At 38.6% G+C, this 72,089-nt stretch overlaps 2 protein-coding genes across 2 annotated transcripts; one reads left to right on the top strand and one right to left on the bottom strand.

Moving 5' to 3' along the window:
* Positions 1 to 13,007: 13,007 nt before the first annotated feature.
* Positions 13,008 to 42,270, bottom strand: LOC103696183 (proline--tRNA ligase, chloroplastic/mitochondrial). Its single transcript, XM_008777721.4, has 10 exons — positions 41,852 to 42,270; positions 41,710 to 41,766; positions 39,461 to 39,571; positions 39,193 to 39,279; positions 38,995 to 39,108; positions 38,702 to 38,908; positions 25,111 to 25,248; positions 14,137 to 14,336; positions 13,479 to 13,563; positions 13,008 to 13,373 (listed from the first exon to the last, which is right to left on the bottom strand). Exons 1-10 carry the CDS (start codon positions 42,215 to 42,217, stop codon positions 13,371 to 13,373), a joined length of 1,368 nt encoding a protein of 455 aa, XP_008775943.2. The 5' UTR covers positions 42,218 to 42,270; the 3' UTR covers positions 13,008 to 13,370.
* Positions 42,271 to 51,060: 8,790 nt separating this feature from the next.
* LOC103696182 (indole-3-acetaldehyde oxidase-like) lies at positions 51,061 to 69,302 on the top strand. The gene is given in 12 exon segments (XM_008777719.4): positions 51,061 to 51,526; positions 52,712 to 54,493; positions 59,145 to 59,334; positions 59,336 to 59,390; positions 59,578 to 59,787; positions 60,713 to 60,931; positions 61,522 to 62,005; positions 62,008 to 62,486; positions 66,510 to 66,605; positions 66,765 to 66,863; positions 67,527 to 67,716; positions 68,921 to 69,302. Coding segments are annotated over 12 exon segments (4,215 nt in total). The 5' UTR covers positions 51,061 to 51,333; the 3' UTR covers positions 69,139 to 69,302.
* The last annotated feature ends 2,787 nt before the right edge of the window (positions 69,303 to 72,089 follow it).

Here is a 72,089-nt window from a genome sequence, read left to right as displayed (position 1 = left end):
GACTATGAATTGTGGTATATCATTACTAGAGGACCTCACACACCCACAATTAGTATAGAGGGCACTATCATACCCAAACCAGAAATGGATTGGAATGAAAGTGATAGAAGATTAGCACAATTAAATGCAAAAGCAATTAATGTACTTTACTATTCATTAGATGTAAGTGAATTCAATAGAATATCTATATGCATCTCTGCAAAAGAAATTTGGGACAAACTTGAGGTCACACATGAAGGGACTAATCAAGTTAAGGAGTCAAAAATAAACATATTAGTACATAAGTATGAATTGTTTAAAATGGAATCCACTGAGTCCATAACTGATATGTTTACTCGTTTGTCTGAAATTATAAATGGGCTAAAGAGTTTAGAAAAGTCTTATACTAACTCTGAATTGGTGCGAAAAATTCTCAGGTCTCTACTAAGAGTTTGGGAGGCCAAGGTAACTGCAATTCAGGAAGCTAAGGACCTCAATACGCTGCAATTAGAGAAACTTCTAGGATCACTCATGACCCATGAGTTGACCATGAGGCAAAATTCAGAAGATGAGTTCAAGAGAAGAAAGACCATTGCCCTAAAGTCAACCACTCCAAAACAACAAACTGAGTCGGAAGATTCAGATGATGATGATGAATTTGATGAAGAAGGAATGGCTATGCTTGGAAGAAAATTCAGAAAATTTATGAGAGGTAAGAATAGATTTCATAAAAAGAAACCCTTCTTCAAAGATAGCTCAAGCAAAGAAAAGGGTAAGGACAAAGAAAAGGAAAAAGAATCACCTATTTGTTATGAGTGTAACAAGTCCGGGCATTATAAGATAGATTGCCCGGAATTAAAGTGGATGGCAAGAAAACTGAAAAAGAAGAACTTCATGGCTGAATGGAGTGAAAGTGAGGAGTCAAGTTCGGAAGAGGAAGATCATCAAGAGACGGCCCAAATATGTCATATGGCCAATGATGATGAGGTAGATTCTGAACTTGAATGTGATTTTACTGTTGATGAATTACATGATGCATTTTTAGAACTCATGGAAGAACATAAAAAACTAATCAATAAAAATAAAGTTCTAAAAGAAGAAAATCAATCTCTTATCAAAGATAAGTTAAAACTATCTCATAACTATGAAACATTAAGTAGGAAACTCACAAATGAAACCAAGAATCTAATTGCTGAAAATGTCAAGTTAAAAGAAGATGCTGAAAAATATAAATCCTTAGTAGATAAGTTTACACTTAGTTCTACCAAATTAAATATGATTCTTGATAGTCAAAAAGCTGTATATGATAAGGCTGGATTAGGATATAAAACAAATAGGAAACAAAAATACTTAAAGAACATTTTTGTAAAAGCTAAAAATGAAAATATTACTTGTCATTGCTGCAATAAATTAGGACATAAAGCATATGAATGTAACTATAGAAAGTCCAGTCAAAACAAATTGAGTAATAATCATAAGCTTAAATTCAAGAAAGTTTGGGTTCCAAAAGGAACATCAAGTACTAACCCTAAAGGACCCAACATAGTTTGGGTACCTAAAGCTCTTTCTTGATCTTTATTGCAGGGGTGTCTTGCAACTAATAAAGTGGAAAAACGATGGTATCTAGATAGCGGCTGTTCAAGACACATGACCGGTGACGTAGATCAATTTGTCACCTTGGAATCTAAGAATGGTGGAGTAGTAACCTATGGAGACAATGGAAAAGGGTATATCATTGGAAAGGGTAAAATTTTCATTACTCCATCTACTTTCATAGAAAATGTCTTATTAGTTAAGGGTTTGAAACATAACCTACTTAGCATAAGTCAATTTTGTGATAAAGGGTTTAAAGTCACATTTGAAGCATCAGTATGCACAATGACAAATCCTAAAGATAATAGCATTGTACTTGTAGGACAAAGGCAAAGAAATATTTACATGGTAGATCTTCATGATTTAGGCAAGAAAATGGATTATGCTTAATTACTAATGAAGAAAAGAAAAATGAAACAAGTTGGCTTTGGCATTGTAGACTAGGACATGCTAGTATGGAATTAATATCAAAACTAGTCAAGAAGGAATTAATAAAAGATGTAACAAAATTGATTTTTGAAAAGGACAAAATCTGTGGACCATGCTCATTAGGAAAACAAACTAAATCATCCTTCAAATCGAAGAATATAGTATCAACAACTAGGCCTTTTGAACTCATACACATGGATCTATTTGGACCCACTAGAACTGCGAGTCTAGGAGGGAAGAAGTATGGACTAGTTATTGTAGATGATCTTTCAAGATATACATGGGTTTCATTTTTGGCACATAAGAATGAAGCATTTTCAGAATTCTTGAAACTTTATAATAATATCATAAATGAAAAGAAGCCCACCTTAGTAGCAATTCGAAGTGATCATGGTACTGAATTTGAAAATCAACACTTTGAAGAATTTTGTAATAAAAATGGTATCTCACATCAATTTTCAGCACCTAGAACGCCTCAACAAAATGGGGTTGTTGAAAGGAAAAACAGGACATTGGCAGAAATGGCACGCACGATGTTGTGCGAGTCAAATCTTTCAAAGTACTTTTGGGCTGAAGCTATAAGCACTGCTTGCCATATTCTAAATCGGGTTTTAATACGACCAATAACCAAGAAAACTCCTTATGAACTTTGGAAGAATAAGAAACCAACTGCTAAATATCTTAGAGTATTTGGATGTAGATGTTTCATTTTAAACAATGGCAAGGAGGATCTAAGTAAATTTGATGCCAAGTCAGATGAAGGTATCTTCTTAGGATACTCCACATCTAGCAGGGCATACAGAGTATTCAATAAAAGAACTCTTGTAGTCGAAGAGTCAGTTAATATCATATTTGATGAGTCTGATAGTGAGTCTGCTAGGAAAGAAAATATTCTTGATGATGATACAGGAATTATTAACTTTGAAAAGTTGAATATTGATGACGTGCTAATTCAAGATAAGGGAGATGATTGCGTGCCACCACAATCTCAAAACTTGCCAAAGGAATGGAGGTATGCATATGGACACCCTAAAGACTTAATCATTGGTGATCCATCTCAAGGGGTAAGAACTCGATCCTTTCTTAGAAATTTAAATGATTATCTTGCTTTTGTTTCACAGTTAGAACCTAAGACTTATGAAGAAGCTGAAAAAGATACCAATTGGATAAATGCCATGCAAGAAGAATTAAATCAATTCAAAAGAAGTAATGTATGGACATTAACTGAAAGACCAAAGCATAACTCTGTAATTGGAACAAAATGGATCTTTAGAAATAAATTAGATGAAAATGGGTTAGTTATAAGAAATAAAGCTAGACTTGTAGCTAAGAAATACAATCAAGAAGAAGGGATAGATTTTGATGAAACATTTGCTCCTGTAGCTAGATTAGAGGCTATTAGATTACTTCTAGCATTTGCATGTTTCATGGATTTCAAATTGTATCAAATGGATGTAAAAAGTGCATTCTTAAATGGTTTTATAGAGGAAGAAGTATATGTAGAGCAACCTCCTGATTTTGAGAATCATAAATTGCCAAATCATGTGTTTAGATTACATAAGGCATTATATGGATTGAAGCAAGCACTTAAGGCTTGGTATGATCGATTAAGCAAATTTCTGCTAAATAATAACTTTAGTAGAGGAAATGTAGATAAAACACTGTTTCTCAAAAGAAAGGGCGAAAATCTATTAGTGGTACAAATATATGTGGATGACATAATCTTTGGTGCCACAAATGATATTCTTTGCAAAGACTTTGCTGATTTAATGCACGGAGAATTCGAAATGAGTTTGATGGGAGAACTAAGTTTCTTTCTAGGATTACAAATCAAACAAACTAAAGAAGGAATCTTCATTCATCAAACTAAGTATACAAAGGAAATACTAAAGAAGTTTGGGAATGAAAATCATAAGGGAGTAAGCACTCCAATGAATCCTACTAGTAAGCTAGACAAAGATGAGAAAGGAAAGAGTATTGATATTAAGCTTTATAGAGGACTAATTGGATCCTTGCTCTACCTTACTGCTAGTAGACCTGACATCGTGTTTAGTGTAGGAATATGTGCTAGATACCAATCAGATCCTAAGGAGTCACATTTAAGTGCTGTTAAAAAAATTCTTAGATATTTAAGAGAAACTACGAACATAGGATTATGGTACTCAAGAGACTCCTGTCTAGATTTGCTTGCATACTCAGATGCTGATTTTGCTGGATGCAAATTAGATAGGAAGAGCACTAGTGGAACATGTCAATTCTTAGGAAACAACTTAGTATCATGGTTTAGCAAAAAGCAGAATTCAGTGACACTGTCAACAGCTGAAGCTGAATATATAGCTGCTGGCAGTTATTGTGCTCAAGTACTATGGCTTAAGCAACAACTAGATGACTATGGAGTTAAGCTAGATAACATTCCTATTAAGTGTGATAATACTAGTGCCATCAACTTTACTAAAAATCCGGTTCAGCATTCTAAAGCCAAACACATAGAAATAAGATATCATTTTATTAGGGATCATGTGCAAAATGGAAACATATGTATTGAGCATATATGTACTGAAAAAACAATTAGCTGACATATTCACAAAACCCTTGAGTGAAGATAGATTCTGCACGCTAAGGAGGGAATTAGGCATATGTGATCCTTTTTATTGAAGAGATATAAAAGGGAGCAAGCAGTCTCATGATACATTCCTCCCATTTCTAAAAACCCACGAAACATGAGTCAAACTTGTCATCTATAGATTCCTTACTCATGTATCATTGTCCCAGAAAGAATTTGTAAGGATTGGAAGCAAGAAAAATTATTTGAAGCGAAAAGGAAGAGAAAGGAAAAATTTCTGAACTTGGGTCGACCCAACCCAGAATAGGGTCGACCCAACGTTGAGTCGACCCAAGAAAATTCTTGAGTCAACCCAACATCGGGACCCCACTGTTAAAAGGGGGACCCGTGAGCTCCTAGGGCACTGTTTACCCTTTGTCCTCTTCTGAAAACCTTATTTCCCACTCTTCAATCTCCTCCAATCATCTCCAAACACTAGATTACTTCAAGATCTTGGAGAAATGGGACCCAAAAGAGCCGTAGCTAAGAGATCCGGGAGAGTCTCACGGATCCAACGTGAGGAAAGAGATGCTACGGAGCCATCTACAGTGTCTCCACAACGTGAGACACGTGCAGAGCCACCTCCTCCTCCTCCCCCTCAGTACAACTTGCAAAGTTTGCGGGGAGACCGGTTACAATGGGGAGAAGGATCCATTCCGAGTTCTTTGATCAAGAAGGGTTCCGTTTGGGAGAATGGATCTGAAGGCAAGGTTGGGAGTATCTTGGCTCCCTAGATGTGGTGATCTACCCCGGACTAGTTCGAGAGTTCTATGCCTTCCTCAAAACTGGGATGGGAGGGCTCATTTCGGAAGTTCGAGGAGTTAGGGTTCGAGTTTTCGAGGAGAGTTTGAGTGAGTTGCTTCATCTCCCCTGCGAAGGAGCAACTCCAGAAAAGCCAGAAAACAAGATGAGAGCCCTGCAATTGATACTTGAGAATGAAGACTTTGACTTTTCGGAGAAGGTAATAGCGAGCTCTCTTTCTGCAGAAATGAGGTTGTTGCTCAGCATCATAAATAGGATTCTATTTCCGAAGAGCGGGAGATTCGATCTCATTACAGAGCGAGATCTAGTAGTGATGGAGCATATTATTCAAGGTATTCCCCTGAATCTCCCGGCCATGATACTGAGGCAGATGAGGAAGGTGATCTGCAACTCCAGAGTATCCCTGCCTTATGGTATGATACTCACCTTGATCTTCCGACAGCACGACATATCTGTCGAGGGGGAGATCTCCAGGCATCTGCTTCATACTGATACATACACTGCACGATCACTTATTCGCATGGGCTATGAGAAAGTGAACGGGCAGTGGGTTCGTGCTGAAGCAGGGATTCAGGGTGATGCACCAGAGGGTGATGCACCAGATATTGGAGACCCTATCCCTGAAGATGAGGAGCATATGGATCATCCTACTGCACCTTCAGAGGCTGGACCATCGTCATCTATTCCTGCGGAAGATACAGATGAGTTCTGGAGTAGGATGATAGAGCTTATGTCAGCTCAGGCGAGGACTATCACTGATGGGCTGACGAGCAGATTAGACATCATGTCTGCTGAGATCAGTGATCTGAGGGAGCAGATAGGAGCTCTACGGAGAGAGAGAGAGACTCATGGACCATCTGTGCCACAGGCTGCTGAGTCAGAGATTTCGGCACAGAGTCATCCAGCTCATCGTGCTCCATGCCAGACTCAGTCTCATCAGGCTCGACCTCCCCTCGCTACGTACACTAGGAGGATGAGGACTAGATCCCAGCCATTAGATACTCCCTAGGCTGATATTAGTATTTCTGTTTAGAGCCTAGGATAGGTATCTAGTTCTCATATGTATTTTGTGTTTATCATATATTTTGAACTTTGATTGAGGAACATTGTATTTGCTTTTATTTTTGGCATTATTGTACTAAAATGTTCCTATTTTGATCAATGAAGTTTGAATGTTTGTTACTTATTGTATCTATTCCCATACACCTATTTGATGATAACAAAAAGGGGAAGAAGTAAAGAAAGAGAAATAAGTTGTATAAGAAAAGAGAAATAAGTTATAAAACAAATTGAAAATTATAATGGAAAAGCATATATATTTAAGGGGGAGCAATTTGTAACAATGAAAATGATCAAATCTAAAATTTCTATTGAATTTCAGAATTTGGCACATAAAATTTCAGAATTTGGCACATAGAATTTCAGAATTTGGCACGCACCTTTCACACCTCGATACATAACCTGAAACTCATGCTTTATCTCAAATTTTTGGAGTTTCATCTTTAATGAAATATAAATGAAAGGGGGAGCAATTCAAAATGTCAAATTGGAAACATTTGAATGATATAGGGGAGACTTCACTCTCATATTTGAAAAGCTGAAATTCAGCAACTTGAGCCCTTTTAAAAACTGATTTTAAGATAAGTATCAATAGGCTCATACTCTATATTTTGTAATCATCAAAAAGGGGGAGATTGAGGATGATAGTGTTATTTTGATGATTAACAAGCAATAATCAAGAGTATGTTACAAGTTAATTCGATACTTCATTTATAAGTATGTTACTCTCAGTATATTTGTATAAATGCATTTCATTGTTTATTTGGATGAATCTAACCTTGAGTTGCAGCAAAGTGTGGATTGAGTCGACCCCAAGGTTGATTGGGTCGACCCCGGCACATCAAGAAAGCATTTGGCACACTTCTGCAAAATGGCACAGATGAACAGTAAGTTGGGTCGACCCAAGGAAAGCATGAGTCGACCCAAACCTCAAGCCTCTCAAAGACTCAGGAAAATGGTTCTCTGAAAATACTGAGAGGGTCGACCCAAGATGAAGTTGAGTCGACCCACTTGAGTCGACCCAAACACTGAGAGGGTCGACCCAAAGACAATGACAGAATACATGACAGAAAAGGTTCTCTGAAAATCCTGAGAGGGTCGACCCAAGAAGAAGTTGAGTCGACCCCAACTGAACCTTGAGTCGACCCAAAGAAATGTTGAGTCGACCCAAGTGAAGGAAGGCTGAATTGCAAGTTTCTGTGGTTCTAAGAGGGTCGACCCAAGGAAAGGTTGAGTCAACCCAAGTGAAAGTTGGGTCGACCCAAGGATAGGTTGAGCCGACCCAAACACGGGCAGAAGCATAACGGCTAGTTCTGCAGAAGTACTTTTTGTCCTTCCAACAGTGAGTAACGGCTAGTTTTTGAATTCTAACCATTGGGGCTTGTCCAATGGATGAAGGAAACTATTTAAAGTGGCACTATTCATCAGAGAGAACATCCTTTTGCAAAATATCAAAGAGTGCACAAGAAAGACAAAGTGCCCTAATCTTCTTCATCCAAGTGCTTCATTCAAGAGTCAAAAGAAAGTGGTTGAGCAGATTCAAAGAGTCATTAAGAGCTCCATCCACCCTTGAAGAGTGAAGCATCCTTGACAAAGAAAAAAGAAGTCACATCAAGCGATAACTATTCTCTAAACTCTTCTTTGTAGATTATATTGTTATATTTGCTCATCTAGGAGCTTAAATCTTCTTACTTTGGTTATTAAACTCCTTGTAAAGGTTAGTTGGTTAGCCCGCAAAACCAACGGTATAGGTTGATTGGTGAACCCGTAAAACCAATTGTAAAGGTTCGTTGGTGAGCCCGGAAAGCCAACATAGGTTCGTTGGTGAGCCCGTAAAACCAACATAGGTTTTTGGTGAACCCGGAAAACCAAAGTGTAAAGGTTTTTGGATTGTGAGCCCGGAAAACAATCCAACTGTAATCCGCGGGATTATAGTGAATTTCCAAGGGGTCGCTTGGGGAGTGGACGTAGATACTAAGGAGAGCACCGAACCACTATACTTCTTGTTGTTTGTATTGTGATTTGTTTAATTCCACTAACTCATCATTTAACATAAGTAAGATAGTTAAAATTAAGAGAAAACCAATTCACCCCCCCCCCCTCTTGGCTTGTCACCTTGGGCAACACTTACACCGTTGGTTTTAACCTCGGCTCACCAACCAACCTCTACACCCTTGATTCAATTCCCTGATTGAATCAAGTAACAAGAAAACAGTTTGTAAAGAGTATAGGAATAGCTTCTTGAAAAGCAAATATAAACAATATAACTAAAGAAGAGTTAGAAGCCCTCAAACAGATTTTTAGATTTGAGGAAAGAGGCTTCTCGAACTCTGCAATCTCCTCGTGAGTGGGATGAAGATTTGCTGTCAGATGAGGAACCTTGAATGCGAGAAAGATGTTGGGAGGATGGACTTCAATGCACTTCTTCCTTCTTTCTCTTGTATTTACTCTAGAGAGACTTCAGTAGGTGGAAATCCCTTTTGTTTTTAATGGAGTCTCTCTTTCTTACTCTATTACTGTTCACTCTGGCTATTTAAGCCATCCCCAATGAAAACTAGCCATTGGACACACATTTATGGCCGTTCTGCACACTCTGCAACTCCTGACAAAGTGTCCGTTGGAATCGGAGTCGACTCGGCTGTTGCTGGGTCTACTCATGCTTTACCGGAGTCGACTCGCCCACTGTTCAAAATTTGAAATAAAGTGCCGTCCCGTTCTGGAGTCGACTCGGCCAAACGTGGAGTCGACTCGCCAATGTCCGGAGATGACTCGGCCCTCCGGAGACGACTCGTTCTCAGGGTTCCAGAGATCTGTTTTTCTTCATTTCTTTCTCGAGTCGACTCGGATCATTTTGGAGTCGACTCGGCTCTCAGAGTCCGAAAACTGATCCTCTGTGTTTGGAGTTGAACTGCCTCTGAGTCGACTCGGATTTTGTTGGGGTCGACTCGGGTGACTTGGGAGTCGACTCATGAGTACTTGGAGTCGGCTCGGCTCTCAGGATCCGAAAACTGTTTCTCTGTGTTTTGAAGGTGAACTGCCTCGGAGTCGACTCGAACTTTGCTGGAGTCGACTCGGCTCTCAGACACCGAAGTTGGCTCTCTGACTTTGTCTTGCATTCCTCTGAGAGTCGACTCTTGCTTCCTTAGGAGTCGACTCGCCAACCATTGGAGTCGACTCGAGTTCTTCTGGAGTCGACTCGATTCTCAGAGTCCAAAACGACTTCTCTGTCTTTCAGTCTGTTACTCCATGGAGTCGACTCGTACTTTGCTGGAGTCGACTCGGCAAGCATCGGAGTCGACTCTAATTCTTCAGGAGTCGACTCGGTGACAGGGTCTGAGATTTATCTTTCTGTCCTGCTGTCTGTTCTCAGTCAGAGTCGACTCGTAATGTGCCGGAGTCGACTCGAGCTTGTGCCAGTGCTTCTGATACACTTGGAGTCGACTCGTAATCTTTCGGAGTCGACTCGAGCTTCAGACTTTGGTTCAAATTGATTTCCATACTTAGCCAAAATGTATTGAACCAAAGCTAGAGACACTTAAACATAAATTCACAAATATTTCGCTGAAACACTAGATTGAATTCATTAGTACAAGATATACTCAAATGCTTTGAGCTCATCAAAATCAAATAGGGTTATAATCAATCACTCCACAGACCTTAAATATAGGCTAGAGGTTTAGCGCAAGCTTCAAAGTTACCTAGTCAGAAACTAAAACAATGCAGTAGATTTAAACCTAAAACTTTGAAAGCATTTATCAATTTGAAAACTAAAGATTAAAATTTAGATACTAAAAATGAAACTATAAGAAAAGATAATATTAGCTTTTTGCCTTGCCACCTAGAGAGCCGCATTGTTGCCAAGAACTACAACCAACTCCACTTAGAGGTGCTCCACAATCAAGCACTCCACGAGCTGCTTTGCCAATCGCTAACATCCACGAAGATTGCACAAAAAAGAATCATGCAAAAGGCAACTATAGTGCACCCAGTAAAAGAGGATATTTTTTATTAATTTATTAATTTTTCAATACTCAAAAATGAGTGCAAAAGAGGATATTTATAGGCTTCAGGATCTGTTACGGTGCCTAGGATGTCTAGGTACCACCAGAGTTTTTAAAAAAAACAAGAAAAGAACTCCTGAGACACCTAAACTAAGAAATACACCGTACATGACTTTGCAGAATGAAAATCCCTTTCGATGGCATGAATCATGCAGTTCATACCTTCCGACTAGTTGTTATGCCCTTGATACAATGTAAATCCAATTCTAGCCGAATTCGAACTATTACTAATACAAAATTTCACTGCACATGGCCTACTAATGCACCATCCGTTCAATTGACTGTAATGACACATCGTTAGTTTCAACCAATACACCTTCTATTCAGGGACTGAAATGCACCAATTTAGCTTCATTTTTTAAAGAAAAATTACAGTGACACCTTTTTAACTTTTCGCAATTCGTACTTATACTTCAAAGCTATTAATTTTTTAATTAAATCTTAAAGTTTAAAATTTGGTTGTAATGTACCTTCGACGTTCATCTGAGCTTTAATGCCGTTAACCAAAGCATTGAAATGACTAATTTATCTTGGAAGGTTATTAGTGTAAAAAAATCAAATTTGGAGAAAATTAGTCGGCGACGCACATGATTAGCCCCTCTTACACCCCTCCATTCCGGCCAGTTACCTGACTTTTTGGAATTTAGTGAGCAAGCTCCATAATGAGATCAGACAAGAGTCCCCAAAAGATTTTTTTTCTTTTTCTTCAAGAGACAGAACAAAAGAATGAAAGAATCCGCCCTTCCCCCTAAAACTAAACCAAGTCGGATCAAGAAGAAACAAAATAAAGCACCAGAAAAAGAAAACGAACAGGAGAAAAGAAAAGAGGAGGAACAAGGAACGAAGAAGAGATGGAAGCTGAGAAGACCGGCGGAGGGGAGGACTTTCTCTTTGTTTTTTCGCAAGGTTATCAAAAAGCAAAGTCCAATTTCCATTAGTTTTCCATCTTTTTTATTTTTTGTTGCAATGAGAGACCAATTGGCCACCTGTTTTTATTAGAGGAGAGAGGGGAAGAATGTGCATCAGGTGGTCTGTCCTTGAATGACAAACCACTTCAAGAATCTATATGACTAAAAAAACTGAAAAAGAAAAGGACAAATCTCCTCGTAGATGGAAAAGGCCATCTGCTGGCACGTGAAGCAAGAAACGAAGCCATCAAGGTGGTAGCCTGGTGGTAAGGGGACGATAGTTCCACTCGAGTTGCTCGGGTTCGAAACGTGTGGGCGTCGATTAAATTAGGAGACCGGATGCCCCACGCTCGGATGGCTCGCTGGCGGATATGCTTTCCTTCCATCCTATACCAAGGTAGTGCTGGGGTGACGTACCCACACGTGAGGCGGTGAGCCTAGTGGGGTGAGCTCACGGGTTGAGAAAGCACCGCAAAAATCTGTGACCTGTATCGAACATTTTCTGGTGGAAGGGAGCCCAGTGGAGGCTGCTACGCGCCCACCCCCTCCCCTCCTATTTTTTTTATCAAAAAAAAGGCAAGAAACGAAGGATTAAGAGCTAAAATCCAGCGGGGCTGCCAAATCTCGTCAAGGATGGGGGAAGGCCATCCGCAGGCACGGCATGGAGGACGCAGTGGAAGGTACTGAAGATCAGCTGCAACTTGGAATGCATGGGACAACAAACCTGCTGCCACAAGCATCTTGACTTCGAGGGAGAAGTCATGTGAATGACCATGCGATCTTATGCCTTTCTGCCCAAAAATACTAATCCCTCTCTAATCTAGGAGGGAAGGACATTTATGAAATATAATTTCTGAAATTATGCCACATGATAATCTCATGTTCACCGATCCTAAAAGAGATGGATCTTTGAGGTACATTGCTACCAAAGGTTTAATTAAAAAAAAATTAAAAGTTTTAAAATGCCAGTACAAACCACCAAAAGTTGAAGGAATATCGCTGCAATTTTTTCTTCTTTTAACCTTATCATCTACGTCCAAGCTCCGATTGAGATGATTCAGGCCACATTGAATACCTTACTCAATATTGGATATGGTGGAGATGGTTAATGCTTCAAGTGAAGTCATCTTTCAGACTTACGTGCTTGGGATTGCACCTAATAGGTGAATTTAACCTTTCTTATAAAATATTGACCTTTTGAACATTTGTGAGTCAAATGTCACTTCGTTTCCCCCTTTAGCTGATAATCAAGGAGCCAGTCAAGGATCTTGTAATAGTGAAGGGCTTGAATTCATCCTTCAGCTTGTTCCAGTATAACTTCCAGAGTATCCATAACTTCTGTCTTCAGTGACAAAATAACTTTCGACGAAGGATTTCTAAATGAAATCTACTGGACCTCCATAAATCTTTCTTAAACTATGCTAATATCAACCCATTTGTATCATTAAAACATTTATTATAGTTGCATCTTGCTGATTATCCACCAATAGATATTAGTAAATAATTTAATCATAGATTATATGTTACTATCATGTTGCCCTCTGTAGCCAGATAAGCCTACATGAACTATCAAGCTCTCTAAAAATGACACCGGATAGAACAATGACCAAATGATTAGATCATAAACTCACGTGCCAGTTTCTTAATTTAGTGATACATTATAATCATAAATTTACAAGGACCACCAATACACAGAAATGATCAGATGACTCTAGTTTACATAATTTAAATAAGCAAGAGTCTGAGATGTAAATGAATATTGTTACATGAATACATTGGTGAAATAAGAGGAAAAAATTCTCTTGAGCTAGTGATTGGAAAAGTGATACAGAGAACTTAGTAAGATTTAGCAAAAATTGGCAACTTCATCTGCAGGGATTACCAGTCATGAAGCATGTCTTCCGCCCCTGGGGCTGCTCAAATGGAAAGCATCTTACCGTTGCACCTGTCTCTTCTTTCACCTTCAACTCCTCCTTATCACTAAAATTTACCAGGAATTATAGCTTTGTTAGTATTACGAGACTCGTTTTTTTTTCCCAATTTCAGTATGGAGAAAGGAAAATTTTGATAACTTCAGTTTCTTACCCAGCTGACCATGGGGCCCCTTGCCCATTTTCCTTGGGCAATTACAGCCTTGAGCTCCTCATACGAGTGCACATCCACAATGTTACTGTATACTCATATATTTCCACATCAGCACAAAAAAAAAAAAACAGGCTGCCTTTTTAATAAACAACAAACAGGAACGAAGAGTTCTCAATTGATCTTCACATTGCTGTAATTGATGCACAAGACCCTTCATTATGTGCGCGCACACAAAAACCAAAAAAAAAACTTGGATTGCAGACAATATGTCTATTAAGTTTTATGAATAAACATCCAAAGAACTAGAAGATTGGATACAACATTCATTTATATATGCACCTAATATCATGTAGTTTACATATATGATCAACATCTTGTATCACCACTGTACTCATCATTCCAGCAGCCATCAGTCAACAATTGTTCCACCAGAATAGATAAACATCAAATGGGGTTTTCAAATCTCTGGAAAATAATAGGTATAATACTTTATTTATCAAAAAAGAATGAATGGCATACATTTTCATAGAGATGGCTGCAATTGAACACGTACTATTCTACTGTTCTTTACTATTGATGGCATATAAGTTGCATATAACTTCCGATTCAAGCAAGTCAACATTTTAAAAGTAATGGACGTCAGAATATTAAGATTTACCTATCGCGGAATGATATAGCCCTCTGTAAAAGTGATGCCTGTATGTCCTCCAACCTGCTCTTCACATGAGATTCTAATTTTGAAGGCTCCATGGATACCCCAAAATCCTTACCAGGCTTTCCCGGGATGTCTCTTCTAGATACAACCACACTCCTGTTAGCAACATCACGAGGTCCAACTTCTATCCTTAAAGGGACACCCTGCAGAACAACAGTTCATTCTCATGAAACTCATGAAACAAAAAGCTAGTATCTCTTTTGTTATGGGTTTGCCTCAACAAATTTTAGTGAAGTTGGCTTGAATCTCATAATATTCTAGCAAAGACTGACGAGGCTGAAATTTTCTTTTAGTTCAGGCCAAGTTCTTGGCATAAGACTAGCATGCATTGAAGCTCTACTTTTCATCAATGGCCCATTTTCACTAGTTTGCAGATGTATCCAGTTAACAGGAAGAGTTTCAGTAATGTTTAGAGGTCTTCATTACCAAGTCACTAGCATCACTGCAGCAAGCAAATGTTCTCACTACTGTAGCAGTATCTTATTTAGGAGCTTTTATGTCTTTTACAGTTTCTCGTTTTATGCTTTAATTCATGGCCAGAACTTCTTTTACTTCAAGGGTCAAGAAGAACTTTTTTTACATTGTTAGAGGTTTTGACTCTATATAAAGGCCATAATTCTCTCTTTCAGAGATGATGTTTAAGATGATTTCATTAAACAAAGAAGAAAGCCAAGGTTTGGGTTGTTGTCAGCTCCCCTAGTCTTGTTCTTTCCTCAAAATTTCTCTCTTCTTCTACATCCTACTTTTCTTTCTATTATTCCTTCTTTCTGCTATCTATTTCCCCCAGTTAACAAGTAAGCTCTAATCTGATTATATTTGGATTTATTATCACTTTGTTTTGCACAACTTCATTCATTTTAAGATCACTAGAAGCCTTGTCATCCATTTTAACCCAACAAAACACTTCAAAAGTTCCTCCCAAGCTCCTAATCCTTCGCTAGATCACATAAGCAGTTCTAACCCCCGAGTATTCCACTTCCACCATCATAGTCATTACAAGGATGCTTGATGATACTGGAAAATAGGAACACTTGAACATTATAAGATGGCATAAAACAACAATTCAGGAGAGTATAGTCATTGAATCTTGCTTTCTTCCCCTCATAAACCTAGCTTTCACATATTGCAACTATATGACAATAGGTCAATGATCCAGCTAATCTGCAAGTAGTGTAGTATAGTGCATAACCAGAGACTTGGGATCGAGTCATACCTTCATTAGGGATGAGAAGTCATGGGAGAGACCACACCTTTCGCTTATCCCATTAACAAATAACAAGAAGACATGCCACACATTTAGTTTTCATTAAATCTTTAAAATTGGCAAAATAGCCCATCCAAACTGAAGATAAACTCCATTGATCATAATCTGCAATACTAAGTTCTTAGGGAAAGAGTCTGTTTGCATATCACACCCAGAATTTGTCAATATTATATAAAAACCTTCCCCTATCGCTATGTAGCATACATGCAGCTGTGCCATTTGACATTTCTAACTGTGCCATTCCTTGGCAAGTTAGTGCTACTTCCTATCTTCTATGCTTGCTTCCATAATTTGTTTTGAGCTATATGCATTTGCTTTTCTTGTTACATGCAGTCCTGAGCTATTTGCTATTATTCTTGTTGTTGAGTGGTATGTGACTGGTCGGTTGGCACGAGCATTATTATCCCATTTCATATTACTCTTATTGTTGAGTTATATGTGATTTGTTGATTGATACAGGTGACCTTGAGCTATTTGTAGTTCATTGTATTGTTGAGCTATGTATTTTTTTTTGAAGTTATTGACTGTGTTGTTGAGCTATTTTACTTGCTTCCAGTAGCCAGATAATCGCTTTTTTTGATTTTCCAAAGGCTTTTTTGTTCTGGTTTTATGATTTTCAGCTCTATGATGATGATCCAATTCCATTTATACCTGAGCTCCATGACTGCTATGTCCCATTTTGGGTTTATATATTTCATCTGTTACTGGTTTCCTCTTCCTTTCTGCTACCAAAATATTGGTTTTGACAGCATACCGCTAGGTGTCAACTAAAAACTCCAAGCTTCCTTCTTGTTCAAAAGATCAAAGTGCTTTCAAGGATAGGGGAACTGTTACCCATCCGCTATTTCTTGGTTACAAAATAGTAATATATATGTGAACATTGCTTTCAAACTGCGTTTGTATGTATGTATGTATGTATGCATCTTTTCTTGATCTTTGGCGACACAAAGAACTCAGCTTCTTGAGGGCTTTTGGTGTTTTGCCAATAATAGCTTCTAGATTTGATCTAGCGGCCTTAGGAACTGGACCTGGGAGCATATTATTTCCTATAATTCTAGCTTCTTCTTTCATCATGTTTAGTGAACATCACCTTCAAATGGCTAACAGATTGCCTCTTATAATGCCTAGGTCCTATCAATTGGATGATTAAGGATTAGAAAAGCATTGAATTTATGACTATGGACGTTACGGTGATGTTGATTTGTATGATTCATAAATGTATCAATAAGGTTGTGACTTAGCCAAAGCTAGATTTATAATTCTTTTTCCTATATACGAGTAAAATATTGTATTGAAAATTACAAAACTTTGCTCTGATTGGAAATGGTTGTAGGCTGAATTGTGAAATGGTAGCAATTGGGTAATCAGCTAAAATGGCTGTATAGACTTTCCCACGTTACATTAAACTTCTGTTTGATCTGTATAAGATATGTTTGAGTACGGTACACTGGTACTTGAATGATTCAATAGTTTTGGTTTTATAATGTTGCAATTTTGTTTCATTAAAGTGTTACATTCATGTGAATGCAAATTTGTTGTTTGATCAATGGTTATAAGTTCCAAGGTTCACCGTACCGAATCACCAGACCCCGTACCAGGTGCCGTAATAGTATAGGCGTACCAAGTATCAGTACGGTACAGTACGTGGTTCGCAGAACATACCGACACTAGCATACCGGGTACCGGTACGATACGGCCCGGTACCAACTGGTATAGTATCATACCATGGGTTATTAACACTTGGATAGTTTCTAGCCACGTGGCAAGTTGGAAGGTAAGCTCCCAACACCATTTCAGGGATGATGGGATAGTCCCAGTTACATGACCAACAAGTTAGCTGAATTGCAGTTGCAGCTTCCAGTTATAGGTAAGCAAACAATGGAAAGTTACTTGTTGAAACTGCCAGTAATAGAAACCCAACATTGGATTTGGTAACTCTAAATCTTAGTTTCCACCCTAACATAACCCCAAATACATGTAGGTGGGAGTTGTAGGTATCCAAAACACTACACTTATTGGAAGAATTCTTCCAAGTCTTCATTCTCCTACCAATCATTTTCCAAACACCTACCCCTATTTCATTTACTTCCACTCCCTATTTTCTTCTAGACTCAGAACCTTCTTTCCTCCCTTATAGATGGACCCAGTTCTCTTCTTGACTTGTCTTGCTTGCAGAGTTCATCATCAACAATGTTATCTCCCCAATCATAGCAAAGGTAGACAACATGCAAGAACATGACATCTTTCTTGAAGTGGTGGATCCTCACAAACATGATCTCTCTATCAAGGGCTACATCTCCAACAGCCAATGGTTCATGGACTTATGCCATGTCAGTAATTCGCTCAGCTGCAAGCACGCCAATACTTCGACATCTCCTACATCAAGCATTCTCTCAGCATCAACGCCACCGCCGCCACCCACGAGCTCACCAACACCAATTGTGCAGCACTTCTATTCTAGGTCTTCCCCTTGCTTGTCAAATCTTCATTTTGACATTGTTGAGGTCAAGGTCTAGAGCCACAATCACCAAATCGCGCTGCTCATCTTTGCTCAGGACGAGCTCAAGTCTTCAATAGAGGATGTCAAATGAATCCACTGCATCAAAGCCCACTTCCACAAAGTCCTCAAGCTACACCACGACAACATCCATGTGGCCAAGACAATCATCATGCCCTTGTTAGTGCTCACTCAACTCCACCAGCTCATGTTCACTGACCCTGACTGCAAGCACATCTCCTTCCCCAATAGCTCCTTGTTGTCCTCATCATCATTAGAGCCCCTTAGTTTTCATCCAAGACTAGATGAGAATAGGGGGTGGGTGGCATATCATGATTAAGAGGGTGGCGAATTGAGGGTGGATCGAGGGGGATTTGGGGCACGGGGTGGATTGAGGCAAGAGGCGGGATTTGGGTTGTGGGATGAGGGTAGGGGGAGAGGTGTGGTGTTCCCACCGACGAGAGGAGAATGGTTGACTCTGGGGATATATTGGTCAAAAAATATATTAACCATAAAGGTTCCCCTTAATGCCTACAGCAAATGATTCTATTAGAGTTCATTGATAGAATTGAAACCCAAGGTTATGGTTGCAGTATAGATAGACTTTCTTTGGGTTCAATTTATAATAGCAATAAGAGGAGATTTTATGAAAAGAAAAATCAAAAGGAAAATTCATATTATGGAGGTCCTCCTACCTATGAATAGATGGACACATATATAGATGGCGGAAAACAGTTCTAGTGGGTTAAAATACATAATAATGGAGAGGGTGACACTTCCAAATGTCAATAATGTCCCTAGCGATTGGATATTAGTAGCCTGGGATTGAATTCCAACTTCACCCTAATAAACTAGGTGGGCTCTAACCCCTGAGCATAAAAAAAAAAAGAGAGAAAAAAGGAAAAGAAAGAAAAAGTATAATGTTGTATAAATTGAAACCTGGATTGGTTCTTAAACATGCAAGGGCAAATTTCAATAGTTTTAACTGTTTCTAGGCAAAATCTTAGAAAAATATTGTTTGATTTTGAAACACCAATTTTATGTTTTCCCTTTTTCCCTTGATGCAATACAAGAGCACCCAAATGTCTGATTTTAGTCTCTCATAAATGTCAAAATGTGATACACATATTGTAAACAATATTAGCTTCTACTTGGATGGCCTATCATCAATTTTGCACTATTAAATCCAAAAGTCAAATCTCTCTCTCTCTCTCTCTCTCTCTCTCTCATCTCTCTCTACGTGCATGTGCTGCACGTGCAACGTGCATGTGCTGCACCGTGCACGTGCATTTGCATGTGCATGTGCTTGTGCGCCATAGCGCACATATACTGATAAAATAGGCATTTGATGAAAACTTGACATTCAGAACGAAACATCCAAGGCAGCAAAGTGCTTACTTTCATCTCCCAGAAAATTGAATTTCCATCCCGGGGGTCCCTCTGCTCTTGAGTCATCAACTTTGACTTTGATTCCTGATGCTTTCAGTACTCTCTCAAGGGAGGCCACAGCATTCAAAAACTTTTGTTCTCTCATCTGCTTCTCTTCCAAATGGGCACTATTATCACCTGGTGGTATGAGATTTTTTGAAAGAAATTTAGTATCCTTATAATTAACACAGAGAGATCAGCCAGTATATATGTATTAAAGCATGATCTTTTGGGGGGGGGGGGGGGGGGGGGGGGGGGACTGTCTGTTTCTTTCTGTAAAAAATTAGCCATGTTTCCAGGGAAGGAAATCAGGTGGCTGATGGGCTTGCAGATGAAGCCACTCATATTCCTCCCAAGTTTTGTAGGTTGGAGAAGTTCCTGTTTGGTCTACAGTCATCTGTACAGGCTAATGCCAACAGGGCTTTTTTTTCCCAGAGAGTAGATTGGGACTTCAGGTCTTTGATTACCAAAACAAATTGAGGTCAAAGCATAGTCAACCGCGGTCATATTCTTAAGTTCTAACCAACATGCTAGAAAGGCTAAATCCGTCATCACTTTCACCCATTTTGACCAACAAAGTTAATTGGAAATTTCCATGTTTCCAGCTACTAGGCCATAAATATCAGAAGAAAAAAATATGAAAAAAAATATGAACAACGTTAATTGAAAATTTCCTATATGCAGACATGAACATAAATTTTCTAACACATGCTAAATGCATAAATGTACAGATATACAAATTCGTGTAAACATATGCAAGAATTAGTCAAGATCAGCATAGTTGCTAAACCAACTTGACTAATATGAATTGTAAATGGGATATGATATGAAACAAAGGATGGCCCTTCTGAAAAAGTTAGATGGCAGTGCATATAGTGGCATGATATGGCATTTATACTTCTGTCTCATTACATTACAAATTCATCCATATTTTCTTAGGCAGGATATATATCATTCAAGCACTACCCATGTCTCCACAAATACCATTAGGGTCTAACGGATGTCACAAAATAAGTATCATATGTGAAAAGAGAAAATTTACCATGATAAGTCTTTTATGTTCATGCCGAACAAAGAATATTTTTTAGAGATTAGTAAAAATTTGATAGCATGTCCCAGCATACCCATTTTGGTCGAAGTCACAAGAGGTGATAATTGATCTTTTATTTAATATTGGAAAAGCAAGAGCAATCTCATGAAATCCCTTCTTAGCATGGAACAAGATCCTGTTCCTTGTGCACATTTGTGTGTCCATAACTTGTCATCAAAATCTTGGCCGAAGAATTGCAACGATGATTCAGATGAGGCTTGTTCCACAAATTATGATGATGGGATGAAAAATAGAGTAACCATTCTGGTAACAACAAATGGAATCAACTTCAGGTCTTAGGTTTTAAAGGAAAAGATCTTATAAAAGTAGTTAACAGCATCTTATAAGGCAGGAAAAAGGACCATTTTTTAGTTACTGAAGTAATCAAAAACAGGTAGGTCAATATCTTTTGAGACAGTTGGTTTTTATTTCCTTAAATTTAAAACCTTTAGTTAATACAGAGTTGTTTATAAGTTTTGTCAAGGAAACATATAAGTCAACAATCCAGATTTCAAAAAAAATGTCATGTAATTTTAGGTTTTTATGATAAGGCCCTAAAACCATCAACACTAGGATTTGGAAAGTTCCATGGCTTACTGTAATTAGGAGGATCCATGGAGTTCCAAGTTTTTTAAAGAAAATTAACAGCAATCACTAATAAATTTCTCAGTTTCCTCTTTAAGAAACAAACTTATTTTTGCCCTTTCTCATCAAATCATCAATTCGGTAACTGTTCTAATTGGAATTCCATTTGTCTCCCTATGGATTCCTAAACCTGCCTTATCCTTACTTCTCGAAGAGCCGTATATTCTTCTTGCTGATCAACGATGATCACAATATCAGGCAACCCCGCCATATATTTGATCCCACCGAGATATGTTTGCAAGGTAGATAATTTTCTCTTCAACATTGCAGCATCTCTTTTGGAGAGACAGTTGAGTTTCCCCATCTTTTGTTCTGCTCTTAAGTCCCTGAACTTGTGAAGTCTCGTTTCCGTAGTGGACCAATTCGTTAACATACCACCAAGCCATTTTTTATTAACATAATGACACCGAGCCCTTATTGCAGCTGATGCTACTGAATCCGCTGCTTTATTTTTTGTACCTACGATTAAGAAGTTTTTTCCCCTACTTGCTGCATCAAAAACTAAATCACAGGTTTCTGATAAAAAACGAGCAGTTCTAGTGAGATTTGTAATATGAATACCTTTACGCTTTGCAGAGATGTAAGGGGCCATTCTAGGATTCCATTTCTTAGTACCATGACCAAAATGAACTCCTGCTTCCATCATCTCTTCCAAATTGATGTTCCAATATCTTCTTGTCATTTTTCCCCAGACTTCCTTTTTTTAACAAAGAGACGAGTTACCCTGAAATAAATAATTGTTCCGATGGAACCTTCTACGGGGGATTGACCGTTGATACACGACCCAAACCATTAATTTCTTTTAATTACTTATTTTTTACCAAATCAATAATCGGACCAGATAATTGAAAGATAGTTAAAGTGAAAGGAAAGAATCTGCTCTTAGGAATCATTAAATCGTGTAAATGATTGTTCTGATGTCTCATGGAAATTTGTCTCATGGAAATTGTTTTGGACGTAAGAACAAAATAATTCTCTATGGTGTAACAAAATATCTCTTATTTCCAACTCGAATAGATTCTTTCTTTTGATTTCCAAATGAATGTTCTTGTCTTGCCTTGAAGGGTGTACTAATTTTTGGAATCCGGTACCAACAGGTATAATCCCTCCCAGAACAACGTTCTCTTTCAGGCCTTTCAACCAATCAATACGACCTCGTAGAGCAGCTTTTGCTAAAACTCGAGCGGTTTCTTGAAAACTTGCTTCGGATATGAAACTTTGAGTATTTAGAGATGCCCTCGTTATTCCCAATAAGATTGCCCGATAACAGATCGCTTCGTCCAAAGCACGCCCTGCTCGTTCCGCTCGCAAAAAGCCGATTAATTCTCCAGGTAAAAAAACATTAGACATTCCATCTTCTGAAACCAACACTTTTGATGTTACTTGACGTACAATAATTTCTATATGTCTATTATGGATCTGTACCCCCTGGGATCGATAAACCTTTTGGATCTTATTAACCAAAGAGATACGACTTTGGGCTATGGTTAGCTCAGCTCCAATCAAGAATCCCCAGGGAATTCCAAGAATTCTTTGTATACGTTCGTTCCAACCTTCAACTCTCCTTTCTAGGTTCATCGATATTGAATCAATCGAACGCACTTCTAAGATTTGTTCCACTTTTGGAAGACCTTGCGTTATGTCACCAGATCTCGATTTTTCATATACAAATGTAACTAATGTATCTCCTTCGTAAAGGATTTCTCCATAATGGCTATGAACAGTTGCTCCTGGAGTGGCCAAATAGGGTTTAGCCGATCTTATAACTAAGGAGTCAACATGAACAATTAAAATTTGACCAGATTTTTTTACGTGTGATTCGTATTTGAATAGACATACATTTTCACAAATAAATTGTCCAAGGCTAATTATTGTAGATGTCTCTTCACAATAATCGTGATGGAGAAAGCACCAATTCAAATGGAATGGATTCAAAATTATGTTACCGCAGGGATCGGGATTATAAATTCTCCTATTTTCATCTATTAAACAGTATTTAAGTACTTGGAAAGTCTGTTTAAAATTGTCAAGTAGCAAATATTTCTTTAACAAGATATGATTATGAGTTATTAAATAGTAAGATGAAAAAAAATTCGCTATTTTAGGGACAATAGTCCCTAAGGGACCCGGCAAATCCCTAATTTGGATTATGGGATCTGATTCTTTTGTCACATTGTTATATTTCGAGCCCCATTTCTCTTTTTGAAATGGCAAATCATGCCCGTTTCACTCATTGAATCAAAATCAAAGCATCCATTCACCCAAACAAAGTACAATATGTATTTCTAACTTGAGTCCTTGCGGAGACATAATCATATTAGCACAATTTTACTCCAGCCCCCTCAAAACCCCGCCATCCCCCCTCTTTCCTTCCTTTTTCTACCTTTTCTAGCTCACCTTTACTCTGGGGGAAAGGTCGGGAGTTCATTCTTCTCTGTACATCTAAGGCCCAGCTAAAATTCTAACCTTTCAAACCCCTTATGTTACTTGGCACTTCATATTTTAAATGTCTCAAATTCTAGGCACTTAGGACTTTTGAACAGCGACACGACACAGCTGGACATCCACTTTAAGGTGTCTACTAATGTTAGCAAGAGTGTTCGACAATTGCACGACACAACCATCCTGGTTTGAGGCCGTATCGAGCATACAAATGGGGAAGTTAGAAACAAGGACAAAACAATACAGAGTAGTATCGACATGAACTAGACGGTTCAAAGCAGTACTGAGGCAAACCAAGATACAAGCCATGGTTCAACCCGGTTTCACCCAAAAATGGCCTCCCCTGGTGAATAAAATAGGTGGGAGGCTAAGAAGATCTCCCTTGTCTTCTCAGCCCCTCCCACACCCTTTCTCTAAAAAATTGTGAAAATCACTGTAGCAGCTAAATTGCACCGGATCTAAGCCAGATCCAATGTAAAAACAAGTAATGGTCCTCTCCCTCTCTTTCTCCTTTTTATCCATTTTAAGGTCGAAAATCATCAAAAAAATGAGAAAATAAGGGAAATCAGGCCAAAATATTTTATTTTTGGCACGATTCCACGATGTGATGTAAATCTATGGATCATCTACATAATGCTGCCAAAAAGATTTTTCGTTAAGACCCAATTATGATGTTTAGACTTTGTACCCAATCTATAAGAAACAAAGGGATCCTTTCTGATCCAAAACTTAATGAAACACCTAAATGGAATTAATGACTGCAGAATTTTATTATATTTTTTGAACTTTAATCAATTACCTTCTTGAAATTTAAAAGTAAAAAAATGCTGTTTACTTTATTGGGCACTATCCATAAGTACACAAGTTAAATGTTCATGAATTTTAAATGGAAAACTCTTTCCCCATGCAAACAAAGCTAATCATCATTCATCATCCAACAAAAGAGTTATTAGAAATTCCCATTCTTCCACCAACAAGGTATTAATGTGAATTCAATGTTAAAACCACAATATAATCTATGGAACCGTGTATTAGTTTTGCAAACAATCTAATTGACTCACAGCTATGATTCTTTGGTCCTGTGACCATCATATGTTGGTGCATTAATATACGTATCTCGGTCATGTTAAAAGTTCATTTTGTCTCATACTTCGTTCCAAGATTACCCACAGTAATGCACTTAAAACTTCACAAATATAATTGTCTGGTGACCTGCTAGAACTTGGGTTACCTAGTTACCAGCGCTTACTGGACCATTATAATCTTGGCTAATTGCTAGATCCCACCAGATACTTATTAGCCTCTCTGATACCCGTCCATTGTTGGAATATTCCTTTATTAGCTTAGCATTTCCAATCCAGACAAAAAAGAAAAAATGCTATATGAGTACGATATAGAGTGAAATCAAAGAACATGTTAGCTTGATATGTTTTAGCTTATAGGCATATAAACTTATCATGAATTTGTCTAAGTACTTGTCAGAAGAAATACAAAAGAATACTGATACGAATATAGACAACTTTATCCCCAAACCCTTAAGGGAAAACATACTTGTATTGGTGCTATTCTGGGAGGAAGCATTAGGCCAGCATCATCTCCATGAGTCATGATAATACCGCCAATGAATCTGGTGCTAACAGCCCATGAAGTCTGCCATACATGTTGCCTTTGTCCATTTTCATCAGTAAACTGCAAGTTGCACAAGTAAAACATGTAAGTTCACACAAGAAAATAATTAATGCAATAACTAAAACAAACTAGGGAAAACGTAAGTATGAATTCATCATGGCTATACATATTGATTAGGCTTGTAAATATCTAACCATATCAAGCCACAAAATGCATAGATCTGGTTTACAGATACTCATTTTTATGCAATCTGCAAAAAGGTTTCTGACCCAGGCATAGAAATATAAAATTTGCAAGCACAGACAAATATCAGACATGACATCTAACTCAGCTCCATACACTGATAGAAACCACAGCAATCAAGTAAAATTCTTTATTAAGTACCCAACTCAGTGTATTTGCATATGTCTATGACAGAATACTCAGGCCAGGGACAAGAAACCAAGGTTTCAAGACAATAGGGCCCAACTGTACATTCGACAAACTTTAACAAGTAAACTAGACTTTAGTTAGAAGAAAATCCCACTTTAGTTCTTCGAATGTAGCAGACCCAAATATGCTTGATGATGAAGCTTTTAAAGTTTGAAGGACTAACCAGTATTAGCTTGAAATGGCTCATAGTAGCATCTGACACATGCTATGCACATGTCTTTCCATAAAAGAAAGAGAGGAAGAAAAGAGGAGAAAGGGGGATTTAGTCTCTCCCTTGACATAGGCCATGCTCTCAGAATGCAAGTCCCCAAAAATAGGATGATCCTTCATGTGGTCCCTACCCTGCCCCAGCAAAATAGAGAAAAAAGAGACAGCTCTTTCTATTAAATATCGCAATTAGACTTTGGGGGCTGTGTCTTCACCTGCCCAACTTACAGCATTTTCTTTGTACTAGTTCAAGCATGTGCCATGCATGCGATGCAAAATATGAGGAATGCCCATAACAAGATTATTAGGTAATAAATATCACTTAACAGAATGTGGTTTAATTTTGTATAATATAGAGCAAAATGAAATATATGAAGAGAAAGATGTTACTTTGTACAAAGAACAAGTGAAAACCTTCTCGTAGTTACAATGCACTGACTGCTTCAAAAACTGGAATTATAACAATAAATCATGAATAAGCAACGAAAAGACTATTTCAAATAATGGGGTAAAGCAAGAGTAAACTAGCTGATATCTAGATATGAAGAGTTTAGATCTTCTCAAACTTGTAGCTAAACTGGAGAGGTCCGGTTCAATCACGCACCATAAATATATTGCGTGACAATGGTTAAAATGAAAAAATTGGAAGTAAGTTCAGGCATAGGATGCGGGACTACGATACAACTCTACATTTTTTGGACTCAATTTCTTATCATTCTTGATGCCAAAATTTAACCATGACTTATAAGATATTTTCAGTCATAGAGCAAATGAACCCTACAAAAGATAGCACCAACAGTTCACTAATTCCATAGAAGACATGCACGATCAGTAAATAACTAAAGCTCCATCAGCACCAACCTTCATTTCATCACCACGGGCAAAAAATATTTTCTTTCACCTCTTATCATCATCAATTTCACCTTGTAATCATCAGTATTATTTTTTTCAAGTTACCACAACTTGCCTGAACAAATCAAACAAGATAAGTATTGAAGCCAATCAATTCGCTGATATGAAGGATTATCAAGATGAAGCAGATATTAAAGAAACCTCATGGACACATAGCCTTATCACTCGTCACTATCTTGCTACTACCTTTACCTAAAAATGGCAGATCAAAGATTCACTAAAGCAGAGGCTGCAAGAAAAGTTGATGAGAAACCTATTCATTTTTTCTCTCTAATTATTCTATTATAAAAGAAGATGAAATAATTACAATGGATTAACTTATGTTATCACTTAGTTTATGAATTTTATCCCTGACAATGTCCAGTCTATGATGACATTACCTTATTTTTAGTAGAGGACAAAGAAAACTTAGTCTCCTAATGAACTAATATATGATTTGGCAAAGTTGCAAGCCTTATAAACGTTAGAAACAAGATTTCAGATATAAAATGAATTGATAAGTACAATAAGTTAGCAAAATTTCTCACCCAAGTTTTAGTATTGAAATTAAATCTTTCAGCATTATTAGCTTCTGTGTCTTTGATGTTCCATTCTTGTATTATATACAAATATAAGAAAACAACCCAACCAGTAATTCAATCATCCATTATTCTTCAGGTATAAGAATATTTCAAAGCCTCGGGATTGACCGTCCATCCATACATATCATCTAAGCAAAATTACTTTAGATATCTATTAATCAATTAATACATTCCATACATTCTAATTCTTTCATATGAGTTATATCTAAGCTAAAGTACACAGATTCGATCCATAGTGCTTTTGTTGACGATGAGGATAATCCTATGATCGGATGGCTTGTGGGCCAGCAACAATAGCCGAAACTTGATAAGCGAGGATCACCTCCACGACAAGCCAGTTTCATAGCCAGCGAGACTAGGATTGATACAGGGCAATAGGCAGATCGCAATATTCCACGCAACCTTCTAACTGATCAGCCACGGCCACAGGGGTCACTAAGGTGCTCATCACATGACTCCTTGTCCAAGACATTCTCTTAGAGATATGATCAAGAATGTTAAAAACGAGGCACTTCGCTTTCCGGTCGACTCAGTCCGGATAAAAACATCCATCCTCGTAACATAGCCAAGTAGAGAGGGGCATGAAAAGTAAGCAGGCAAAGAGGGGCACAAAGAGTAAGCAAACAGAGAGAGGCACGAAAGGTAAGCATGCACCTGCTCGGCACACTAAAAAGAAAAACAAAATGCACCTACAGCCCCATAAAGTGTAGAGGAGCTAGTTCATTCAGATTCAAAGAGCAAAAGCAGCAGTTCTGATGGTCATGGATCTACTGGCCAGAGAGAAAATGGAGGATATGAGACTACTGTTTATGAGACAGCCGCAGGGTAGTCTTCGACTCATCAGTGAGTCCTAGTTTACATATGCTATACAGGATAGGGAACACGGTACACGATCTAGTAGAGCCCGCAATAATACGATTGCATAAAGAAGACGAGCTCCTCGAGGTCATTCAGGAGGGCACAAAGCAGCTGCAGATGAACTCGCATGTGGAGTAGATCCATAGACATATCAAATTCTGAGTCGTACACTGGATCCTATTATCCGCAGCCACATGCAGCCTATGACCATACAGATACGGATATGAATATGGTGTGTCTAAGGCATCGTCTTCCAGTGGCCACTATCTTATACCGTCGGAGCATCTTATGGATCGAATTTTATTGTCGGCTTATTTGGATGAACCCCTTCACAGCTGTATTATGAAATAGAGGATACCTCTCAGAACCAAAGCTTCAGCAAGAGATTCAAGAGTACTTATAACCCAGAGCACGTTCCTTATGGGATGAACAAACAAGACTACAATATTGCTTGGTTAGAGGAGTAGGTTGATATGCCTCCAGACTATGTCAATGATCAAATATCTATGAGGCATCGCTACTCGACGAAATTTTAGATATCAGTATGTATATTGTACTGTAAATATATATAATTGATTGTATTATGATATTTTTATCTCACTAGTTGATTTTAAGATATTTTATGTTGCTTCTTGTAGAATACATCTCACTAATCATTTTATGTTTTATATAACTTTAAAACAACAAATGCATCATTTAGGTTAAACTGGAATCATAAAAACATCAAAAAATATCAAATTATACTTAAAATCACTAAAAAAGTTGAAAAAAATTGATTATAATTAATTAAACTTGAGACCAATATGGGTCTCGATACCGGTTCAGCATACCTTGATATATACCAATATCTCAGAATCTTATCAAGTGGCGATGTCTCTCGTAGATATCCAATCATTAACATAATCAAAAGGCGCATCAACCCACTCCTCTAACCAACCAATATTGTATCATGTACGCTCAAATCATAAGAAATGCACTCCGAGTTATATCCAGTCTCAGATCTTTACTGAAACTTTGCCTCTGAGAGGTATCCTCTAGCTGATAATATGGCTATGGAGGAGCCTATCCGAATATGCCGGCAGCAAAATTCTATATGTAAGATGCTCTAGGCTGCGTAGGATAATAGTCACGAAAAGACGATGTCTCAAACGCACCATATTCCATATCTGTTTGAGTCATAAGCTATCTATAGCTGTGGATTATAAGAAACAATATATGACTCGAACCTAATACATATATGGATCCTACTCCACATGCGAGGTCATGTTCCGCATGTATCTTCCTGAATGACCTCAAGAAGTTCGTCTCTTATATGTAATCGTATCCTCAGGCTCTGCCTACTCATGCATCGTAGCCTTTATCCTGTGTGGCATACATAAATGGGAACTCACCCATGAATCGAAGACCATCCTACGGTTGTCACATAAATATTGATCTAGTGTCCTCCACTCCCTCTCTGGCCACCAAATCTATAATCACTTGAACTGTCATCGCTACTCTTTCTAGTCTCTAAATCTGAGTGAACAGACTCCTCAATGCTCTCCATCGAGGTTGTAATTGCCTTCTCTTTTTCTTTTTTGCTGCGCTGAGCAGTTACCTGCTTTTCCTTTATGTCCCTCTCTACTTGGCTATTATGGGAGGATGGATGTCGCTCTCTTGACTAAATCGATCGGATAGCATGGTGGCCTCATCTAAGCAACTCTCAATCATCACCGGGAGGATGTCATTTTGACCAAAAGATGAAGTTTGTTTTAGTCCTCCAAATGAGTCTATTCGTCGTAGGTCCTTCCACAAGGGCCAAAGTGAACCCAAACTCTTGTGTAGGCTTTTTTCTTTATATCCATATGGCCAAAACTAGATATATAGCTAGGATACACTAGGCACGATTCTAGCTTCCATACTTTGATCAAGTAGCTGAAGTCGTAGTTCTGATCATGTGCTTTGCCTCCGATCGTTCAAACATCTCGAAAGAGAGGAGATGAATGCAGGAGGTTCTGAACATTAGACTAATTAGAAAGTGTTTCTATTTAGTGGAAGCATCTATCTTATTTGATAGAAGTCCCACTTTGTTCTATTGACACAGTCCCTGTCAAGAAGAATAGGCAAATCTGTTGCTGTGTTGATTTTTTAGACCTAAATAAAGCTTGTCTGAAAGATGACTTCCCTTTGCCAAACATGGATTGCTCATAGACACAACCTGGAATGAGATGTTCTCATTCATGGATGCATATAGCAGCTACAACAAATCAAGATAATAGGATTTACATAAGGAAAAGTTTGCCATTCGTTGGTTATTAGGGGCATCCCGAAACTTTGGGTCGAAATATGGCTTTCAAATTAAGTTCTGATTAGAAGATGGTGGTTTTCAGGTCCACTCTGCTCGACTTTAGCTCGACCCAATATCAATCACTAAATTCAATTTCAATTATGTCTTGCACGAGAATTTGTTTTTTTCATTGGATTGGATGCACTCTACTCCAATCAATGTCTTTCTTGAACATGAGACTGCACGGAAATGGCTAATCAATTTGTCTCGTAGAATGATACACCCCCCAGGCAGGAGCAACCAAGTAGGAATAGATATACATGTAGGTAAACATTTCTGGTTCTTCTGTCAAGCTATCCAATGGATGCGGAAAGACTACTTCATAACTCCAAAAAGTAACTTATATTATACAGTGATGCCTTTGGTTTAAGAATGTCGGTGCTACTTATTCCATCCATCATAGAATAAAAATCTATAAATAGAGGAGTCGGCAAACAAGCATCGTTGCTTTAGGTCAATTTCTACTACTTGGCTTAATGCACTATCCAGATCTCGAGTCATTGGAATTTATTTTGCTTGCTTTCCGCTCTATTATATTATAAGTATTCCCTGGTCAAATTGACCTGGAATCAATCAGTAGTACGTCCCCCGCTTGATTGGCAAAGGAAAGCCGGAATTTTGAAACTGGAATTTCGATAGGGATGATTCACATCCAAAATGCTGGACTAACGAGACTTCTTCCCCAACGCTTTAATGCAGCAATAATAGAACGCATCGGCTGCGCACAGCTACGCATGGAAGACAGTCAACTTTACTGAAAGAACCACCAGTGTTTGGTGCAGCACCTGCATTTTGGTGCATTCTTATTCCTTTCCTTGGTCTTTCGTTCCGTCATATTCCTAATAACTTATCCAATTACAACGTATTAACCGCTAATGCACCTTTCTTTTATCAAATTTCAGGGACATGGTCTAATCATGAGGGTAGTATTTTATCATGGTGTTGGATCCCTTTTTTTTATGGATTCCTTCTTTGTTACCGGGGTCGACCCCAAAGCCATAATGTCTCAAAACGAAGAGGCTATAGAGAAACTTTTCTTTTTTCCTTTGTCTCGAACTTCGTGAAGAACTCCATTCTTATCTCTCCTACAAAAAAGTGAGCTGCTCCCCAATTGTACACTCCATTCTACGAACCTTGATTCTGAACTTTGTTCGCGAAGGAACTGGACTTTTTGATGCGCAAGCCCTTTTTCTATGTGTTGCTTTACCCTGGAAGGAAAATAAGCTTTGCTCTTTTGAGCGTTGGGTACTCCCGAAATTTCATTCATGTCTCTTCAACATCTTTCTCTCACACCCCTTTCGACCATCCAATTCTTCCTCTAGTCATGGTCACCATTTTGTCATCACCACTACAGACAACTTCACCAAGTGGGTTGAAGCAATAATAATCACCTTAACTGATTGGAAAGACATGGCATGCTTCTCTACACTCAAACAGTTTAGCTTTAACCATGTTAATGGTCTCACATTATTGATTGATAGAGAATCAAAGTAGATTTACCAATAGTCACGAAATGCTATGATAAAATATAAAAATATAAAAATACAAAGCTCATCTAAGGCAATTGCCCTCTCCGATTGATGGGACGAGAATAGCATCTAATATGATTTCTTCTCAGCCTCTCCTAATTGGAGAGAGCGCACCAATCTAACGGGGAGTTCTTTCTCCATCCCAGATCCTGAAGTTCTAGGTCTGTCTAGGACGACCGCGTGGTACCAATGGGCATACCTTAACCAGTCCTTCATCCAATTATAGAATAAAGTCTTTTAAGGATCCAATATTTCCCTAAAAAAAGTGAGATTGTCCGAGAGAGAGTGAAGTCCCACCCCTGCTAGCTAACATAGATATCTAATCTCCCGGTGTACATATCTTTATAGAATCTCTTTCCAACCAGGCCAAAGCTTTCGCATTCAATGACAGGAAATCGCGTCACGATGGCAACTTTTTTGAGTTCTTCCAATCATCTTGGTCTGGCCACCAAGGGCATTTCCTCATTACCATCGCACCTAGCTTCCGTATTTTTTGGCATCTACGCACGCTTGTTGCATCAACGCGTGCATACCGTACGTTTTGTACACCCTATTTGTGCCTGGTAATGGTGCGCGGCCCCAAGCCATTATCTCTGCACACCACATGCCCCATCCAATGCATGCCATGCACCGACGCCCAGCCCAATGACAATGCCTCTCGTCCAAGCCGCATCTGTTCCTGTCCGTGTCTATGCCTGCACCTTGCAGCTAACTTACCAAAAGTCATCACCACATATGGACCATCGAATGACTAGACCAATAAGTGTCACACCAATGGCTTGTGTAATCCTCAAGCCATGCTCCAGCAGCAAACCTCTCGCCACGACATGGTCTAAACACCATGCCCACAATGGTGCTTGCCAAGGCATGCCTCTACCCATGCCCTTTTACCTTGGCTAGCACGGCCCGGGCACCAACCCATGCCACCTCATGGCACGCTAGTGAAAATTTGACAAAACACCACCACCAAAGGAGGGGGGGTAAGCGGAGGGATGGCGGCAACGGCTCGGAGAAGAGAGGCGGTGGTCCCCTCGGGTCTAGCTGGCGGTGTGCGGGTGGAGATAGGAGCGGTGAAGGGGTACTTGCGGCAGCAAGGAACCGATCGGCAGTGGCTCGGTGTGGCAACGGGAAGCAGCGGCAGTAGGGGAGGCCGAGGTGGCGATTCTCGGCAACGCAAGCGCAGGATGGAGGCGGCGCGGCTTGGCGGTTGGGAGCTCATCGGGGCTCGGCGGTGGAGCTCATCGGGGCTCAGCGGCAGTTGGCTCCGGTCGTCTGCAGTCGACCGTGGGAAGGAGACGGCCGAAGGAGGTGAAGCACGGCGGCGGCAGCGGTGGCAAAGCGGAGACGGCGCGATGCGGAGGGAGCCTCGGCGGCACGGCAGAGGCGGCGGAGGAGCAGGGCAGTCGCGGGGAGGGAGACAAACAAGTACTTCCCTTTTTTTTTCCTTTTTTTTCTTTTTTTTCTTGTTTTTCTTCTTTTTTTTTGACCCTTTACAGGTTCGGGTTATCGGGTTCGGATTTTCGGGCGCCAACCCGCTCCGATACTCGTACAACCCGCACGTGCAACTCACGTGCACTGTTTTTTTCCCGGAACAAATCCTGTCTAACGGATGGCGGGTTAACGGGTTTTGGATCTTACCCGTTAAGCTGGTCGTCTTCAATCTTTGACAGATTCGTTGGCGATGCGCTAGATTTCGTGGCGGTGGCTGCGAGGCGGGGTGGAGATCGCGGTGGCGACTCCGGGGCTCGCAGCGACGGGCGGGCGGCCGGTTACGGGTACCCCGGGCAGCGATATCCTCTGAATATCAGGCACGGTGGAGCTTTTGGGGGTTGCGGCAACGGCTTGGATGCAGTCGACAGCGGTGCGGCGTGCGGCGGAGGGAGTCGTCGTATGGGAGCGATTAGCCGAACCTTTCTGGGTTCGTGAGAGAGAGGGGAAGCGGCAGCGGGATGCGGTGGAGGAGGTCCTCAGAAGAGGTGCTCGAAGGTCGAGGGTGCACGACGGCGGTGCTGGTTGCAGAGCGTGGTGGAAAGGGGGCGGCCAACGAGGGATGACGGGCGCTCGGAGTGGATGGAGACACGGGACGGCGGAACAGGGGTTCTTCCCTTCTTCCCTTCTCGTGCGGCTCCAGACAGGCGCTGTAGGCGGAAGCGGCAGTGGGTGCGGGTGCAGCGATGGGAATGGGAAAACCGATGAAGGGCCTTTCTCCTCTAGACAACAGATGAGGGGTTTTCCTCTCTATTCCTTTGCATGAAGACCGAGAGAGAGGAAAGAAAAGAACTGGATCGTGGCTTTGGCAGCGGGGGCAAAGCTGAAGCTCTGATACCAAGTTGATGTAGCACCGAGACGAAAAGGATGCTGTGGTGATAGATCAGAGAAAATAGGAGAGGGGAAGGAAGAAAGGAGAAGAAGAAGAGAGGAAGGAGGAAGAAGGAGAAGAAGGAAAGAAGGGGGGAAAGAGAAGGAGGGGGGAAAAGAGAGAAGAGGGAAGACGTAGGAAAGAAATTCTTATCACTTCATTAAACCCTAATCATGAAGAGAGTCCCCTATATATAGGGCCCAAATAATAACAATTAACATAAAACCCCTTACACAAAAATAATTCCCAATAAAGCCAAAAATAATACAAATAAAGCCCTACAACAATAAAATGCAAACAAGCCCAAAAATAAAATAAAATAAAAATGCAAATAAGATGGTGGACTAGACGGGCGGATGATCAGCTCCGATGTCTCCATCAGTCCTGCATCCTTGGTGTATCGGCCTGCAACATTTGCATATCGGCCTACAACCTTTGCGTATCCGTTTGCACCCTTGGCATATCGGGCAGCACCCTTGGAGTATCGGGCAGCACCCTTGAAGTATCGGGCAGCACCCTTGGAATATCAACATGCATCCTTGGTGTGTCGGCCTGCACCCTTCGCGTATCAGCCTGCACCTAGGTCCATAGGTATATTGGCCTACATTCTTAATGTACCAGACTGCACCCTTGGTGTACAGATTGCATCCTTAGCATATCAGCCTACACCCTTGCCATACCGACCTACACTCTTGGCATATCATCCTCCATCCTTGGCGTATCGACTTGCAACCTTGGTATACTAGCCTACATTTTGGTATTTCGACCGACTTTTTTAACACTTGGTCTAGGTTGGCATCTTTTAGTAGTCATAGGTCTAGTAACTATGTATTTCATCCTATTATCCAAGTACTTCGACTTGCTGACCAAGTATAACTGGGCATACCAGCCATGTATTTCGGCCTACTAGCCATGTATTTCGGCCTACTGGCCAAATAATTCAACCTACTAATTATGTTCTCGATTTGTACCTTGGTATTTGATCAAAGGCTGACAACCTTCTAGAACTTCTTACTCGGACTACAAAAGATGTCTCTTTTGAAGATCTATTATTATCTTATCTATACTAGATGGCCTTTTTTTCATCCTATTATTGATCGATCTTCATATCATAAATATTAGTATGGATATGGTGTAAATAGAGGTCATGCCAATTTTTTTTATTTTAGCATAATTTCATGATATATTATAGATCTATGGACGATTTACACAATACCACCAAATAATTTTTCATCGACTCTATAATATTTTAAACTAAAAAATATATTTTTAGATTATAAATTAAAAAAAATAGTTGTCAAAAAGTTATATAAATTAGCAACATGATTAAAGGTATGCATGCTACTCTTTATGAAAATTTGATGTCAATTTATATAAGTTTGGGCAAGATCATGCATTGATCACTTCCAACAGATCAACGAGATCGAGCGAGGACGATTGATCATAACGTGGCTCCATGTCGGAAACACCCTCCAAACGATTTGATCGAGAGTTGCTAACATCACAATACCTGGTCTAGTCAAGGTGGAGGGCTCAATCGATCATCCCAACCGAGCCAAGCATCCAGGGACATCCAAGTAAAGAAGGCAACTACTCAGGCCAACAAGAAAAGAAAAGGCACATCCATTAGAGAGAGATAAGAAGTCTGTTCACTCAAATTCAAAGACCAGATCATCCAGCCAAGGTAGAGATATCGGCAGCTCAAGTGATGATGCATCTAGTGACCAAGATGGCATGACAGTTTATGATTCGCAGTCCCAAGGTGCAGAATAGCTTATTTGAGACATTGAAGGATTACTACTCTCTCGGTCCATCTACATTACCCCTACTTGAGAAGGGCCCAGTATGATGGAGAAGAGCTTCAAAGTGTTTCCAAAGTTCAATACTAATTAAAGATGAGGGAAAGATGGAAGTTATGCAAAGGAGATTGGGTTAACAAGAAGGAGATTGGGTTAACAAGAAAGAGATTGGGTTAGCAAGAAAGAGATCGAGTTAGCATATATTGGCATAATATCAACAAAGAAGAATTCATGAAGTTCAAACAAGCAGTTTGAATACTGACTCAGATTTAAGGGTTTATATTACCCTAATAGCTACTTCCCATGAAGGAAAAAATTGTATCATACTAGATTTTCTTAACATCTCGTTTGTCCCATACCCTTGGGTCAAAATCACCACAAAAACCCCTTCATCATGCTACAACTAAAGAGCAAATTTCAACTCATAGATTTTAGTGTATCCACATGCTTTAAATTATTTACTTTTAAATTCCCCCTCCAAGCATTACTTCTAACTTCGTTGCTCATTTTGCTTCACATTCATCTTCTTTTGATGACAACTTCTGATATTCAAAGTTTGTAAACCCTTCTCCATCCACCCAAACAATGTTGCAAAATTAATCTATCCTTACAGGCTTGGGAGAACACTAACTATTGACAACACTAACTCTTTTATGCCTCTTCTTTTAAGTTCATCTGTATATCTACTGATAACCATTTATCTACGAGTGCAAAAGTCGGAGATGAAGTTATAAAAACTGAGTTCAAAAATCCATGGTAACTCTAAACATTACAAAATTTAGCCTCCATATTATCAAATTTACAGAACACAATATATAAATCAAACAAATTTTGCTAGAGGCATAGCTAAAACTTGTTCCCTTATATATTTGAGGTATTTAAGTTTGTGCTTCTAAATCTATGATGAACAACTTAACATTTTCATAAGTCATAGAATATCTAATAAAAAATATTTTCAATTCTTAAAAGGATGTTTTCTATTGCTTTCTACTTTTTCAACAATTGTATAAAGATGAAAATAACTTGCTTTTCAGTTTTTTTCCTTTTAACAACAACCAAGTAAACCAACAAAATGGTTTTGCAATATTTTGTCCACTCTTCTTAGTTACATAAGGAAATACTTTAATGAAATATTGAAAAGGTAAAAGTGTGAAAATTGTCACTCAAACGAGATTACATAATCATTTCTCCCACTTACAGCCAAAATCCTCATGACCAAAATGCAACAAAGAAATGCACCCAATCCAATATAGAACAAGTCGAGCAGAGGCACCATGCCAAGGGCCGAGGAACCGGTACCGGCAACATACCAGTTCTCCGGCGGCAAGACTTGGTATGGGACGTGCCGGGCCTATACCGACAGAAGGCATGGTACCGTGAGAGAGAGGAAAAGAGAGAGAGAGAAGAGGAAGGGAGGCTAGAGGAGGGTGGCGGACGCCGGCGGAGGGCCGGCGGTGGCCGGCAAAGTCCGCGGAAAGCGAGGCCGCAGTCAGTTCTCCTATTTCGAATGAAACAGGGTCTAGCCGCAACCTTAAAAAATTTTGCAATTTTTATGTGAAGTCAGCAAGCAATTTATCGATTTCACTTTCAAATTGCAAAATTTTTCAAGGCCACAACCGGACCCCTGTTTCGTTCAAAACAGGAGAACCGATTGCGGCCTCCCCTATCGCCTCCTCTGCCGCCCTCCGCCAGACTCCGCCGACCCTCTATCGGCATTCCAACCTCTCCTTCTCTCTCCCTCCCCCGCTCGCTCTCTTTCCTTCTTCTCCTCCGGCTCCGGCAATAGGTCTCATTTTCATTGCTAAAACAGTACCGGTGAGGCCACCGGTACGGCTTGGATCAACCGAAACCTCACAATTCAGGACGGTTCCACCAACCTTGCACCATGCTTTTACATAAATTTCAAGATTGCATATGATCTTTTTTCTTTTATATGATATAATTGTTATACATGTACAATCATGTCAGCTAAAAGACAAAAGTGCAGAGTTTTCCATTAAATCTTCTCTCATCTTCTTCAAAAAGAATATTACTATGAGATATCATAATAAGAAAAACAAGTGAAAATCTTTCATAAAAGAGATGAATAGCATTAAAATGGAATCTCAACTAGGTAAAATGTAATTGTTATTTAACCTATTAAATTACAAGAGACTAATGATTAATATAGGCATTTTAAGTAGTAAAGCAAATACAAAGAAACACCATTTTGAAGCTTAGGAAAGTAACTTTGTCTACAGGAAAAGCAACAAGTGTTATGCTAGTGTTCACAAATACAAATGGAGTCAGAATGGTACAAAACAAGCTAGAGCAACACAAATATTCGACATTAACAACGAAATCTCATCCAAGTAAACAAGGTCAAGTAGCATACGTATATCAAGAAATCAGATATATGCAATAAAATTTTGTGATTAAGCAATTTCTGATCTGTTAGAAAGGCAGAAAATTCAAAACTTCCTATTTAAAACACAAAAGGCATAGGAAGTAAAGGTTGAAGAACAAATAACCCGCGTTGCAAAGGCACGAGAAAAGTTCTGGCCAAGATTGTGACTCGTTCCAGCTTGTAAAGCTTTTCTATCACCCATCATAGCTTCAATTGTATAGGTCTGAGTAGCACCAGCAAACGTCTCAGCCCTTGATTTTCTACCTGCAATAACAGGTATTGCTGCTTGCTCATAAGCAAATTTCTTGTAGACATCAATCATCTGTAATGCCTGTGGCACAAAAACATTAAAAAAGAAGAATCAAAAATCCAGAAAACTTCAAGTTGTGTAAGTAACAAAGTGTCACAATCACGGACCTCCTTTTCTGCCTCCTCTAGAGTTGCATGAGCCGTATGACCCTCCTGCCACAGGAACTCAAGTGTCCTCACAAATGGCTTAGTCCTCATTTCCCATCTTGTGACATTAGCCCACTATAAAGATAAAATACTATTTTATACAAAATGTTAAATTACTATATAAAAATATAGAAACAATAGTCAGGTATCGCCCTTAACCTGATTAATCATAAGAGGAAGATCACGATAACTTTGTATCCATTGAGTAAACATATGATTTACAATGGTCTCACTTGTTGGTCGTACCTACCATACGCTCAAAAGTGTAAGTAAAAATTCAACATTAAAATCAAAGTTCCTTCAGTAACTAATAGAATATGTAACTAATATGACATTTATAATGCAAATCTCTTTTAAAAATGAAATCTAGGTGAAGATAAGACAGCAGAAAGGCATGTCAGTTTAATAATGAATAAAAGCAGAATACCACAAGTTTTTCTTCAAGCTCCTTTCCTCCTCCAATGGTCACAAGTGCTAATTCTGGACTGAAACCTTCAACATGGCTCGCTTCCTTCTCTATAAATGAGTATGGAATAAACTGCAGCAATGAAAGTATCAGGCAAAAGAAATATCACACAATTTCAACGTGAAGAATCAGGATGGCAAACATTTGTTGCATAAAGGGAGAGTAGTCTTATATTTTTCAATTTGAAACCTTATACCAACTCCAGTCTGAATGTAGTAATAAAATAGTAGGGTTCCACCAGACCACGGGCAAGCCTGTCTCCGAGGATGAAGAGAGCGAACCAAGGGAAGAGAGAAATGATGATAGCAGATATTGCCAAGTTGTGAAATATGAAAGGCAGGGTGGACTTTTTACAATAAGAGGAAATACCAACAAAGTGCACTCTCTTCGTGCAAAGAAGAAAAGGGTGATAAAACGTACTAAAAAGATAGAAGTATTCTATTATATTTGGCCAAGATTTTCTAGAAGAAAATGCCCATATAAAATTCAAATATGTTTATTTTGCTTACATTTTGGAAGATAATGGACTAAATAGCCCTAGTAGTTAATTAACAATTGACTGAAAATCTAAATTTAGGAAGCTAAAGTGTATAGCCCGTTATAAAACCTATTTCATGAGAAAAGATAAATGTGAACCTAGATGCTTGGTCAATTTCTCCAAAAAAAAGTCAAATCTTGGAATTTTTGAACTCTTCAATTATATTAAACTTTTTGAGCAACACTCTATACAGGGACATTGTACAGTTGCATCTATAATCACTATTTAATACATTGCCAAAAAAACTTCAGTATGGAAAAATATCTGGTGTGGCATCCATCTGCTTCTTCATTTAAAGTCATGTCAATTGTTACATTCTGGAAAGACTAAGTGATTGCTAAGCAGAAACAGTCCTGGATAAATAGTAGCCAGACCGGCACAAGCACATGCATGCACCTGCACCCACAGATTTAAGGTAGGGCTGTGAGGTAAAAATCCTGATTGCATTAGAAAGGGAAAGGCGCCATTTCTTGATATTATATTCTTTAAGCCCTAAAAGTTTCAGTATGGGAGTTGTCACCTCCCCATTTCTTGACCATATAATAGCATCATTGTATCTCTCTGTTACTCCAGTTCAAGAAAGCATTTCGTTCCTTGATAATGTCAAGCTTTGACTTGATTTTCTTGTTCTTGTGCTTAGAGAGATTTAAATACCTAACAGCTGTTTTCAGAAAAGTTCTATAAGTTTGAGCTGGCAAGGAGGTCTCATTACTTTGCCATTCTAGCATAACCTTATTGATTCAGTGTTTTCTCATATTACCTCCATCCAGTTACCTAAATTGTAGAAACAAATTATTCTGCATAATGCTGCATCACCTTTTGTCCAATCCATAATGCATATAGATTTGCATCCAACTCAATAATGTTAAGATAGCGTCAAGAGAAGTTAGAAATACTAGTGCAGTTCTATGCAAACTTCCTGACTTATTAGAGAAAAGGAACTTGCAGCATGGAAAACATGAAATAGAAGTCAAATGAGCAATAAAATGAGCATATTAGACCCAACCATGCCAAAGTATTTTTTTCTTAAATAGTTCTAGATGATTCCCTAACCAATGCCTAAACCTTGTCAGACATATAATTCACTGATTAACTATGTGCACAACATTTATCACATGTAAAATCACAAGAAAACAGGTTTCCAGGGAGGCCATAACAATAAAATTTATGCCCCAAAAACATTCTCAACTCACACTTGAATTCCTATATTTAGATTTTTCTCAGTATCTGACTGTGATGTTATAAGAGAAAAGATTCTGTTCAGGAAGGATAAGAATCATTTCTAATTTATTCAAAAAAGTTATTTCTATGTTCATTGAGGAATATCCCCATCAAATCTTTTGGAGATGTTTGCATCCATTTCCCAACTTCAAAAGTTGCCAAAAGTGAGTTTTTCACAATAAACAAATTACAACAATCTAGCCTTCATAGCCGAGGCCTGGTACTTCGATTCCAAAGTTTCTGAAATCAAAGTGATTATAGTCCAAGATGTTATGCAATTAAAAGCTTCAGAATATAACTTGTCGCGAAGTAAATTGTCAACGCTGTACACCTTTTCTTGAATATGGAGCAACACCCATTAATAGCTCACAATATTATTTAAAAAATCAAAACATCCGTGGATAGTAAAGTACTGCAAATCAAATCGTAATAAAAAAAAAGAATGGCACACCTGAGGAAAGTACATGTTGCTATGTCCAGTTTCCTTGAACTTTGCATTCAGATATTCCTGGAAAAACCAAAGCACGTTTCAAAACCTAATTTTTATACAAGCAATCAATAAGTATGGATATTAAGAAGAAGAGGGAGAGCACTTGGATGGATTCCCAGATGGCATAGCCATATGGGCGGATGACCATGGTGCCGCGGACGGGGCCATAGTCCGCGAGCTCCGCGCTGGCGATAACATCAAGATACCACGCATTGAAGTCCACCGATCGAGGGGTCACCGACCCCTCCTGGCTCGAAAAGGGCTTTCGGTCGGCCGCGGACGGCGGCGTGGGCTCCTCATTCGCGAGGCTCTGGGTGGAGAGAGCTCTGCTTGCGCCGCCGGAGAGGGAAGCGGAGACCTTGCGAATGGCCGGTGGACGGAGGCGGAGGGGGAGGGAAGCGGAGGAGGATCGGAGGGCTGAGGAAGGGGAGAGGAGGAGGGCGAGGAATGGGAGCCGCAGAGCCCCCATGGGGAACGAAAGACGTGAGGCTCGCGTTGCGAGTGGGAGAACTTGTTGAGGGGTTAACAAGGGTTTGCATCTAGAGCTGAGAAAAGCCTCGGTCCGCCCAGAGATCGCGGGCCACAGCTTGAATGGGCCACTAGAAAATAACCGGAAGGATTAAATTGAATAATAGGCAAAAAAAATTGAAAAAGATGATTAGCACGAGTAACATAAATAAATAAATCTCATAACAGCCATATTTTTTTTTGTTTTATGCCATCTAACCTGAGTTCACTATATATAAAAAAAAAATTATGGGTTAAGCAAATTGTACCACCACCAACACCACATAGAACTTGGAAAAGAAAATGATTAAATATTCATGCATATAAAATAGCATAAATAGCTATAAAAAGTTATTAATGAATAAGTAACCAAACATTGAATGTTCAAATTATATGCTCTAAAAAATATAATTATTTCAGAACTGTGTTTAGCATATTTCTAATATACAATACTTGATTAGTAATTTTAAGAAATAATATTAGTTAAAGCAAAAAAAATTTATGCAGGCCTTTTTTTGTTGGCGATGTGGCAAATAATTCTTTGTAAACATCAGAAAAGATCATAAATGATGATGATGTGACAGAAAAATAAAAATAATATTAATATATTATTATTATTACTATTATTATTATTATTATTATTATTATTATTATTATTATTATTATTATTATTATCATTGATGTTAAATATAAATAGACGTTATAGTAGAAAAGGTTAATAATTAAAAAAACTCTATTTGCTTGAAGATTTCTTTGCGAAAGTTTCTTCTTGGAATCATGAAAGCCAGTATACACTCCTGCAATGCTTGTCATGACTCTTTAAATGTTTCTTTTGGCTTTTGAGGTAGCACGCAATAGTGCCTTGCCCACTGACAAATACAAAATTTGGGTGAATATATTTTATTAATTTTAACTAAAATATAATTTTTATTAATTATATTTATGATGGTGGTTACATTTTGAAGATTTTTTTGCGGGTCGGCTGCAATGCTACTGTAAGATGAGAGGAAGGTAAACTAATAGAACTTTCTTGATATAATTTTCTCAGATGCTTTTGATTTTGAGAATCAGGGCATATGAAGACCTCAAGAAACAATACACAAACAGGAATGGTTATTGGACAATTGACAAATTTCAATGAAGTAAAAGAAGAAAGGATGATTGGAGTTGGTAAGAATAAATCATTGCGATGTTTTGTGAAAGAGCCTTGCATGGAGGAATGTCATACCCATAGAAGATGTTGCACCCATTTTTGATAATTTTAATATAATAAATTATAAAGACAAGATTGAAGGCAGTTTTCTAAATTGACAAAAGAAGGTTTCCAGGCTATGCATTATAGTAATTAAAACTTACACTATAATGACATTATAATAACATATTTTATAAAATATGTGTTGAATTAGTTTTTTAACAATAAATTAATAAAAATTCCAAAAAATGAAAACTTTTATCCTATTTTCTTCTGCAGTTTAGTACCTTCTTCTTAATGTTTCCTCATATCTTTATAGTCAGTTAAGCAAAAAACCTAAATCTTTAATTTCATTGATAAGTTAAATTCTAATTACAAGTACTTTTATCCTAGTTTCCTAATCACATCTTATTGCACAAAATTAACGTTAAGTATTACTTTTGATTTTTCATAAAAAAATGAGAATATTTTTCACAACAAGCAAGAATTTTTCCTACTTCTTATGGGTATGAAAAGACTGCTAATTGAGAGCTCATCTTTTTATCAGGTTTAACATATTCCAATATTCTAGATGTTCACTTGGAAAGAATAATGCCCTACAAGTCAATTGCAATCTGTATTGCGATAGGATTTCTTTTGATTTTCCAGCTCATGTACATGACATTTTATTATAAATAAAAAAGGTATTATATTTCATCATATGTTGCATCTTATATTTATGATGAACCCCATAGATAAGGGCAATGGTTTTAGGGCTATGATGAGATCATGCAAGTGAGACCTAAAACCCTAATCTAAAATATTCTTAGTTGTTGGTACATTGAGTCGAAGATCAATGTTACCGGAAAGACTGACACATCCTTTGTATGCTCAATAGAGAGAGTGATTGATCTCACAATCACTTATGTGGAGACACTAATACAATGATGTAGGTACTTATTAGAGAATGAGTTCACTGAATTAACCTGCCAAGAGAATATCTTATGGAGTTTTACTTACATGTCAAAAGATAATTCTCTTAATGGGAGTTATATAACTGATCTTTTAACCTGAGACCACCATGGTATCTTGTGCACATGAATCCATGTTTTGGTTCATACTCAATCATGACTAAAGTCGTGTAAGGGGTGTTCTGGATATGGTGGATTGTGCATGAAGGTTGTGAGTAGATCAACAAAGAATCAATCACTTCTAATAAGAGAATATCGCATCCTACTTTCTCTAATCATATGATAATTCAGAAAGTCTTTGATCAAAGCAGAATAAAAATTAGAAAGAGTTTCTAATGTTTCATTATTAGAATTATCATTACAAGATTGAGAGAGACATGAATATGTAATTGAGTTTAACATAGATCCATACTCATATATATATTCGGGATGCAGATTGATTGAAGGATTAAATTGCACGGTAACTTGCCATTGAAGAGTATATTTGGTATTTTCACCAAATTTTATATCTTTCGGGTAGACATGATACATTGCTAGACGTCAATCTTGTCTTGTAGGTTTGATCGAATTAAAGAATTTAATTCGATCACTAATTAGAAAGAATTCTAATTGTTTAGCTCAGGTTTGCACAGTTTGGACCTAAATTGATTAGAAGAGTTCTAATCGAATCAGGTCAACTTGCACCCGGACCTACTGTTGGCTAGATATAAAACCCAATAGGTCACACACAAGGAAACTAATTGAGGATCTAATTAGTTTAGATCATGTTTGCAGAATGAACATGCTAGCACGTGTTGCAAACTCTAGCTCCTAGTTTGAATTGGATTCGAATTTGATTCTTGATTTCGATTGATCTAATTAAATTGGCCTTTTGGTTAGATCATATTCTAGTTTGGGTTAACCAAGAGTTGACACCTAATTGGCTTGGTTTGAACCCAATTGGATTGGGTTTGATAGTGCTATAAATGGATAATGATGAAAATTCCATTTGGATAAAGAAATTTTATCCATTTAACTTCCTCTTTTATCTTATCTTTTCTTCTCTTATCTTCTCACATTTTTATCCCTATGGGGCGCCACCTTCTGATTAACTTCATCCCTTGGATGTTGGTTGGCGCCTCACTAATGCTTGGCATCCCTTCGAAAAAAACATCGGTAAAATTCTGCATGAAGAGTCCTTCTGCTTTAAGGCGACTCTTCAGTGTTTTGGATTAGAATTTTAAATCCATAATTAGTTTTCTCCTATATCCTAGTTTTTTTTTAAAGGCAAATTTGTTATTTTATCTTATTGACTATGTAACTTATGTCGGGTTACCCCCGCACGTATTGTGACAGAAATACACGCGCGGAGTCATTCATCACATGAACATTCTAAGGAACGTAGATTTCAAAAAAATTCTGAGTTCTCTAACTTAAAAAATTATGAAATCTAAAAAAAGATTAAAAATAATTACTTGATTAATTTTAGATCTACAATTAAAATTGTAAAGATTAAATTTTTACCTTTGAACGGATAGATCTTCACAGCTATCTGATGATCGTGAAAATCGAGTTCGCTTGAAGGTGCACAAGTGTCCGGCCTCTACGAATATCCATAAGAAGATCTGAATCGATCAAGTTCATGATCTCACCGGGATGTTAGTTCCCTTGCAGAGATCCCTTTTGATGGTTGGAATTTCTCTAAGTATTCAATTCTTGATTGCTTCCAAGAGGAGGAAGAAGGAGAAGGAGAAATGCTTTCTCCTTTTCTTGGAGGAAGGAAGAAGGAGGGAAGAGAAGAACACCTTTTTCTCTATGTTTTCTTCCATGCGGCTGATGAAGAAGACTCCAACTTTCTGCCCTTTTTTTTCCTTGCGGATGGATGAAGGAAGAGAGGGATGGAGGCCGCCAACACCAAGAAAGGAACCATAAACCGATGAAACAAGTCTAGGGCTAGCCCTCCTTTTTTATAGCCTTACCCTAGGTGTGGCCTCCTCCTTAAAATTAGGAGGAGCCACGCCCCAATTGGGTCTTGCATCCTGGACACCCAGGATGCGCGTCTCGGCCAACTGGGACACGAATTCCGGGAGTACCCAGAAAAAGGAGGGGTTCTTGCCCCTCTCTTCTAATCCTAATCAACTTAGGATTTAGGTGGCCCTTGATACATTGAAGCCTAATCTAATTAGGACCCAATTAGTCTCCCTGTTTGATTCAAGATCCTTATCCATAAGATTGAATCAATTATGACTCTTGGAGTTCTAATCTAATTAGGATCCAATTGGATCATAACTCAATTGAACTCTTCAATCCTAATCCAATTAGGAGTCATCTTCATCTATTAGACCAATATTAATTAGGACTCTAGCAGTTCTAATCTAATTAGGACTCATATAATTTTAGTACTAATTCTATTAAGACTTTAGGAATCCTACTCCAAGTAGGACTCTAATAATTTGAAGTCCTAATCCAATTAGAACTCTAGAAATTCTACTCTAAGTAGGACTCTTGAACCTTATCAAATAAGATCGAGCCCAATTAATTAAGTCCAATTGATTCAATCAAATTGCAATCCAATTACAATTAATTTCTTCTTCAACTCACTAACTCTTAGTGGGCTAAACCAATTGATAATTACAAACTATTGTGTTTCCAAATTATAATCCAACTATTAAATCGATCAGATCCTCTCTTGTGTGTGACTCCATAGGTTCTATTCTATCTGGTAATGAGATATATTATGATCTCTATCACAACATCATTGAAACTCTTTTCAATGGGTTGGAATAATTCCAACTCTTCTTATTCGGATGCACTGATCACCAAGTGAATGCCTTTGAGTCTCACAATCCACCAGTGACACCTAGCAGCATGTAGTGGCAACCCAGCAGAATGGAATGATGAACCTCTAGGTGCAGTTAGTGCATGATACAGTCCCTCTATCGTGGATCCCGACAGGATGAAGGCCATGGATAACTCGTCCAACCCCATCGTCTGTCATATGTCAAGATTTATTCGACTCTAGTTTGAGATTGAAAAATTCTTTTTCAAAAACTACCTTAGTCAAGAATTTACGAACTCAGTTTCATAAATCACATAGGATCTCTTCTAATCTATCAAGGCCGATAGATTCTATCTAGATGCACTCATACTCCTACAATGAACCTACTGCAGCCAATCTGCACCACAAGGACCTAAATGGATAGGGCCCATGTTTATGTGCTCGTCAAACTACAGCAACCTTACTGTGAATAGCCGAGGCATCGCAGGTCAAAGGACCAGTCATACAACTGCAGCATCAAGTAAGTCACAAACGAGTGGATAGATATCCAAGTGACTACTTGCTATGGTCACGCTCAGTACCCTTGTTCTCTAACAAGCACTTGCACAATCACTCCAGTGTCTCCACACTGTGGACTCAAAATTCGTCCATCAAAGAAAGTAATTTGTGCACTAATATTAGCGGATCGATCACCATCCTCATGATGATCCATCAATCAGGAGCAATTCAGAAATTAATCACCAATGGCACATGCCTCAAATTCTTAACTCTTGAGAATCTGCGTCATCATCTTATTAATTCTTTGGACGATTCATGGACACATAAGAACATGAATGAAAAGAATGCCCAACTTAATAAATTCATAATTAGGTCAATTACAAATTTATGTCCTAAACTAAATAATGCATCAGCCAAATTGGCTTCTAGGACATACTTTTAACAATTTAGATCAAGTTTACTGATCTAGCAACCTAGGAGTATAATTAGGAATCATTCTTGCAAGCACTCTTTAATAATAAAGTCACTATTATATAAGTGCCCACGACAAGCTCCTTACCCGAGCAATGCCATTATAATACCTTTTTGTGCCCTCTTAATGGTGTTAGTTACAGAAGTATATATGGAAATATTTTAACATTATTAAGTTTGTGATAGTGGTAGAATTCACCTACATATGGCATATAGGTCAACCAAATGCAAATGTATCTTTAACAACTTTTAGAAATTAACAAGTACACTTTCCTTGCAACTCTCTTATCTCCTTATTCCCTAACTTACCAAAAGAGAAAACAAATACAAAATAAATAAGTGATGAAATAAGCTCAAGAATTTCATATCATGTTTTGTACTACAATTTTGATGTGATCTTACTCCTAACAAACTACAGAATTTTTGAGATCTCATGGAGGTAATACCTCCTATGAAGCCTAATAGATATTGCTTTCTATCATATGATGTTAAAAATATCATATGATATAAGCTTACTGATAGTGTGGCTACGAAATAAATGACATCCTAAATGCTAGGTCGAAGTATAACAAATATGATACAGGAGCAATGGACCAACCATGTTGGGTCCACTGATCTTGGTTCGACCCATCTTGGAGAAGCCATAATTAGTCAAAGACAAAGTCAATAGTATTTAGTTATCAATAGTAGTAATTATAATGTTTTAATCATGTTTTGTTAATTTTCAATATGTTTATTAGTCTTTTTAGGCTTCAGTAAATATAGTTAATATGTGGTGTGAAGTTATTTATTTATATCTTTTAGAAAGTTGAGAAGTCTTAATGTTGGGGACAAGAAGTGTCATGAATTATCTATATGAATAGATATATAGTAGGAATATTGGTATGGTGAAGAACTACTAACATATAACCTACGTGATGCGAGGTGCACTTCTTTTTTTCTTTTCTCAATTGTTCTTGAAATATAATAAATTATAATAGATAGAAGGCACCAATAGCCTTTTTTATTTTTGTTACATATTAAGCAATTAAATTTAATGATGGATGAGTAGAATCTCCTGTTATTAATATTGATATCTATATAGTGAATGGAGAACTCTGCAAAAGTTGAGCCTTTATGGAAAAACTTTTACCATTAATAATGACACTCTAATACCAATTCCATGCAATGTGCTAGGTATGGTTTTTTTCTTCTTTTTTCAATAACCAAATGAATATCAATTTAGATTTGTATAAATTAATATGGTGATATCAGTTTATACATATATAATACTTATATATTTTAGATAGATGATATTCTCGAGTATAAATTCTACATATATCAATTATATAGGTATAATTGATACTTAATATTAATAATAGTAAGATACTTCATTATTTATCACTCATACTTACTTATCATTAAAGGAACAGATAATATAATACTTACTTATAATATATATCTATTACATTTAAGTAATTATTTAAAGCCTATCATCCTCTTGTATCAGTTATAAGATCCCTACTTATTATACAAAACAAAGAATCATATGAGTGATATTATTAGTATAGGAATCCACATACTTATATCAATTATATAGGTATAATTGATACTTAACATTAATAGCAGTAAGATATTCCATTATTTATCACTTATACTTACTTATCATCAAAGGAATATATAATATAATACTCACTAATAATATATATCTGCTATATATACATAATTATTTAAAGCCTATCATCCTCTTGTATTAGTTATAAGATCCCTACTCATTTTATAAAATAAAGAATCATATTAGTGACATTATTAGTATAGGCATCCACGTGACGAGTGTAAAACTTTTATAATTATATAATATTTTCAAATATCAATTATATAAATATAGTTGGTACTTTTATAATTGATACTTAATATTTATAATAGTACGATACTTCATTATCTATTATTTGTACTTGTTTATTATTAAACATATAGATAATACAATACTCAGTTATTACAAACAACAACAACAATATTAACAGCAACAACATCAACAATAGCAGTATCATCATCGTCAATAATGATGGTGGTGGCAGTAGAACTTTAATTATCTTAGGGTAACATTATCTAATAACTTATATAACTAGCAACTAAAGCTGATTATGGGATGAGCCTTGAATTTAACTTTATACTATATTTATTTTTAGACAGGCTTTAAGGCATACCTATTTAAAATTTGATATTTTTTATGCTCGGCCAAATTCATGATCACCTCTATAAAAACCTACCATTTGAATGTAGGTGAAATGTCTCTATTGTTATCTTATATTACTGTAGATGAAATAATAATAAAACTCTAGTTGACTTGGTGCAAAGAAAAAGGTAATAACTTATGCAAGCAATCCGCCTTTTGAATGGTGCAATGAATGTTATATTATTATCTTCGCTGTCAACGTAGGTAAAATGTCGATTCTTTTTTCTCCCAACTTTAGATTTTCCCTCAACTTTCAAAGCTATAGAGGGCACTGACTATATATTAGTACCAAATCAAACAATTCACATCAAGTTTATAATAACACTGATATATTTAAAAACGAATCTCAACTATTATTATTTTCTATTATAATGACATTATAATGACCTTTTTGACTACTTTAGCCTAAGTTAGATTTATTTGAATAAAAATTGTCCATTTTAATTGACATCTTGATTAGTTAATTATATATTGTACTGAAAATGAATTTTTATTAATAGAACAATTATTTTTTAAGCTAGTAACGTGAAGTATTGGATCAATGACGTATTGCTGCATCATGCAAGTCATTCATGATGATAATTATTTTTTTTTTTTATATGTTTATTTGTAAAAGTAAGAAAATCACAACGTAGAGCGTGTTAGACGTTGGCACGAGTACCTGCATCCGCACGCAATAACGCACAGGACAGGAGACGTCCGGGAGGTTCCAATCTGGGCCTGGATGCACCGGTCGGTTATCGGAAGCCATGCCTATCTCTGTCGTCGCCTTCCCCATCGCCACCTGCCCCCGCCGGAAAAAAGAATTTTCTCATGACTGTCGTCACTCCCCAGTAGTTGACAGTGAGAACCGCAATATAGTGACTTCTTACGTGATAACTCTTTGTTTGGTTTATTATTTAGTCTTGGCTCTCGGGCGGCCGCCCAGGTTCCATATTCCGGATTGGGCGGCGATCGACCTCGTCTTAGTCGTCAGTAAAAATTGGAGGTCAGAATGTCTCCAGAGCAGGAGGAGGAGGAAGTCACGGTCATGGCGGCGGAGAAGGGGGAGGTGGTGGAGCGTAGCCTAGTGTTCGCTGTGAACGGGGAGCGGTTCGAGCTTTCGAGGGTCGACCCTAACACCACGCTGCTCGAGTTCCTGCGGACCCAGACCCGTTTCAAAGGAGCGAAGCTCGCCTGTGGAGAAGGTGAGGATTCTTGCTTTTATTTTTTTCCTTTGAAGATATTTTGTTTTTCCTCCTTATGTTGGATGAGGTGAGTTCTGTTTAAAGATTTGATCTTTCGTTACCAGGGTAAGAAAAGCTGTGATCTTTTACTTGTTTCTCTTTATGGATTTTTGCTATTTTAGGTAAATTACTGATACGTGGTTGAAGATATTGTATTTTACAAATATATAGAAATTTGGTCAGAAGTTAATGCTATTGGTGACTTATCTGGAGTACGAATTTGTCAAATGGTTTTTTTATTTTTGTTTGGCAATTTTTAGATTTGTTTTTAAATTAGATTTCTGAATTTTGGTTAGCAGGAGCTGTTGTACAAAGGAATCCACATTTCTTAGTGGATTTTCGTTATCTGATAAAAGTTTGCTCACAAATTTGTGTTATTCAGTTGTCTCTAAGCCAACTAGCCTTGGCTCTTCTGGTTGGCACCCTTCTCCTATTGTAGCCCGGTGGTGGTACTCCCCCTGAATTTCTCAAAAATTTCATGTCATTACTTTCTCTCTTCTCTTTCTCTTCTCTTCTCTCCTACTCTCTCAATCCAAACAGAAAGCTTGGAACTTTTCCTCATTTTATATAATAGATTACTGTTTCTCTCTTTGCATATCATTGTTCTGAGCTTCAATATATGATTCTTTTCCTTAACTGAAGTTTGGTCATGCTTTAAAGGTGTTGACCACTGCACAAGCATAAAGATTTGTTGTTGTTTTGGTGATAGGCTAGCGGTATTGGTCACTATGCCTGGAGCATAAATTTGCCAGATGTGCTGCTTTGATGCCTGTTCTGAATGTTGGTTTGGTGTTTGTTGGATTTTTTTTTCTTTTAAAGATTGTTGGATTTTTTTTCTTGATGTCATGGGTAGTTAAAGTTTTCAGTTGTCTCCTTCTACTTTAGAAGTAATATAAGTTTCTGAAAGAATTCTGTTTTTGGCACAAATTTATGGATTCTTTGTTTTATTTGAAGACCAGATATATGACATTTGGAGTAAAAAAAATTAAAATTCATGGTTTTGCAAGCTATAAGATTTCTAGAATGGTGCTGTAGTTGGATTTTTCTTAATCAAATGTACATATGTTCTCATATTTAAAAGAATGATATAGGAGTTTGCTGATGATGATTGAATCAGTTTACTCGTTCTTCTACCACATGCTATAGGTGGCTGTGGAGCTTGTGTCGTTCTTCTGTCAACCTATGACCCAGTACATAATCGAGTGGAAGAATTTGCTGTAAGCTCTTGCCTCACACTTCTTTGCAGCATAAATTTCTGTTCAGTCATAACGACAGAGGGGCTTGGCAACAGCAATGATGGCTTTCATCCAATCCACCAGAGGTTCTCTGGGTTTCATGCCTCTCAATGTGGCTTTTGCACACCTGGCATGTGCATGTCTCTCTTCTCTGCCCTTGTCAAGGCAGATAAATCCAATAGGCCTGAGCCTCCAGATGGGTTCTCAAAGCTCACAGCATCTGAAGCAGAGAAGGCTATTGCAGGCAATCTGTGCCGATGTACTGGTTATCGACCCATCTTAGATGCTTGCAAGAGCTTTGCAGCTGATGTTGATTTGGAAGATTTGGGCCTCAATTCTTTTTGGAAGAAAGGGGACAAAGATGCACTTGTTGGCCGATTGCCATATCACAGCCGCAATGGGGTCTGCACTTTTCCAGAATACTTAAAATCTGAAGTTAAATCCTTGCTGGATGCCTTGAAAAATTCTGATTATACAAGCTTGGCAGAGGGTTGTTGGTATTGCCCTTATAGTGTTGATGGGCTTTATAAACTACTGAATTCTGAGACATTCAGTGGATGCCGTGTTAAGATGGTTGTTGGCAATACTGGTTCTGGTGTTTACAAGGAACTAGAATTGTATGACAAATATATTGATCTGAGAGGGATCCCAGAGCTCTCGGTCATCAGAAGGAACAACAAAGGCATCGAAATTGGAGCAGCCATAACAATTTCTAGGGCTATTGAAGTGTTGAAAGAAGACTGTGAACGTATGTTATTTTCATCCCAAAGGTTGGTTTTTGCTAAAATTGCTGATCATATGAATAAGGTGGCTTCACAATTTGTTCGAAATACAGCAAGCTTGGGTGGAAATCTGATCATGACACAGAGGAGTCAATTGCCCTCGGACATTGCCACAATACTTCTTGCTGCTGGTTCAACTGTTTGTATACAGGTGGCTTCAGAAAGACTGGTTCTTACACTGGAGGAGTTCTTTGAGAAGCCTCCGTGTGACTACAGAACTCTACTGTTGAGCATATATATTCCTTGTTGGAATTATACTAGCAATGCATCTTCTGAGATTAAGGAATCTGTTGATTCTAAAGCTACCAAAGAATCCTATTTGCTATTTGAAACATTTAGAGCAGCTCCTCGCCCTCTTGGAAATGCTGTTGCTTATCTCAATTCTGCTTTTTTAGCTCAGATTTCCTCAGATAAAATATCAGGCAATCTTGTTATAGATAACCTTCGGTTGGCTTTTGGTGCTTATGGGAGTGAATATGCTATCAGAGCAAGGAAAGTTGAGAATTTTTTAGTGGGTAAACCTGTTACCGCATCTATTCTACTTGAAGCAATTAGATTGCTTAGAGAAGCTATTATACCAAAAGAAGGCACTCCACATCCCTCCTACAGATCAAGTCTGGCTGTTTCTTTTCTATTTGATTTTCTTCATCCACTATCCAAGGACTTGGCACAACCTAAAAAGAATATACATGTAGATGTATTTAATGCTACTGCTAGTGCTGAATATTCAATAGAGAGTCTTAATGGAGCTGTTTATGTTTCACCTGATAAGGCACCAACTTATGCAAATAATGGTCGATTTGACAATTGTGATACACTTTTATTGTCCAAGCAGGTGATGCAATTTAGCAAGGAAAATAATCCATTGGGTGAACCAACTAAGAAAGTTGGAGCTGAAATTCAAGCATCTGGTATATTGTTTTATTTATTCTTTAATGAACTTATCATCATCATCAACATCTTTCTTTTTTTGACACTTGGAAGACTTTTCTTATGTTTTTGTATTCTTTACATAGAAAGAACATTTTCCTTTTTCTCTTGTTGCCTTCAATACTGCATGTAATATAGTACAGCTTTTGCATAAGCTGGGATCACTTCCATGATATTGGTGTTCGAGTATTAACAAAAGCATTTCAATGAATTGGGCCCTTCATGCCATTTGTAAAGTATCAATTAAATCTGCATTTGTGGAGAATCACTCACTCAAACTTGCATATGAATGGTAATTAGTCCAGCCACCATGATTTTTCTTTTTCAGTCAATTAAATATCGCTATAGTCTTCCTGTCATTTTGAGTTTTATGCCAGGCATTTTGGTTAGCTGTTGGTTATTTGGAGTTCATTGGTTCCATAAGGAGCAGACTTTTGCTTTACAAAATTTATAGACAAAAATGTAGACTACATATCTGTTCGGAGTTTCAAAGCTTGGCATCTAGGAGACTGGCTAATAGGTCAATACTAGTGGCTCTTTGGTGCTAGGTAATAATGAGGGTGCTTTGTGGAGATCGACTATCAAGGTTAGGTTTTGATGAAAAGAATAGCTGATACTGATTGGGGTGAGGTTGTAAATCCCAATATCTAAGATAGTTTAGAGAGAGGTTTTAAAAGGTAGCCTGGTGTTCGGTGTGAGTTTGTTTCATATCAGGCAAGGTAGAAGGATTAGATTTTCATATGCTACTAGGTTGGGCATGTTTTTATATATTCTTTGGAGATTCTTGGGTGCCATGAAGGGGCATGGTGGAAGGGAGAGATTGTTGGGACTCACTACAAAAAAGAATCCAGTGATGTGGAATTTGAGCATATATGCCTTCTACATAGAAATCATGATTCATCAGAGGCTAAAGATATACATCACAATGAATGATCTAACAATATGGCTGTGGAGTAGTATGAAATCTTATGGGTCATGTAGATCTAATTTTGGATGCAAATATTATCGAGCTTAAGAAAGCATGGTATGCAACTCATTTTTGTAAGCAAAATTTAAACGTCTTTTTTTATGTTTCAGGGATTGTTTGGTTATTCCTATAGAAATATCCCACAAGAATTTGGCTTGTTGGCCCATCCAGCCTGGCATCTTCTAAAGACCTACCGAAGTTCTAACCTAAATCCCAACTTGTGGGCCTGCTACTCTACGGGAAGGAAAAAAAGACCCCCATCCATTGAGGTCTTTTTTTCCTTTCCACAGGATTTGGGCTGGAAAGGTGTTGGGTCGATATTTGCCATGCTCAAATGGACTTCTTAGTCCATGAATCCAACTGAACATTCAACCTAGATCGTGCTGGATCACCTGAACAGGCCCTAAGAGTTTTCATGGAGTGAGAGATAAACATTGGTTACAAGCATGGTCTGCCGTATCGCCTGGTACGAGGCATTTCGTACTGTACCGGCAGAAAACTTGTACGAAATACACCTTCAAGTCAATACAAGCTCTGTACCGTCCGTACCGAGACGTATTGCTCTGTATCGAGGTGTACCGACTTGTACTAAGGCGTACCAAGGTGTGTACTGGTCCGTACCGAGATGGAAATTAAGAAAAATGGTTGGAGAGCTATTTCGGCACAGAGGTGTATCATTACTGTACCGAACCGATAAGGTACCGATACAGTACCTGGTATCAAGATTGCAGACTTTGCTTACAAGTGTTCTTGAAAGTTATCTTCTATTAAGAATGGTACACAAATAAGTATACTATCATAGGTCTCTAAAGGTAAAGACAAACCAAGAGTATGCTGTGATATGTATCAGGATGAACAAAGGTGTGTATAGTCGTTTGTGCTAGCTTTTCTAAAGTGTACATCAGCATACCATGTACTATAGGGCATACCAGCCTAAACGGTAGTGTGTATTAGCATCCATGCAAATAAAAGAAAAACAACATATGATCTGATGTAGGGAATGCTGAACCTACCCGAACCAGGCAGTTTAGCATGAAGCGAACTGAATCGATGCTAGCTCGAGACGGTTCAGTTGTTCGGATAGGTTTCTATATAAAAGCCTCTCCACCCCTTCGATTGAAGCTTCGAGACTCATCGAGAGTGACCTCTTTGGCTCACACACTCTCTCTCCCCTCTTCAAAACCCTGGTAAATCGTCTCTTCTCTAGGGTTTCGCTGGTTTCACACACATTCTCTCTCAAAAGGATTTTGATGATGGTGGTGAATGGCCTCTCTCTCTCCCCCTCTCCTTCTTCCTCTCCCTTCTCTCCCTTTCCCTCCCTTTCTCAACACTTCAAACTCTGTTCCTCCCGATCGAGGCCTAATCCCTCAATCCTTCTAGTCTGGAGTCCCTAGACTACAACTTTCTCCAGTGGGGAAGGTGATGGTGTTGTTAGAGAAGGAGCGGAAGAGGGAGTGGTTTGTGGATTTGGAGAGGGGAGAGATGGTGAGGTGGAGGACGAGTAGGATGGTGAAGGCGGTGAGTAGAAATCGCGCGAATGGCAGATTTGGTGATAGTGGTAGAGGCGTTGGAGTGAGTGAGAAGTGGGATTCTACAAGGCGAGTAGTTCCTCTCTATCTCTCTCTCTATCCTCCTCTCTCCCTCACTCTCCTTCTTCCTCTTCGACCTCTTTCTCTCGCCCTCCTCGTGGTTCCGGTTTCTGTAGTTCGGTATGGAATGGACTGGTGCTATACCGTACTAGTCACCAACCTGCATACCTGTTAGCACCAGTTCTTCAAACCTTGATCCGAGGTATGCTAGGCACTATCTTTGGAGAAGTTCTTTCTGCCCTCATAGGAACATGCTTCAGGCTCAGCTTCTCTACAAGACATGACGAACCTGATTTGCACCAGTGGTGCTAGTGCACTAGTAGATCCTCAAGAAACTAACACTAATGCACCTTTAGGTTGACCAGGAAAAAGAAAAAAAAAGAAAATGATGGGAACATTGTGTTGGGTGTCACTCTATGGCTCTCTACCTCATTGTATTTCAGAATTTAAGGTCTCAAGAGGCCTAACCTCTCAAATATAGAAATCTAGGAGATTAAAATCGGCCTCAACGGGTCAAAACCGCTGCTCAACATCTCTTATATAGAGAAATTCAAGAGATTAGAAATGGTTTGATTGGGTCAAAGACATTAAGGCCCATTATCCTGATCTTATAAGGGCAACTCAAACATCAAAGATCCATCAACACCAGCCCAACATCTATAAATGGTTATAAATGGCTAGTCAAAAGAATTAACTAGCTTTAATTGGCTAATTAAGCTCCAATAACAATTAGTCAAAATCATAAAACAATTATGAATAATCACTAAAGACCATGGTCTGCCGTACCGGTCCGGCCTGGGACTGGTACCGGATCAGCGTGAAATCCGGTACCGGTAATTTATTGTTGAAGAACTGGTATCGGACCGGTACGGGACCGGTACGCCACCGGTTCGGACCGGTACGCCATCGGTTCGGCCGGTATGCCACCGGTACGGATCGATACGGGCCGGTTTCGTACCGGTCCGGGACGCCACCGGTACGCCGACCGGTACCGGTACGGTGGACCTTGCTAAAGACGATTGAGAGCTATTAAAAGGATAAAAAACCAAATCAATACTATCAAGAAGTAAAAGATAGGGTCTCAGGCAAGGTACGCTGAACCGGTACCGGTAGGTGTACCGGTCGCCTATCGGACCGGTTCGAGACCAGTTCGTACCGGAACCGGTCCGGTATGAACCGGTTTTCTTTTTTCTTTTTTCGGTTCTCGTCCGCGTGCGGATGCGCGGGGACGCGGGTAAAAAAAGAAGGCTAAATGCCACTCTGTGGCATTTATGACCTGTGCGGGGCAGCGTGCCCACGCGCTGCCCCGCGTGGATGAACTGGCGCGTTCACACTCATGTCTGTGGCCACGGCCTGGCACACTGGACTCTGTTCAGCTCAAAACACTTTGAAAATCTCTAAATCTTTCCAAAATGCAAATAATATATAACATCTTGCATCAGCATCACCATCTTAACTTAAAAAGGGCCCTTTTGTGTCCTTTATATAAGTTCTTACCTAATGAGGATGCTTAGGAAGTTGCTTACATAGAAAACAATTTAGATGGAATACACATGCGCTATGGTGAGAATCCTAGAAAAGGTAAGAGCTTCAATTTTAGAGTTTGGGGAGTTATGACCAATTGCATCCTATTTTCTTAATAGTGGGTTCTGGGAAATGAAGCCATATGACTGTTTGTTTTGCTTGTCGCTGAGGTCCCATCCAGGGAACTTCATTTTTCTTTGTTGCTTTTCTCGTTTGAATTGTATGTATATGTATATGTATGTGTGTGTGTCTGTGCATAATATCCTATAGGATTCCTGTCCCTTTGGGACCTTGATAAGTGTCTACAAGAGACTATCCTCAACTGTCTTCTTTCCTTATATTCTAGATTTTATTTTCTGACGCTCTCTTTCAATTGTTTTTTCAAATATTTCCATTTGCCTGATATCTGTACAATTCATTTGCATATTCTTCAGTTGACTTTATCATGCTTATTGCTTTCCTGAGCTAATTTATTATATCTTATGTGCTTATCTGCATTGAGCATAAATTATGCCTCTCTCGTGATAGTAATCACACGACATAATCATGCAGGTGAAGCAGTGTATGTGGATGATATTCCTTCTCCAAAAGATTGTCTTTATGGTGCATTCATCTATAGCACAAAACCTTTGGCTCATATAAAGGGCATCAGCTTCAGGTCTTCTTTGGCATCAAATAAACTCATTACAGTTATTTCTTTCAAAGACATTCCAAAACGAGGACTGAACATTGGGTCTATGTCTACCATTATTTGCTAGTTCTCTTAGTGAATATTCTGGTCAGCCACTTGGTCTTGTGGTAAATTGTTCTTCTAATTTACTATTCTGTTTCCTTTTTCTTTTATGTGATATTGAAATATTCTACCTGGCTTGGTTGAATTGCTGTAATACCCTTTAAAAGAGAACTGCTAAGTTGGAGTTTTTGAATGTGTGCCTGGAATCATGTCTAGAATTGTTTAAGTAAAGCTTTTTGAATGGCTGGTTAGATTGCAGAGACACAGGGACTCGCCAACATGTGTGCCAAGCAAGCAGATGTTAGTTACAGCACAGAAAATTTAGAAGCACCCATTCTATCAATTGAAGAGGCTGTCAGAAAATCCAGTTTTTTTGAGGTCCCTCCTTTTATTTATCCTAAACAAGTTGGTGATTTCTCCCAGGGAATGGCTGAAGCTGATCACAAGATTCTCTCAGCTGAGGTACATATTCATGTGCCAAGTATGGTGTCTCACCATTTTCTTCCATATCTTGTATGTATACCAGTGATGAACAAAGATCATAAGTATGCGCCTTGATCATTGGTCTTTAAGTCTATGCTGCTCCTTTTACACACAGCTGATTACCATGAAAATGATGTTGATAATAGAACTCATTAGTAGCTTCCATAAAACATTTATCCAATGACAGACATGTGCATATGACAATATTTGGTTACTTGAACAGTGAATTTGACTTTACTCTTTAGTGTTGACCAGTAAATGAATTTGCTGAAAGTGTATACTTTAGATGTTTCATACCATTTATTCAGAGATACTGTGTGAGAGATGCTGGTGCACAAATAGCCAAAGTAAAACAATTGGAGGATGTGCAAATCAGTAGCTAGGCTTTTTAGTTTATTTAATGATAAATGCCCTTCCACTTCAACTTTCTGGATCTTCTTTTCACTATATAGACTCTGTGAATTGATGCTAAGACACGCTCTATCTCATATATATTAAGAATAATTAGATAATACAGTCTTGCTAATGATTCTATGTTTTCCGGAGCTACCAGTAGCTTGCATCAATTAAGAATTAAAGTACTGCATGCCCTGCATGAGACAGCCACATGCTCAATCATGGGGCCGATTCATGGCAAACAGAAACAGTCCTTGCTAGAATAGCATGCACTGGCATGGGTTGGTTCAGGGGGTAGCAAAAACAGACATGAACAATACAGGATTATGTACCTCTTCTACCGTGCAAGTACCTTACTGGAATAGTACATAGTACATACTATACTGGAATGATATGGTCCCTCAATCCATACCATTATGAAGTTATTACTGCTTTGTTCTTTAGTGGTTAAAACAACTTTTTGTTTTAGTTCCATTTGACAATTAACTAATGCAGTTATTGTCCTCAGATTAAATTTGGTTCTCAGTATTACTTTTACATGGAGACTCAAACAGCTCTAGCTGTACCAGATGAAGATAATTGCATAATGGTCTACAGTTCAACTCAGTGCCCTGAGACTGCACAGGAAGTAATTGGAAAGTGCCTAGGAATTCCCTTTCACAATGTCCGTGTTATTACAAGAAGAGTCGGAGGAGGTTTTGGTGGGAAGGCTACAAGAGCATTATCTGTGAGAACTCAAACTTACTATCATCAATATCTTTTGCCATTTTTGCAACAAATATGATCTGATTTTTTTGGCAAGAACACATAATATGTAGAAACTTTTACTGTTTGATGCATGCAGTTATGATACATGGTTGTCCAGATGTTGTCTCTTGCGTCAAATTCCTTGTGAGACAGCAACTCATTGGTACTTTTAGAATAATGCCCCCAAAATAATTATATCTTTATTTTACACCAACATAGTTCTGTTGATTTTGTGCAAGTTGCTGCTCACCTCATTCATTTCTATGTGTTACTTAAATATTAATTGTGTACATATATTTTGATGCATTATGTGCAAGCTGCTAAATAACCTTCAAACATTCTTTAGATGCCTATTTTACTTTAGGACCGCTTATTACTTTACAGTAAATCATAGATTGTTCATGTGTTTTGAGTCTCAGAAATGGTTCATGAGTATTGAATATTACTTCCAATTATGTTTCTTGAAGTTGAAACTTATTTTAGCACTCATTTTATATTTATGGGAATTATGCATAAAATGGATGAAGTCAGAAAAAGGCAACTAAGTAATTGACATCTTGTGATGTTAAGGTGGCAACTGCATGTGCACTTGCGGCGTATAAGTTGCAACGTCCTGTTCGAATGTACCTTGATCGCAAAACTGATATGATAATGGCAGGAGGGAGACATCCAATGAAAATAAATTACTCTGTTGGTTTCAAATGTGATGGAAAGGTTACAGCTTTGCATATAGATCTCTTAATTAATGCAGGCATATCTGAAGATTGGAGCCCAATAATGCCGCAAAACATAATAGAAGCATTGAAGAAATACAATTGGGGTGCTCTTTCATTTGACGTGAAGGTCTGCAGGACAAATGTTTCAACAAAATCAACCATGCGGGGCCCTGGAGATGTACAAGGATCTTTTATTGCTGAAGCTGTTATTGAACATGTTGCATCAGCCCTTTCTGTTGATGCCAATTCTATTAGACGAAAGAATCTTCACACCTTCGAGAGCCTCAAGTTGTTCTATGGAGGTTGCGAGGGAGAAGCTTCCGAACATACTTTACCATCTATTTTGATAAATTGGCTTTATCTGCGAGCTATCACCACCATGTTGAAATGATTCAAGAGTTTAATAGTCGCAACAAATGGAGAAAACGGGGAATTTCCTGTGTACCTATCATATATAAAGTGATGCTAAGGCCAACTCCAGGGAAAGTATCTGTTCTCAATGATGGTTCAATCATTGTTGAAGTTGGAGGGATTGAGTTAGGCCAAGGGCTCTGGACAAAGGTGAAGCAGATGGCAGCATTTGCTCTTGGACAACTATGTGCTGATGGAGGTCAGTACCTTCTGGAGAGGGTGCGTGTTATTCAGGCAGATACTTTGAGTTTGATACAAGGTGGATGGACTGGCGGGAGCACCACATCTGAGTCAAGCTGTGAAGCTGTTCGTCATTCCTGCAATGTCCTGGTTGAAAGACTAAAACCTCTAAAGAAGAGATTGGAAGAACAAATGGGTTTTGTTTCATGGGAACCTTTAATTTTTCAGGTGATGATATATCTTTTTTACAATTTTAATTGATGCCATAACTGATTTATTGATCTTAAGGACTTCAAGTTTCACAAAATTGTTATATGTTAGTAATTTTGTCCCCGTAAGCCTTTATGTCCATCTTTGAGAGCCTGTAGAGACAAGCCTTTAGCCATTTGTTGAAGGACATCTACATGAATCCATTGTAGGGTGATCCAGCTTCTTGACTTTTTTTTTCCTATCCAAGTCATGCCCTTTGCATACCAAACTAATTCAAATCCATTACATCCAAGGGTTGAAGTCCTGGTGGAATGAGAGGCACCCCGGCCGTCCTGTCCCATTCTTGTGAGATAACGGGACCCGAAAAGGGTGCGGGACAATGAAACCCACATCTGCGAGCTGTCTTGCCTTCATCCCAAATGGACCATGCAACGATAGGGCCGCCCTGGATGGGAAATGCCTTCATCTAAGGATGAGTCAGTGATTGAGGGCTTGAGGACTCCCAATGCTTGGACATGATTTACCAACCTGTCAGGTCCTTCCAGCCTTAGCCCTGCGTCGTGAAAGAAAGGAATGACTATAGCTGTATGCCTCTTCCATCCTGGCCGGAGCACCTCATTCAAACCCCACAATTAACATTATTTTTTTCATCAAAAAAATATTATTTAAAATTAAAAAACATATAAAATTGAACCCCACATTCAATATTTATTTTTCATCAAAATAATATTATATAAAAATAAAAAACACCCAACATTCAACATTGAATTTTATCTCACAATATTATTATATAAAAAATTAAGAAAATATAGATTCAAACCCCACATCCAACATTAAATTTTTGCTCAAAATAATATTATATAAAAAGTAAAAACATACAAAAAAGGGAATATATATTATATTATATTATATTACATTATATTATATTTAGATATGTAATATTATATTTAAATAAATAATGTTATATAAGAAACAAAAAATTTAGTAAAAGCATCCTAATTAAGTACATAGTCAATCCTTTATTTCTAATGGGTATGAAACTTTAGATAATATTGCTCATTCTGCTCCTCTCGAATAGCAATGTTTTCAAACGTAGGAGAACAGGTGTCCATGTTAATTGCCAGGAGCAGCAATTTAATAAGATTAAACAATAATAAAATAATTATATATATACACTTAATAGATTTTGCTTATGTTCATTTTTATGGCAGTTTTGTTGACTTCACTGCTACTCATGTGACATCTAAGTATCAAGTTATAAGTTTCAAAGCTAGAGAAACTGAAGGCGAATTGGTTATGAGACTAAGCTCTATGCAATAAAACTGGCACTTTTTTGTGAAATCATATCATTTTTGTCTTGTCAAAGGCTTGTGATTGTTGCTTGGAAATCAAAGATATCCAATAACCTAGAAGGCGACAATAAATTAGTGTCAATTTTAAGTAGATATATGAATAAGACCCGATCATCACAAAATATTCAAGCCAGCGTATGCCGAACTGGCCCGTACCGGCCGGTACAGGCCGGTACAAACCGGTCCGGCCAATACAGCGGAGCCGTGGAAACCGGTACAGGCCGGTTCCTTGCCGGAGACGAAGAAGACGAGGAGAAAAAGAGGGAGCGCGGGGAAGAGAGGGAGGGAGCCCACCTTCAGCCGCCATCGGAGAGCCGCGGAGGGGCGTCGGAGGCCGGTGGGGGGCGGCGGAGGCCGGCGGGGGACGGGGAGCCCGCGGGGGCGCTGCGGAGGCCGCGGCCGCGGCCGCGTCACTGTTTCGAAAGAAATAGGGGACGCGGCCGCGTTTTTTAATTTAGGGATTTTAAGTGAAGTCGGCAAATCAGTTGCCAACTTCACTTAAAAATTCCCAAATTAAAACCCGCCCCCCGCCGGCCTCCGCCGCCCCCCACCGGCCTCCGACGCCCCTCCGCGGCTCTCCGATGGCGGCCGAAGGTGGGCTCTCTCCCTCTCTTCCCCGCGCTCTCTTTGGTTCTCTTCTTCTTCCCCGGTTCCGGCGGGGAAGAGCTTTCCGGTTCGTACCGCCCGGAGCACGGTACGAACCGGCCCGTACCGGTCCGGTAGGCAACCGGTACGCCTACCGGACCTGGTACGGTGGACCTTGATTCAAGCAAAAGGTTTCCGTGAATGATGGACCAATAGACATAGATATGCTTAACCTATGCAAATATTTACCCTCATGAAATCTGACAATAGCAGGTCTTAATACAACTTAAGCAACATTGATCAATTGTGGCATGGTTATATTAGCTAGAATTGTTTGATCAATAAAGAAATATTAATAGGCAAGATTTAGATAATTATATTCTCATTTACATAGCTTCTCACCTTAGAGTTATGCTAAATGGACCCAGGTTATCTTAATATATTACTTTTGAAGTTCAAATATATTTTTAAAAAATAAAATGGTGAAACTTCATAGGTAAATTAAGAAAAATTGAAAAAAATATAAAAAAGGGCATCCCAAGCAAGTCGGATGCTCAATGGAGATGGCCACCGGGATAGGGCGGGACATGTGGTGCCCCATTCCATAGAGAAACCGGAATGCCCCCACCCCACAAAATTTTAAAAACCTTGATTACATCAGCCCATCTATAAGGTCTTTCTTTGACTTTTTACTTCATTAATCCACCTGCTTCAGAACTTTGCTTTGCATCTACTAAATTTTCTGTTATGTCATATCCTCTTTGGTTCATGATACATTGTGTAATGACCCAGAACCTAATGCAAAAAGCCTAGGTAAAAAATCATTAATTGGGATGATAGGCCCCGCTTAAATGCCCAAGACCTCCCCACTGCACAACTGATGTAGGACTATACAAGTGGCGCCATGGGTCCTCACACACTCCCTCTTTTAAGCCCTAGCATTCTCAATAGGAAAGGATCCAATCAGAAATAGAAATATGATGATCAGATTGTAGTCCACACAATGCAAGGCTAGTGGTATCAGTTGAGTGAATCGGTCAAGCTAAGACCGGAAAACGTGGGTTCCTCAACCAGAAAGAGATTCAGCCCCAAGAGGGCTCATGCTACGATATTCCCTAGTCACATATGGGCCATAGGCTAGGTCAGCTTTGATATCTTTACTAATAATCTAGGACCTCACCTAAAAGACTAGCCAGAAGTTGTAATTGGGTTCCTTGGCCTTGTTTAAGTTTCCAAAAGTTTTCTAACACACTACTGATGTTAGACTAAACACACGCCTATGTGGTTCATTACACATTCTGTGTATTTTGACAGTGAAAATAATAAAATAAAATAAGGAAGTCAATGTCTACAATTACATCAAAATTTATCACTTACCATTAGAGGTAGCCCATCTAAATTAAAATGAACCCACTGTTCACATAATTCTCGTTCATTTCCTCGAGCTGTTCACAGAACTCTTTTGTTTTTGCTTGTTGTTTTTTCCCTAATATCTGCTAATAACCATCTATACTTGGATCAGCTTCTCATCCCCCAAATCATTTTTCATCTCCCTTTCCAACACATCCAAGTTTCAATCCCAGAAAAACTATGTTCCTTGAATTTGTGCACTGCTTGAATAGATTCTTGATCCCAGCTGATCTGGTAATGCCTTGACCATGGTTCAAGATAAATCACAACTCACTAAGAATCGCCTAGTAACACAGGCTAATTCTGGATTGGATAAACATATATATATGTTGTTTTCTGTTGAATGAGAACTATTATGCATACAAAATGTTGTAGAACCTGCAGTAAATATCATGATACAAGACACTATAATAAGAGAAGTGCTAAATGAGACTGATTTATTAATTGTTCTCAAGTAACATTGGGTATTTTTAGTTTCTCAGGACTGTTAAAACTGGATTATAGAATCAAGCAATCTCTGAGATTGTACTACTTGAGGTCTCTGAAGTCCATATTTTTATTTTTACCTATTATCTACAGTCCATGAACTCTGACACCTCACTGACATAATATTCCTTTATATAAAAGAAAAATGGTTGGGTGAACTATATTTTTTTCCTGATTCAACATAGCTCCATGCCATTTTCATCTTCAGGCAAATCTGGAAGCTGTCAATTTGTCAGCAAGTACGTATTTCGCCCCAGACTATACTTCTAGAAGCTACCTAAATTTTGGAGCTGCTGTAAGCGAGGTAAACCCATGCATATTTTTTGGCAACAAGACCCATTCATTTTGTAACCACAGATTACTGCTGTTTACATCAAGACTTTGAGAATTATGCATCCAGCTTACTTCAATACCAAATCATGAATATTAAATACTAATCTCATGTGGATGGTGGGCATTCCAGGTGGAGATAGATCTCCTTACGGGCGCTACAACAATCTTGCAGAGTGATCTTACCTATGATTGTGGCCGGAGCTTAAATCCTGCGGTTGATTTGGGACAGGTTTGTTAGACCTTTAATCGTGGCAACGAATATGTATGACAGGATTTTTTTACAGATTTGTAGTTTTCAAACTGCCAACTAAATACCAATTAGAGATGCGAATGATAGTCAGCTTTGATTCATGTTTTAGGCTACTTATGCTTGATATATTCTCACGAATCTTTCAAAAAACTTACACCGCATTTAAATATATCATCAGAAGTTTGGGTAAACTGATACCTTAAGCTCAGGAGAAGTAAATTTACATCTTAATTATAACTAAATAAAATTTTACGAATATGGGTGGAATGACGCCATCAATGTTAATGAGCTGATTAGTGGATATGGGTAATACCGGTGGTCAGATATTCAGGGATCAGATATTCTCGCAGTCATGTTGACCTCCTCGTCAGTCCATATCCATGAAAGTGCGGTTCAAAAATGTGTTAATTGACGAATATGTTCACTAGTAGAGGTAGTCTTTAGGAGCATGTGTGATTGGTCTGCTTGTTAAGCTACTTAATGAGAATGTGTCATCCTTTTCCTCTCCATCTGAGATTGTACTGATAAGAGAATAGGTAGATTTATCTTGCTGTCTGTCATTTTGCTTAAGAATCTAAACCTAACATTTTGTAGCCGTGATTTCCTTTAAATAAAAAGGTAATTCACACCTCTCCTCTTCAGATTGAAGGTGCCTTTGTTCAAGGAGTTGGTTTCTATATGTACGAAGAATACTTGACAAATGCAGATGGATTGGTGGTTTCAGATGGTACATGGACATACAAGGTCCCAACTGTTGACACCATCCCAAAACAGTTTAATGTGGAGATACTAAACAGTGGACATCATCAAAAGCATGTTCTCTCCTCGAAAGGTATCACTTTTCTTTCCTATATTTACATCTATATCTGGCTCCAATTTGAGAATCTGTATTTTGCAATATCATTTTATTTTTCATTGTAAGAGCCTGGCATTGTTTAAAGTAATCAGTTGCTGTTTGCAACATTTACCAAGCTCCCTTTGACATTTGTCCTATGGACTGATAATTGAAAGGTTTTGATGAGACTAGTTATATTGTCTAGTTGAGGCATCTCGATAGGCTGTTATGGTTATGGTCGAGAAAAGTTAATAGGCTTGCTAAATTTTACCTCCAGTAAGGTCTGCTGTGCTAGTACTGCAGCCCATATCGATCAGCCGGCGACACTATTTGGTACACCCCCATGCCATTCCTTGTCGGGCTCGTACTGACACAGTAGAGAGGGTGAGGGAATGGGACAGAGGAAGAGAGAGAGAGGGGGAGGAAGGAGAGGAAGAGGGAGGAAGGGCCGTCGGAGGGGCCCCGAAGGGCCGGAGCAGGGGCTCTGCCCTTCGGACCCTGTTTTGTTCGAAACAGTGTAGGGATCCGAAGGGTGGAGTCCTACTCTGGCCCTTCGAAGCCCCTCTGGTGCCCTCTAGAGACCCTCCCTCCCTCCCTCTCCCTCTCCTTTTCTTCCCTCCTCTCTCTTTCCTCTCTTTCCTACTTCTCCCTCTCCCCACCTGATGTTTACCGTTTTAAATGCCGGAACCATCTTGGTCTGTTGCCGGAACGGCCGGTACGCCCCAAACCGAATGGTTCGGGATGGTTCCTCATTCCTTGACCTCCAGTATTAGTTGCTTTTCCAAATAAATGTTCCAATTTTAGTTATTGCATTTCCAATTATTCTGGAGTCTGATGGTAGTCACCTCTATTCATATCATATGCACTAGGGAGACGTTCTGGGTTAGAAACTGAAGGTGACATTATCACTCTATTTCTCAAAAAAATATAAGTTGTTTCAACATGTACTACAATAAAGGGTAAAAACTTTAAATGGAAAAAAACCGACAAATCTCAAATATTATGTATTTGTCATTTTTTTGAGATATACAATAATATAAAATCATGCACTCCTTGTTAAAAGAAATGAATAATATCTTTTGATATTGGCAGTTACAGTCTTGTGCTGCAAAAATTTCTTCTCCTTTCATTGGGTGGTTTGTTCTTGAATTTGGATGTCTACATGTATTATTTGATAGCTGACTATGATCCTCTCCTTTAGCTTCTGGGGAGCCACCTCTACTTCTAGCAGCCTCAGTTCATTGTGCAACAAGAGAAGCCATCAGAGCAGCAAGATTGGAGTTATTTTCTTGCACTGAATCTGAAGGTTCCCCATCAATATTCCAATTGGAGGTTCCTGCAACCATGCCGGTTGTTAAGGAGCTATGCGGGCTGGACAATGTAGATAGATACTTGGAAACTTTTTTGTCTGATTCATGAATTAGTGGGATCCTTGATGCCTGCTTGTCGGGGGCTCAGGGCACTCAATTTTATCATCGTCTAGCGAATGCTTTCATCCTCATGTGTTGTACTATGACCAACACACACCCTACTTCTGTATCGCTATGTATAGTTCAATTATCAATATGTAGAAATTAGAAATACATGTGGGTTTCCAATGCAGATGAACTTGATCAATCTGAAAAAACAAGGCATGCCACCAAGGTGGTAGCCTAGTGGTACTGGGCAGAAATTCTAACCTTAAGGTCTCAAGTTCAAATCGCTGCGGCGACGATTAAATTGTGGACCGGAGCTCACTACTTGGGCCACTGCTTGGACTTGAGGTATAGGACCGCTCTTGAACTGCTAGTAGCCGGGGTGGTGCCGGGTGTGACGTACTCACACTTGGGACTCGAGCCAGAGCCTAGAGGGGTAGCTGAGCCGGGCCCATGGGTGGGGAGGGTATGAGTAAAACCGGTCGGGGTGCCCAACACACGGCCATTTTTGCCCGCATCGAACATTCTCCTGGCGGGGCGGGGGCCTAGTGAGGGCTGCTACGCGGGGTTGGGCTTGTCTCTTCCTCCCCCCTACCCCTTTTTTCTTAGCAAAAAAAAAAAAAAAACAAGGCATGCAATGCAAAATTCCATGTAGTCCTCGGATGATGAAAGAATTGCGAGTACAAAGGTCTTTTTTTCTTCAATATTAGTTGGGAAAACAAGAGAGAGATTAGAATGAGGTTGAGGAGATTTCTAGTCAAATCGGGTCAGATCTTGATTGCACGATGGATGTCTCGTATCCCAAGCCATTGTATATGATCTACTAATTTTAGACTGCTTGCACATAAAAAATTATTCTGCTTTGTGCATCAAAATCATTTGATGTTATTCTAGAGGTCTTTAAATTACATAATTTTTTGTGTCTAAATAGTTTAGAGATAATGGGTCATATTTAACAGCTTGAATCATCTTTCTGTCTACTTGAGTAGATCCTAATTTACCTTGTGGAAACAAAAGTAGTCTCTTGTCATCTTTTCAACTTTATCCTATTTGTATGCTGTTGAAAAGCCATAAAAGACATACAGCAAATAAAGGCTTCCTGTTTGTACTGAGAAAAGATTGCCTTCTTATTGTGCTAGTTGGCGGAATTTTCTACAGGCTCGGTGTTTGTGTAGAGAATAATTAGTCGATGCCACTAAGATAAGTAACGTCGGCATTGTCAAAGGTTTCCTTATTAGCTGGCTCTCATGGCACTCCTATGTTTAAGACCTTGTAGATTTCTTCACTCACAATGTGGCTCACAATCATTTTATGCAACGTGTGGGTTTTGAACCCCTTGAGGAGACCCAAGAATTTTGCTATTTCGATTCTGCTGGTCCTTGAGAACAACATAGCATTGGATAATTTAGAATCAACATAGGTCTAGTCTAGGGGACAAATCAATAGTTATAATTGCTCGGTTCAACCAAATTATCATTGGTCAAAGTAGTCATATAATGTTCTTAATTAGCAGAAAAGAAGTAACTAGATATGGAAATAAAGTCCAATCAATAAAAGCCAAATGCATGGAAAGTAAACATCTCATGATGTAGAAAAACAGCATACCAAATTATCAAGGTTTTCAATTCACAAGTGCTATGCTACTGGGATATGGTATAGTCATTCAATGTATCAACTTAATAGTAGAACACGTTGAGTTTTCTATTCCACCGTATATCTGCATTCAAGCAACTCTGCAAGCAAGGCTAACTTATTGGATTGGCTAGCAACTATTTTTCCATTCTACAGTGAATACTAGTGTTGTGAGTACTCTTGTTGATACTAGCATTCCCAATGTAGGGCACTCGAGTTCATGTGTTGAATCCTATGAAATATGTCCGCTGCCTTTAGGTTGCCATTGTACCCATTAATTGTGGCCCATTGTCTCAGTTTGGAGTCTAGATCTTCTATTGCGCTTTGCATATAGATCTTAATCCCCAAATGTAGGATGCTTCCCCAAGATCTTTCATTGAGAATTCTTTAAACAACCATAATTTGACCGAAGTTAGCATGGGAACATCATTCCCAATTAGGAGGATATCATATATGTAAAATACGAGGAATACAATAGCCTTCCCATTAACCTTCTTATAAACACATGGTTTCTCTTCATTCTTGATGAAATCGTTGAAATGAGTGTTCCAACTCTGAGACGTTTGCTTTAGTCCATAGATGGACCTTTACAGTTTGTAGATCTTGTGATCACCATCACTGGAAGTGAAACCTAAAGGCTGCTTCATATAGATATCTTCCTCAAGATATCTATTTAAGAATACAGTTTTTACATCCATCTGCCATATCTCATAATCATGATATGCTGCAATAGCAAGCAATGTTCGAAAGAACTTCAACATGGCTACAGGTGAAAAGGTTTCCTGATAGTCAATGCCTTCGTGCTGACTATAACCTTTCGCTACTAGCCTTGCCTTATAGGTCTCTACCTTGCCATCCGAACTTAATTTTCTCTTGTATATCCATTTACACCCAATAGGTACTATACTTTCTGGTGAATCTACTAAGGTCCAGACTTGGTTGGAATGCATGGAGTTGATCTCTGACTTCATTTCTTCTAGCCATTTCTCGGAATCGATGTCTAACATCGCCTCGTCGAAGGTATTGGGATCCTTACAATAATCCCTATTTTTCATGAGGAACACTTCCTCTACTTTCTCTGTAAGCATACCTAAGTACCTTTCAGGAGGATGAGAGATTCTACTAGATCTACAAGGTGGAGGAGGTACTACATATACTGGCTCAATATGAATAGGTTCTATAGGCACAGTGGCTCGTTGCTCTTTAGAGACTTTCTCTTCGGGCTCAATTTTCTTCCCACTGCCTTTATCAAGGATAAACTATTTTTTAGGAAGACAGCATGTCAGCTCACAAACACTTTGTGATCCTCTAGGACGTAAAAAC

This window comes from Phoenix dactylifera, unplaced genomic scaffold (genome assembly GCF_009389715.1).
Source record: "Phoenix dactylifera cultivar Barhee BC4 unplaced genomic scaffold, palm_55x_up_171113_PBpolish2nd_filt_p 000354F, whole genome shotgun sequence".
NCBI classification, from domain to species: domain Eukaryota; kingdom Viridiplantae; phylum Streptophyta; class Magnoliopsida; order Arecales; family Arecaceae; genus Phoenix; species Phoenix dactylifera.
This window is presented reverse-complemented; position numbering and strand designations above follow the sequence as displayed.

Coding starts and splice junctions, on each gene's coding strand:
- LOC103696183 (XM_008777721.4), bottom strand. CDS start 42,217: ATGGGGGCTCTGCGGCTCCCATTCCTCGCCCTCCTCCTCTCCCCTTCC. Junction 39,280..39,460: donor AGCTTGAAGAAAAACTTGTG/GTATTCTGCTTT, acceptor AGCGTATGGTAG/GTACGACCAACAAGTGAGAC. Junction 14,337..25,110: donor CCAGAATAGCACCAATACAA/GTATGTTTTCCC, acceptor GTTGTTCTGCAG/GGTGTCCCTTTAAGGATAGA.